Source organism: Nyctereutes procyonoides, unplaced genomic scaffold, assembly GCF_905146905.1.
Source record: "Nyctereutes procyonoides isolate TBG_1078 unplaced genomic scaffold, NYPRO_anot_genome, whole genome shotgun sequence".
Classification (NCBI taxonomy): domain Eukaryota; kingdom Metazoa; phylum Chordata; class Mammalia; order Carnivora; family Canidae; genus Nyctereutes; species Nyctereutes procyonoides.
In genome coordinates this window covers 24,183,303-24,234,476 of record NW_026575135.1, presented here as the reverse complement: position 1 = coordinate 24,234,476, position 51,174 = coordinate 24,183,303, and the positions used below count along the sequence as shown (strand labels likewise).

The window sequence follows — 51,174 nt, the reverse complement described above, 5'->3', positions numbered from 1 at the left end:
TCATCATCGTGACATTCCCAATTGACAACCTTTATGCTTAGGCTGTCTTTTGTTTGTACCAGTTAAGCTCATGTTTGGGTATGTGCTACGTGCTCAGGAAGGCAAAACAAAGTATTCAAAAGCAAAGCAAAAAAAATTCAAAATAATGTCTGTGACAAGACGTTTTAAATTAAAAACCTGTAGTGTAATATATTTAACACTTAAAAAAAAAAGTTTTTGACATCAGTCACAAGAGTATAAATCAAAACCAGTGAGATCCCACTTCACACCTACTAGTCCAGAATGAAAACAGGTGAGAATGTGGAGAGGTTGGAACTCTACCTTATTAGTGAGAATGTAAAATGGGTGTTTCTGTACAGAAAGTTAGGCAGTTCCTCAGAAAGCCAAACAATGACTATAGAACTGGTAGTTCCCTCCTTGGCTAATAAGATACTTGCTGCCCATGTTGTTTGTTGTAGCATTCAGAGCCAAAGAAGGAACAAAGAAAGCCATGTCCAACTAATAGACAAAATGTGATGGTGCATGTACAGGTGACAGACACATAAGGACAAATTATCGTATGTATGTATACATACTTCAATATACTGGACGAATTCCTAGAGACCACTTAACCAGGGGCTAGGGGGAAGAGAGGAATGGAGAGTTAGGGCTTAATTGTGGTGATGAGAAAGTTTTAGGTACAGTGATGGTTGCACAAGGTCCTGAGTGTTACTTAATGCTGCTGGGCTATACAGTTAAAAATGGTGAAGTACGTTTTATTTTGCATGTTACATAAAGATCCAAAAAGTAGAGATCACTAAGAGGAAATGGTTAACAATCTGATAGGCAGAAACAGTAAGTTTGTAGTCTAAAAACTACCTCTGAGAATTTTGACCAAGGTCATCTCTTAGAACTCTGACCAAGTCTGCCATGGAAATACATACGCATCAACACAAGTGTAGTTCCTGGTCCCAACACTAATGCTTTCTCTGATGCTTCCCTCATCCATTCATACTTGGAACAAGAATGTCCCACGAGGATGCTCCTGGAACACGGTGGTAGATTTATTGAGTGTGAAGTTAGCATCAGATCTTCCCTGCATATGGTACTGGTTTTCAGCGTTGCCTACATTTATAGTTACCTGGGAAGTTTTAAAACATTTGAGTCACCTGGTCACCCCACCCCCAGGGATTTTGATGTAATTGAGCTGGGTGTAGCTGGAGCATCAAAATGGTTATGAACAGCCAGGGTTCAACACTACCAACATGGGGACAGTGAGGTTAACTACCTAGTAATAGCACTGCTAAGAGAATTCCTGTGAAGTGTAGAAGGTCTAAAAATACAAGTGAAAGGGCTAACCAGCTAGTGTAATATAAAGGTGTTTTTTTTAATTTTTTTCTAAATTTTTTTTTTAATTTATTTATGATAGTCACAGAGAGAGAGAGAGAGAGAGGCAGAACCAGGCAGAGGGAGAAGCAGGCTCCATGCACCGGAAGCCCGACATGGGATTCGATCCCGCGTCTCCAGGATCGCGCCCTGGGCCAAAGGCAGGCGCCGAACCGCTGCACCACCCAGGGATCCCTAAAGGTGTTCTTTGAAGGGTTTCTGAAGTCCTGGATCTTCATTTTATCTCTAATCTATGAAACAATCAAAACACTTACTTTGTACGTGGAGAAGTTGTCTGCTGGTTCTCAAATTTGAGCAAAGTTGCTGAGCCCCACTGACTGCCACAGTTGCTGATTCCAGTTGTCAGGAACAGAACCTGAGAATTAGTCTTTTGTTTACCAGGTGACACCTAGAACCTAGAACTGCTCTGGCCCAAGGGAAATGTAACAGCAAAAAATGGAATCCCAATTTTTATAATTCATTGCTCTTTTACTCTCACTGCCTGTGGCTACTTTAGGTAAATAAGTTGGAATGTGGACAAATAATCCGTGAATTCTTCGCCTTTTCCCAAATCTAAAGAGAAGCTGACAGCAGCTAGATTCAAAGAATAAATTCCAAAGCTTTGGAATTACACTTGGTTTTCACTGTGTGCTCCATGAGCAAGGTATGGAAACCATAATAGGTGGTAGGTACCTCAGAGTAGTTCTGAAAAGTAAATGAGGCTGCTCACATAGAAAGCAAGGTCTCAGTAAACGCTCTTAGTTCTAGTACTACAAGTTGAAAAACAACTGGTGAAGACCTTGAACTGTACTCAAGCTTTAGAAAGAAAAAAGGTTTCCCTGAAATACCCTCAGGCACTAATTTGATGATTGGGGAATAAGACAAATGTCCTTAGCCTTTCAGAGTTCATTTTACTGCCATGTACTTTAAGTTGTAAGTAGAAAGAAATACCAGTTAGATCTGTAGGTGGCTGCAGTTACCTCCCTAGAAACCTGACAACTTGCTGTCAGAAGAGTACAGCTGTCCATCTCTCCTCTCCTGCTATTTGCAGGGAATACATTCTAAGACACCCCTCCCCCCCAGTGGATACCTGAAACAGGATGGTCCTGAGCCCTATATGCATTTGTACCTATACAGACGCCTACCTAGGATAACCTTTAGTTTGTAAACTTGGCATAGTAAGAGATTAGCAGCAACAATAAAATAGAATATACTGTAGTGAAAGTTGTGAATGTGGTCTCAAACTATCTTGCTGCACTGTACTCCCCGTTGTGAGCTAAAATGACCACATGAGGAGACGCAGTGAGGTGAATGATGAAACGCTTTGTGCACACACTCGTAAGGTTTGTAACAATGAAGTTGTAGACCATTGCACAAGGGGGTTACCTGGGAAAGGCACAAGATTCATGGTTGTTTTTTTAAGATTCATGGTTTTAAACTGTTATGCAAGCAATTCACTATTACAAAAAAATACCTACTCGGCTCCCAATCCAGGCCTCTTCACCTGGTCTCCCAAGACAACTACCATTTGTCCAGCAATGCCTTGTTGCTAGACTACACTGCAGAGACTGGAAAGGTTCCTGCTAACGTGGACCACCAAGCTGTCTTTTTATGGTCAACCCTCCAGGAAGGCTTCCCTAACTCAGAAGGGCTGATTAAGGCCAAATAACTCCCAAGATTTTTTTCATCCTAGTCTTAAATACTGTTTTCTTGTTTTTTAAGATTTATCTGAGAGGGATCCCTGGGTGGCGCAGCGGTTTGGCGCCTGCCTTTGGCCCAGGGCGTGATCCTGGAGACCCGGGATTGAATCCCACGTCGGGCTCCCGATGCATGGAGCCTGCTTCTCCCTCTGCCTGTGTCTCTGCCTCCCTCTCTCTCTCTGTGACTATCATAAATAAATAAATAAAATTTAAAAAAAAATAAAAAAAAAATTATCTGAGAGCGCATAAGCAGCGGAGAGGTAGCAGCAGACTCCCCTCCAAGCAGGGAGCTTGACTTGGGACTGATCTGATCCCAGGGCCCTGAGATCATGACCTGAGCCAAAGGCAGATGCTTAACCTACTGAGCCACCCAGGTGCCCCTTAAGTACTCCATTTAACTTGAATTTCTTTGCTATTCTATGACAGTAACTTTTTTTAAGCCATCCTTAGCACTAGGTACAGAAACAGATGTTTGATAAAAATTCCTAAAAGGAATAAATGAACATTTGCTTATGTTCTTGTTCATTGTGAGCACAAAGGAAATACTGTTAAAATTCAACTGAAAAAATTGACTTTATTCAACGGTTAGTGAATCCAGCAACATCCCATCTAACAGAAAGGAGCTCTGAAGAGCTGCACATAATGAAAGGCTTTTATAGACTTAAAGGGAATGGGAGAAGGAACTCCAACAGAGTGGATTGTTTCAGGCAAGGTTACCTTCCTTTGGGGGACAGTCGGGGCCTACCAGGCAGACTACCTCCTAAATGCTGAGTCAGGTAACATCACTGGTTACAGGTTACAGTCCTGGGACAGGCTGAAACTGCAGCTGGGGTTTGCCGATGTGGGGCTTAACACAAGAGACTCCATTTTGGCCTACTTTATTTTAGCAGTACTGCTCAACTACCTGTTGCAATTTCTTTAACTTTCCTAAGAGATTTTAGAATGAGCCGTTTCCTCTTTCCACCTTTATGTGAAAACTTAGTTTCACTGGGATGGGAGATTCATTCATATGAATTTATGGATTCATGGCTATATTCAGCTCTCAAATGGCAGAAAACGACATTCTTTCAAAAAGCCGCAGGTTTTATTTTAGAGGGTGGGGAGGGGAGAGGGGGGCATGGGTCTGCACGAGCAGGGGGAGGGGCAGAGGGAGAGGGAATCTAAATCCATATCCATGTTCAACACAGAACCTGACATGGGGCTCAAACCCATGACCTTGAGATCATGACCTGCACTGAAATCAAGAGTCAGATGCTCAACTGAGCCACACAGGCTCCCCAAGAAAGTTGCGGGTTTCATGGCAAAAGGAAAAAATGTTTGGGAGTATGATTGGGAAAGAGTGGTTTCTTAGTGCTGCCAAGGCTTAATTCCACCAATACTGAACATTATTGTGCCAGGCGCAAAGGATCAGGCTATTATTTCAAAGTAAATTATAACAAACTTTTTTAAAACTTTCCCCGTTAGTTTGTACCTAATAAATGCTAAAATTAAAAAGAGGCACAGAAGGTCTCACTTTTCTTGAAATGATCCCTGCACAGCACCTTCAACATCAACATCACCAACATGTATCAATAAATATGTCTTTGGTTGAAACAAAAGACACCCATGTGCAAACTATTGAAGAATTTTGTTGGCTTTTACCTTTTTAACTGGTAAGGATGCATAGAGCAAAAAAGACTTCCCTAAATCCCAGGTCCTTTTCAAATTTCCTTCAGAACAGTAGCACATTTTCAATGCCAAACTCTAAGATGCTAAAACTGACTCCTCATAATGGATCCTGCAGCTAGTTCAACCCAGAAGATGGAGAGGGTAGTCTCTGGAGCCAGAACACACAGGAAGGAAGGCACAGCTAAGAAGAGTGAGTGGATGGTGAGGGCAGTGAAATGAGATTCTATGCAACCCCTGACCTTTTTACATTCAATCTAGCGTTCTAGACAGGAATGGATGCCCTACCCTCTTCACCTGATCCTAAGTAAAATACATTAACTAGAAGAGCACTTATTTACATTTAAAAACAAAGCCTCCAAAAGGTGGAAAGTTTATTAACATCTAAAAAACAGAACAGCAGAGAGCTATTGAATGTGGGATAATTACTACTTATTCACCGGTTTTACTGCAGGAGGTACTTTTTAAATCACCATTTCAAATCAAAGGAGTACAGTTTTTTTTTTCTAGAAACAGCAGTGTTTCACCCTTCAGGTAGAAGACTACATTAAGTGCCCCAATTAGAAACAGATAAATGAATACCTTAAAAATATATAAAAAAGGGTGACTGCTACTTGAACATGAATTTCCACAAAATTATTCTTGTGCCTAACTTCAGTTGCTTAGAAAAGGTAGCTTAAAAAAAAAAAAAGCAATACATGAATATGCCTTGACTTAAGTACATGCTCTCAAGCAAGTTTTAAAAGAAAAGTGGAAATTAGGGTTTCCAGAGTTTTAGGAGTCCATCTTCACTGTAGGTAGCAATCAGGTTTTGATGAGGGTGATGTGCAATACCAATCACATCCTTCTCGTGAACCTGGGAAAAGTAAAGCACTGGGTTAGAGGATATAGATCTATATAAATCACACTGAAGAAGCCTCCAGAGCTGTGGGAAGGAGGAATGAAGCTTCCACTTCTCACCAAAGAAATCAAACTTTAAAGGAACCTCGAAGAGGGCTAAATAAAAACAAGTGAGGCTATCACACTGCTGGTTCACATTTTCTGTACTGTTTTTTACAATGTGTGAATAATGCTTTGTCCCAAATCACTTTCACATTACAGCTGATCCTATTTACCATCATTTTTGTAAAGTTCGTAAGTTTTGTAAATTCTAGGCCAAGACAGAGGCTAATAAGACTAAAGAATATCAGCTCAGTGAACTTGTATTTTCTAGATCCCTCAGCTAGGCTCCTCTGAGATCTGTATGGAGTCCTGATAGGGCAGGTGCACCAAAACTCACTCAAGAACCGGCTGAGACCAAGAGATGATTTTCTAACATGGGCATGTATGCAATTTTTTATATGTTTACATTCTCACTTCCTGGGCCACAGAAAACTATGTTTTCCCTTTCCCTCCTTGCATTCAGTCAGACATGTGACTGAATTCTAACTAAAAAAGAATGAGGAACAAAGTAATATAAGCCACTTCCAGATGTGAGTCTCAAAAACATCTAGTATAGCCCTCAGCTAGTTTATCTCCTCCTGAAATCTTAGAGGCCACATATTCCAAATGACACAACTAGAAGATGGAGGAAGACCATCTCCTATCACATTGTGGCACAGCAAGAAATAAGCTGTATTTGTGGCTTTCTGCAGGGTGTATAGCTCATCTAGCTAGCTAGACAGGCATGTTCCCTTTCTTATTCTCTGCCTTACGTATACCCTCCTATACACTTAAGGCTGAGCTGCTCACTGAAGGATCACTTTTCCTGAGAGGAGGTAATTCCATACCATTATTTATGGGTCCTTTATTTTATTTGGTGATATCATTTTATATTTTCTATATGAAGGTTCACACAGCAGTCTGGAGACGGTTTACCTCAGCGTTCAGAAAGACACAAGTATGAATGAAATTTCTTTAGATGGCCTCAAATCTGTAATACTCACTGTCAAGGTTCTCTCCAGTTTGCCAGTGACTGTGCTAAAACAGTAGAGCACAAAGTCCTCCCCTACGCAGTAGATCCATTCACCACGGGGAGATAGGGCACAGCAAACGAAATCACCACCTTCTCTCTTACCAGAGCTGAAGCTTCTGACAATCTAGATCATACCATAATACCCGAGGCAAAAACAAAACATCTGGATTAGCAATAATTCTAAAGCAGCAGTCTTAACATCTTTACATTGTTATTTTGCATTTTGGTTTATTGACATTTAGAATTAGATCACCAATTACACTCACTGCTAAAATCCTCTTGCCTATGAAATATTCAATGGATAAGCTATCTAAACTTAATCATATATCCCAACTTACCAATCCTTTTTTACTCAAGTCATTTTACCCTGAAGCAAATTCATTACCACCCAATTTCTAAATCAATATACTACCAGTTCTCAATGCTTTGTGGGCTAATACTCCACTGTTTCCTCTAACAGAATGATGCTTTCCTCATGCAAGATGCAACTGTCTCCAAAACCTTACTTGTTCTATTTTACACACCACATCATCATAAATCAAGCTGAGAGAAACCAATCTCAAAAAGTTACATACCATATGATTCCATCTTTACACCATTCTCAAAATGACAAAATAATGGAAAGCAGATCAATGGTTGCTAGGGTTGGGGAGAAGGTTTGCTTATAAAGGTATATAGCACGAGGGAGCTCCCTTGGGGATGGTGAAACAGTTCTGTATCCTGATTGTGATAGCAGTTACAAAAATTTATACGTCGGAGAAAATTTCATAGAACTTGTTGCCTCAAAATGAACGCATGTTGTAGAGATTAGTGAAATCCACATGAGGTTAGTATTTGAGTTAATAGTATTGTATCATTGTCAATTTCCTGGTTCTTGATAACTGTACAATGGTTCTGTAAGATGTTATCAGGGAAAGGGTGTGCACACAGGGACTCTTCATCCTGTACCAGCAGAAAACTATGAAGTAGGCAACTACAGCTGTTGTGCAGGGACCCAGTAGACAGAATAGAACAGCCAGCTCAACCGTGGGCTCTTTTTGTCCGTCAGTTTACTTAGTTCAGTCAGTCTGTCTATTTAATCTCTACACCCTGAGATCAAGAATCACATGCTCTTCCAGCCAAGCCAGCTAGGTGCCCCTCGACCATTGGTTCTAAACTACAAATTTATCAGTGATAAGGACTAACAGAATGGAGGTGGTTCCAGACACCAGGCCCTCGCACTTCTCCATGCTCAGCAGGATCCCCAAGGGCTCAAGCCAACATTTTAGTAGCACCGCAACACATTCCCTTGACATTCCTAATGTCCCTGGTGCTACAAAAGTGAGGTTTCTTGGGAACCATGCAGGCACCCTGACTACAAATATACATCACGAAGATACTGTTGCCCTTCTATGAGAGTTCTCATCTTAGATGGTGTGGTAACTAGGAGATGTCCTAAGTTAGTAATCCAATCCACATACCATACATAGCTCCCTTATTCAGGGTTTGTTACTTACAACACAGGTCTGAACTGCACATGTCCACTTACACACAGATTTTTTAATTTAATAATTTTTTTAATAATCTCTACACCCAGCATGGGACTCAAACTCACAACCCCAAAAAAGTCACATGCTCTTCTGACTGATCCAGCACCCCACAGATTTTTAGAAACAGTATGGGGATGCTTGGGTGTCTCAGTTGATTAAGCATCTGCCTTTGGCTCCAGTCTTGATCCCAGGGTCCTGCATCAGGCTCCCTGCTCAGTGGGGAGCCTGCTTCTCTCTCCCCCTCTGCCCTTCCCCCTGCTCATGCTTTCTCTCTGACAAATAAATCTTTGACTTGATCCCAGGATCATGACCTGAGCTAAAGGCACTTAACTGACTGAGCTACCCAGGTGCCCCCCTTAGGTTTTTCTTATTTACCTTTTCTCTAAGCTTACTTTATTGTAAGAATACAATATATAGGGATGCCTGGATGGCTCAGCGGTTAAGCATCTGCCTTTGGCTCAGGGCATGATCTCAGGGTCCTGGGATCAAGTCCTGCATCAGGTTCTCCTTCTGCTTATGTCTCTGCCCCCTCTCTGTGTCTCTCATGAATAAATAAATAAAATCTTAAAAAAAAATACAGTATATAATACACATACAAAATACATGTTAATTGTTTATGTTATCAGTAAGGCTTCTAGTCAACAGTAGGCTGTTAAGTTTTAGGGGGAGTCAAAAGTAATATGCAGATTACTGTGCAGGGCATCAATGCCCTTAACCCCTATATTGTTCAAGGGTCAACTACATAAGGTTTTTGGAGTGATGAATCCATATTTGGTTACAGGAAGGGCCAGAACAAAGACATAATTTAGGAATGGCCTGCAAGATCTGTGCAAAGGCACTTTCTGAGCACTCACCTGCCCCTGCATGTTCATGATGACCACGGTATTTGATCTGTTGCACACCACAAAGTGCTCTGGGTTTTTAGGAAGCAGGATCACACTGTTGACAGTGATATCTGTCCCTGCAGTGCTGCCCAGGGATTTAAAGGTATTTGAACATTCTGTGGTCTTCATATTCCAGATCTATGACACGAAAATTTAAGGCATAATCATTTTTTGGGTATATGAATTTCAAAGTTTTGGGTTTAAAAAATGAACATTTGATAACTAAAAATGAATAAAACTGACTCAGAAAAAAAGCTTCTTGTTAGTCGTATCACATACCTAGCTTTGCATATACAAAGTAAGCACTCAGCATGGTTGCTGATTAATTAGCATCAAGTCACAAATCTATATAATAAAACCTTTTAAAATCTATGACCTCTTTCAAAATTTTCCTAATGAGCTATGTATCTTTAAAATTTGCTATGTATCAACACTGCTACTGTCAACCAGAAAGCCACCCTTATCTGGACATCAAAATAATATATAGGCTTTTTTAGAATTATAGGCTTGGGACTCTATCCTGAGATTCTGGTTTGATAGCTCTGAGAGGGGGCATAGGCATGTCCATTTTTAAAAAGCTCCACAAATGATTCCAATGTACAGCTTGAACCACTGTACAGAAGCCACAGTGTCGATATATATACAGGGATCCATGAAGTCACTCTTGGCCACATGTATTACCTCTCCCAGCCCAAAATCTCCCTAATGCTTTTCACCTTGCCCTTCTGGGCTGTTATGAACTGATAGGGTTAAATCAGACTTCACAATTAACTGAAATCAGAGATGTGCTTAAAAAAGGAATGGACCAAATCTTGCATGGATGGCATTGTCTGGACACCATTCACTTTATATATATATATAAAAATATACTATACACACACACACACACACACACACAGAAAAGCCTCAAAGGCATAGACTGTGTTGTTTCCTTTGTGCTTTCAACCGAGCTTCTTACGAAATGGATGTTGAATATCTATAACAGGAGGAAATAACTGCCTCACTAATGCCCCAGTATTTATTTCCTAATAAATACTGTTCTCATCTGCCCAAATCTCCTCTCTAAAGCCCAATTGCCTAGGAGAAAAATGAACTTTTCAGTGATGAAGAGTTCTAAGGCACCAGCATTTTCCATCCAAAAAGTCTATGAGATGTTATACCTGACTTGCTGAAGAACTAAAGGAAAAACCACAAAACTAAGCAAGACAGACAAGCCACCTCCTATTGGCATTTTACAGGTTGTAAGACACATATACAAAGCACAGAGGGCAAATCCCATGACTAAAGTACTAAGAGCACTGTGGATCTCCCCATCCATCCTGAGAAAGACTCCTACCCTCAGGTTCCTGGTTCAATTCCCAAGTGAGAACAAGCAATATCAGAGGGTAGTCTTTTAGGCATTCGTGTTAAAATGCTTACGGCTTCTGCCACAACTATACACTTACATAAGGCAATTTAAAAGCAGGTCCAGAATATAAATGGAGATCTCAAAGATCTCCAGCCATTTTCTATTTGGATTTCTCATCTCTTCTAGGAAATGAGGCCTGCTATTAAAAAAGAGATCTATTTATCTGGCCACTAAGCCCTTTGTAAACTTGACTATTGTGGGTGAAACATATCTATATCAAGACAGAATTTAACCACTATAAATGAGGGGGAGACAAGTATAGGCCTCTACACCCTTCCTCTTTTCCTACATGTGATAAAGTCTGTTCTGATTATGTAAGTGTGAAATCCAACACCTTTCAATAAGGATTCACCAGAGAGTTATTATTATGTCTCAGATTCCCCTCATTTACAGCTAAAACAGCTAATAAAGAAGTTTACTCCACCACAATCATCACCATTATCACCACTGAAAATTCTTCAAAGGACAAAAAATAGAAACCCCAAAATAAACCAGTATCAAATACTTAACCTTTACAGTGCCATCAGAGGATGCACTAATAATATAATGTCCATCTTGTGTAAAAGTTGCTTCATTAACAAAGGAGGAATGGCCACGAAATTCCTTCAGTGTTTTCCCAGATTTTAAACCGTGAATTCTATCACAAACAAAAGAAAATGAACAGTTAATATTCTATAGACTACAATTGGGACCAAATGTTGAATATACTTTCAATGAATTACAGAAGTTCAAATTATAATATCAGGTGAAGAAAGAGGACTATGCAATTACATATGCAGTATAATTTTCATTAAGTCAAACAAAACCAAACCAAAAGCTTGGCCCATAGGCTTCTGCTCAGAGACAGACTTCTAGGCTTGGCTATATTGTAATGTGTCCTCCATGGTGCTTTTAATGCAGGCCGGTCCAAAAATATCGCACTTTGAGAAACATGAGGCACTGCTATAATCCCTTTCTAATCTCTCTTCTAGGTGGACTCAAATGAACAAAATAATGAGGTCTCCACATACACTCACTCTCCATATAACACCATCTTGGTTAAAGCATAAGGAATCATTAGTATCTCCCTCCAGTGCTTCATCACAGCAAACCCAAGTGAGGGAGTTTGGGGACTCTTACTTACCTAATTGTCTGGTCAAAAGAGGCACTAAGGATCTGACTGCTATCCTTAGAAAAGCTTAGACAGGTGACACCTTTACTGTGGGCCCTTTCAAATCTCCTTAAACATTGTCCACTCTGAATCTTCCATACCTTTATTAAAAAAAATAATAAAAACTTGTAAATAGTGTCCCACTGTAGCCTGCAGGACCAAGCAAGATACAATGCTCAATGATGCACTAAAACAGTATTAAAAATGCATGCTAACAGCTGGCTATGGCTGCTTCACGGAGTGCAATAACGGAACCCTCTGAAACTTAAAACCTCTTTCCTTATAAATTATTAAAACAAAAATTTAGACATGAAGTTCACTTAGCAGAGACCATTTCTATATTTTATCTAGCACAGGGTGTTTTACCAGCAATTAAATACAAACCACAGGTAATCAACTGCAGACCCTTCCATTCCCTAAAAAAACTCAAAGTAAAACACATCATAGAAGGTGAGCCAGGGTAGAAAACAGAAAAGGGCATGATGAGCAGATGTGAGTTGAAGTCCCAATCTATCACTTACAACTGTGGGACCTGAAACTGATTATTGGACCTCCCTAGGCAGTTATTAGAATTAAACAAGAAAATTAGCATAAAGTGGATGTTCAACAAAGAATAGCTGTTATTAAGCTATCACATGTAGAACACTACCCCACTGCAGAAGTCTCAAAATGTCTACATATAAAAGTTTTTGCCACTAATAAATACCTTGATTTTTCCATCTTGAGCCCCAGTTGCTAACATTTCTGTATCTCTGCTAAAACACATGCAGAGAACAGCATCATCCATCATCATAAAGTTATCCTGGGCCTGGTATTTAAGATCCTAAAGGAAACAAAGATGGGCAGTTACCAAATAACACAAAACCCCCAATTACACCAGATCTCTACAAACTCACTACAAGCAGAATAATGGCCTGTGCCTGCTCTAAATATCAAAGGCAAATACTAGTGACATGAACATGTGTTCCTAATAAACTGATAGTGCTGAGAATAACTACAGTATTTATTATTGTATTAATGATTATTAATATTGCAAACAATTCTGATCTAACACCCTAATCTTTTGGTTACTGATCTTTTTTCTATGCAAAATTCCCCTACAACTTCACATTTTAAGTTTTTTATGTATCTGAATTTATTTTAGGGATATGATGTGAAAAACCAATGTCTTTTTCCAAATTGTTACCTCCTTTTTCCTAAAACTATGTATTGACTAATCTACTTAATTGTGATGTTTCTTTTATCATCCCTTATTGTTCAAAACAAAGTACCTTTATTTTTTCCTAATTACAAAGTAAGAGGGTCATGGTTTAAAAAAAAAAAAAAAAAGCAAACTATAAGGAAATTTATGTAGTAGAAAATGAAAACCACTCATGAATTCACTACCCATGGAGTAGAAGTTAGTATTTCTATGACAAAGACTGTATTTTAAATCAGTGGATAGTCAATAAATACCTATTTAGGAAAAAAATTAAGTTGAATCTACACCAACTTCATCCTTCTAAACAAATTCCAATGAATCAAAAAGTAAACATAAAATGAAACATGAAAGCAACAGAAATTGAAGAAAAAGATGGATAAAGGTAATGATACAAAAAAATTTAACTCTATAAAACAAAATGATGAGCAAAGTCAAAAGACAACAATCAAAATTGAAAAATATTTGCAATACATATACAAATACTGGTTTCCTCAAACTGTTCCTAAAAATATGAATCCAAAAGAAAAATAGGTAAAGGATATGAAGACTTCACAAAGCAGGTAATATTAGTGGCTTTTCACATATAAAAAAATATTCAATTTCATTTATAATGAGAGAAACACACAATATCACAATTACATTAGATTAGAAATAGTAAGTAATTGCTTATATATGCCTAGAAATTCCAGAAGGTTACATAAGCAACTGATAACCCTGGTGGGACCAAGGAACAGAATTAACCAATTGAGGGACAAGAGTAGGGGAGGCAAGACTCTTTTACTGAGTAACTTTTCTATTTTACAAAATGTTGTATCAGATGAGGCACTTGGGTGGCTCAGTCAGGTAAGTATCTGACTTCAGCTCAGGTCAAGATCTCAGGTCCTGGGATGGAGCCCTGCCCCTGGCTCTGCGTTCAGTGGGAAGTCTGCTTCTCCCTCTCTGTCTCCCTCTGCCCCTCCCCTTGTTCATGCTCCAGCTCTCCCTCACTCTCTCAAATAAATATTCTCTTTCAAAAAACTGTTCTATCAGATGTATATATTACTCATTTAAAAAATAAATTTATATTGTAAAAATAACATAACTTAAAAACAAAAAATAGATAACTCTCCTACTAGAAAAGTTGATATATTTTAAATACTTTACCTTTCTGATTTTTCCAGTTGTAAAGTTCCAGACTTCAATGAATCCATCAACAGACCCAGTGACCAAATACTGACCATCTGGAGAAAATCGAGCACACTCCACATGTGATTTCTGACCAAACTGTTTCAAATGAAACAATGAAACAGATGCATTTTTATCTACTGACCTTAAATCAATTTCCATTTTAACCTTTTGAGAAATCCTGCCCTAGCAAAGGTCACAGCAAGCCTTTATTACAGAGTATTGAGAAGTATTTCTGTATCTAGAAACAGAGACAATGGATGTATTTTCTCTGACCAGTTTTAGGTCTGGGCTCTCAGTTGAAACTAGTTTTTTTAATGTGAAGTTGGTATTCCCAAAGTAATGTGAAAGAACTACTTTAGCACAGGACTTGGAACAAATAATCCTATAAAATAATAAGTTTTTACCTGAGGCAGCCACTATTAGTATGACTTTCACACTCAATATGTTTTACATCTAGAGGAAAAAAAATCATTTTTTCAAAATAAATGTGTGTTTTCCTATACTATTTTGTAAACAAATTTTCCATTCTGTTTCTTTTCATGACCTTTATTTAATCAAGTGATAATATGTGGCTGACTAACTCTGGAACTAATTCAAGCCGACAGAATATTTGCCTAGGAGAGGTATCCCGAGCATTTACCAGCAGTGATGTTCCCAATAACAGATGAAAACCACAGAACGTTAGACAAATGAGAACAGAGAAAAGCTGTACTATGAATTTCACTTTAAATGCCAGAAAAGGAAGTGTTTATAAAACAAAATCTTGAGGCGCCTGGGTGGCTCAGTCAGTCAAGTGTCTGCTTTCAGCTCAGGTCATGATCTCTGTGGTCCTGGGGTTGAGCCCTGAGTCAGGCTCCCTGCTTGGGGGGGTGGGGGGGTCTGCTGCTCCCTCTCTGTTCCCACTCCCTCCATCTTCTGCTCTCTTGCACTCTCCCTCTCTCAAATAAATAAATAAAAATCTTAAAAGAAAAAAAAGAAAAAAGTCTTAGCCTGGCAGCCTAATTATAATGCATTTCTATTTGTCTCAAGGCTTCAGTTAGGTAAACAATAGTGCCACTCAGAAATATCTTTACATGTGAATCAAAACATATAATCCAGGAAAGATAAATTCAAAGCTCTAAGCCAAAGTCCAAGATTTGAAGAATATGAAATATTTCAAAATCCATACATTCAGTAAGAGCACAAACCCAGAGAGAAACTAATATAAAGGAGATGCTGGGGATCCCTGGGTGGCGCAGCGGTTTGGCGCCTGCCTTTGGCCCAGGGCGCAATCCTGGAGACCCGGGATTGAATCCCACATCGGGCTCCCGGTGCATGGAGCCTGCTGCTCCCTCTGCCTATGTCTCTGCCTCTCTCTCTCTCTCTCTCTCTCTCTCTCTCTCTCTCTCTCTATCATAAATAAATAAAAATTAAAAGAAAAAAAAAAGGAGATGCTGAAGTAGCAAATATGTTTGTAATTCTGGGAACTGAAGCAATTACTTGATTGTGCCTTTTCCTAAAAAAGTCTCAGATTAAAACAATTTAAAAAGAAACAAACAAACAAACAAGAACCAGCCATGAAATGATAAAATTCTTTTTCTCAAACACCACATAAGCCTGGTACTTTGCTGGACATGTAGCAGGCAAAAACACCAACGTTGAACAAGACAAATACACAGAAAGTTCATACTTAGCTCCAGGCTTAACCAAAGAGCTAACCATTCTTCTAAAGGAGGGCCTTCTGGGAGGAAGTACAAGGACACATGACGGGCCAGCTGCCAAATTTATGTCCACTTGGATATGCATCTGAGGTGTGCCACTGCCAGACCCCAGGAGGACCCCAGCAGCAACCCTGAATGTTGTCAGAGCTGGAGAATGAGTTCTCCCATCCTGGCACATGGCCTGGTTGAGCAAGCACATAGAGTCCTTGACAAATGATTACCAAATGGCTGAGCATCTAAGGATCCTACCTTAATATGCCTGCTCAGTTGTGTAGGAAACTTTTCTTCTTCCACATCTTTGACAGCTGCTTTGCCTCGGAACAAATCTATGGTCATGCCAGGAGGAAGCAACCCCTGGTGCTGCTGCCACTTCAGTGCCTATGAGAAAAGAAATGTCCAGTGATCTACTTGGGTGCTTTTAAGATCTGGACCTGACTGCTCAAAGCCAAGCCCAAAAGGATCAGGTTAACATCCAAACATCTTTGGCCATCCAAAAACAACATAATCTGTGCGACTCTCTCAGGAACACAGGCTGATCTCAGGGTGGAAGGGAACTCTGAGAGCCAACAGGTCCATGTTTCCATATCTATTTTTTTTATAGGTTTGACTTTTATTATAAACAAAATGTGGAAAACAAAAATCTCCCATAGTTCCAACAGCCAAATACAGCCACTGTTAGTTACCATTTTATGTATACCTTCTAGCATGTTTATTAATTAACATACCTATAACTATCCTCTATATAAAATTTTATATTCTATTTTCACCTATCATCAAATCATGCAATAACATAACTATCATTTCACTGACTGTAAAATATACCCTACCTGGTAAATATTTAACAGTTTAATTAATATATTAATGGACAGTCACACTGTGACCAATTGTTCACATGGCTAAATTATGCCACAACAAATACTTCTGAACATAAGGCTTTTTCTATTTAGAGGGTAATACTCACTTAGAATAGATCCCTAGAAGGATTATTGAATCCAAAAAAGAATAAGAATGGTTAAGGTTCTTGATATATACTGCCAAACGGTTTTCTCAAAAGGTTTCAAATTCAACACTCTTTATGACTACATTTGGGGAGTAGAAAAATCATGGATTTTGGAGACCGATGGTCCTAGGCTACATCATTTGCCAAATCTTAGTCCGATTCCCAATTTATTTCCTCTTCTGTTTACTCTTTATGTTCTCTGTGCACTTATCTATCTATTGTATTTTTCTTATTTTTCCTATCAATCTGTGAGCTTTTAATGTGATCAGGTATTTGTTATTTATGATTGCCAAAAAGAATGTTTTTCCAATCTGCCTATTTTTGATTATAGCTTAATAGGTTTCTTTAAACTTTTAAGTGATTAAATTTGTTGAGCTTTCCTTTGGTGATTACTCCCTAATTACAGGAAGTCCTTCCTTATCAAAAGGTTTGATACATTATTTCTGGTTTGTCTACTTTCTGATGTAACTTTCAATCCATCTGAAATTATGCTGTATAAAATGAGGTGAATCTGATCTGACCTTTTCCCCTCATTCTAAAGTAAGTGCCCCAGATTTATTGCAAAGAGGCTATTTATATCTGTATTAATCATTTGTACCCTGTGCTATTTATAAAAACCTATTACTCTAGTTTTCAGTAACAATGCTAGTAATACTACTAGTACTATTTAAAACACACACACACACACACACACACACACACACACACACACACACACACACACACCATCAGCAGCTATCATTTACTTAGGATTTACAAGGTGCCAGGCCAAAAAAAAAAAATTTTTTTTAACTGAAAAAAAAAAAAGTGCCAGGCAATTCAGGATATGCTTTAAATGTGTTTTCTCATTCAATCCCAACTACATCACTATGAGTAAATGGGATCAGAAAAGTTAGGGAAGCACATGGCTGACTGAGTCAGTGGAGCATGTGACTTTTGATTTCAAGGTCAGGAGTCTGAGCCCCACATTGGGTGTAGAAATAACTTAAAAAAAAAAAAGTTCAGGGCACTTGGGTGGCTGAGTGGTTGAGCGTCTACCTTTGGCTCAGGTCATGATCCCAGGGTCCTGAGATCAAGTCCCACATCAGGCTCCCCATGGGAAGCCGGCTTCTCCCTCTGCCTATGTCTCTGCCTCTCTGTGTCTCTCATGAATAAATAAATAAAATCTTTAAAAAAATAAAAAATTAAAAAGTCCAGCAAAGTTAGGTAATGTGCCAAAGACTACATCAGTTGGTAAGTGAGAGATCTTGGCTTCTAACAACAGTAAACATTTCTTCCAATTTGCCTTTGACAGTGTCCTGGCACAATGATCAACAATACTCTCAAGCCATCCCAAATGGAATAATATATTCTATGGTCATCCTAATTCTAACTAATTCTAGAGCTTATGTTATTAACCACTAATCTATACTGCTTCTCCCAGGAAAGATGAGGGCGGCATGCCACAGGTGTTGGTACAAGCAGCTCTACAGGTATTCCCAACTCTAAAGATGTCTGATTTATTTAGCCTGTACATAGTTTATATACAGGAAACAATACCAGGAGTGCAGGGTAATTTCAGTTCCACAGACTTTAATTACCTGCCCCAGCAATGCCATGAGACGAGATGGAGGCACCACACTGACTTCCCCAGCTAAGGCCTGGGCAATAGCTGCTCTTCTCTTCTCTTTGCTACTTCCATCTGGGTATGCCTGAAAAAGAAGGAGTAGCATCATTTCTAAGAAACGGCTACAGGGTATGAGTGTGCCTATTTAAATACAACAATAATCATCAAGCAGAAACATTTTTTAAAAACGTAAAAAGAAATACCTGGCTAAAAAAGGGATTAGTCATATTAATCCGTTAAAACAACTTCCCAACTCTCCCCACTTGCATTTCAAAGAGCTGGGAAAGAACTGAGGTCAGCCAATCCATACTGTTATTTCTGAAAGGGTCCAAGTAAACCACATCAAAGCCAGAGTTGTTTCTCTAGTTTTTTGAAAAATCTGCAGAAATAATGATTCTTTTAGTAATTCATTGGTATTTTATTTGGCCCAATGACTCCCAGCCCAGAAGTTCTTCACCACCTCTAACTTGAATCCTGTCATGGTAATCTAAATTTCTTTCCTTTAGCCTCATGGTTTCTGTGAGTTTACCTTAACTTTCCATCATTACCTAGGACCTATTAAATTCTTTTTCCTCCTATTTAGACTAATAAAAGGCTGGGTGAGAAATAATGAAACTATACATATAATAAGATTTGGAAAGAAGAAAAGAGTATTAAGTCACCACACTCTACCAGTAAGCTGAGACAAAAGCACGAGCTTTATAAGAACTAAGAAAGTTGGGAGAAAACTGCACTTGTAGGGCCAAGGGACACAAATGCACACTAAATATATGAGTAGTCAGGAAGCACTTCAGGGTCAAATAAGTACTTGGGCTAAGATGGAAATTACATCAGAGCAAATTTTTTTGTTTCTTTAGTAATCAACATACAACCCTCTAAAATGTGGTGTGCAAGGAAAGGAAGACCTTCAAAAACTCAAGAAAACTGAACGATTATTCTCTTTAGCATATGTAAATTTCTTTTTTTAAGTTTTTTTTTTTTTTTTTTTTTTTTTAATTCATGAGAGACACAGAGAGATAGAGAGCCAGAGACATAGGCAGGGGGAGAAGCAGGCTCCATGCAGGGAACCCAACGTGTGACTCCATCCTGGGACTCCAGGATCCAGGACCAAGCCTTGAGCTGAAGGCAATTGCTCAACTCTTGAGCCACCCAGGCGTCCCTGCATATGTAAATTTCAATCAACATACATAAACAGTAAAGTAACATTCTCAAAAATTAAAGCAAAATCACAAACAGTATCCAATAAAATGGTAAAAAGCAGATTACATTATTGCATGTTTTTAAAGTTAACAAGTTTCTTGTCATACCTCACGAGGATCAAAATAAGACCTGGCCAAGAGGTTCTCCAAATGAATATACCGCTCTGGCTGTGTTTGTTTTAACATGATCATGGGGTCAGTCTGTCTCAGGAGTGACCTGGCGGCCCCCAATTCACGCAACTCTATCAATTCTAGAACAACCTGGATAATTGAAAGAAAATGTTTGTTTCAATGCATTCTCTTAGTACTCTTTCAGTACAATTTCTGATTCAGAAATGGCCTCCAAACATGATTTCCAATATTAGGAAATGCTCCTTCCTCTTTTCCCTAGCATTTTCAGGTGGAAAAATAAAGCAATTATAAATGGTAACTTCAATCTTTTTTTTTAAGATCTTATTTGAAAGAGAAAGAGAGCATGAGGCGGGGAAAGGGAGAGGAAGAGGGAGAAACAGACTCCCTGCTGAGCAGCAGAACCTGATGCAGGATTTAATCTCATGACACTGAGATTATGACCTGAGCTGAAGTCAGACACTTAACTGACTGAGCCACCCCAGTGCCCTGGTAAATTCAATCCTTCAACTTCTGTTCTTCATTTTTATCTACCCATCTCCTCTCACCTCACGCTTCCTGTTTAGAATACAAAACCCAAGAAAATTAAAGATGAGAATATTTCCACGGGCTCCAGAGAAACCTTTCTCCGGTTAACAAAATTTTCTTTGGGGAATTACTGAACTCATGTGGATTATAAATAAACAGACCAACTATCCTACTTTTATTTCAAACAACACTATATTCCTATTTCCAGCAAGCCCATTCTGTTATCATACAAGTGTATAATAACTAATTTGTATGATTTCTGTCCTGTTTTCCTGGCAAGGAGCTTCTAAAAACCTTGGAATTTCCCTAATGATAGGAATATATTCATTATTAATGAGCCTTGCATCACATCTGAGTTTGTGCTATGAAGACAGCTCATGGAAAAGGCTGGTTGCCAGAAAGACCAATCCTATTAGAAGGTTGAGGTTTTGAGTCACCCTAACCTCCAAGGAGTGGTAGAGCGGGAGACTGAAAGAAACCCCAATAAAAACCCCAATGGTGGGATCCCTGGGTGGCGCAGTGGTTTGGCGCCTGCCTTTGGCCCAGGGTGCGATCCTGGAAACCCGGGATGGAGTCGGGCTCCCGGTGCATGGAGCCTGCTTCTCCCTCTGCCTGTGTCTCTGCCTCTCTCTCTCTCTCTCTGTGACTATCATAAAAAAAAAAAAGAAAGAAAGAAAAACCCCAATGGAGCTTCCTGGTTGGTAAACACATTAATAAGTCAGGTGAGAGAGATGCTCTGATTCCATAGGGAAAGAGCATTAGAAGCTCTGGACTCAGGACCCTCCTAAACTTCACCTTTATATGTCCCTTCATTTGACTAGTCCTGATTTGTATTCTTGATAATAACACTGTAATCACAAATATAGCACTTTGCTGAATTCTGTGATTCATTCCAGTGAATTATACATTCTGAAAGGGTCATGGGGAACCTCAGATATGCAGCGACTTGGTCAGAAGTATGTGTGGCCTGAGACCTGCAAAAAGGGCAGCCTGCATCTGAAGTAAGGGCTACCTTATGGAGGACTGAGCCTTTAGCTTGCAAGGTCCACACTAACTCTGGGTGGTTAGTGCTGGAACTGAATTGTAATACACTAACTGGTTTCAGAACAGTTTGTTTTGTTTTTGTTTAGAGATTTTATTTATTTATTCATGAGAGAGACAGAGAGGCAAAGACATAGGCAGAGGGAGAAGCAGGCTGCCTACTGGGAGCCTGATGTGGAACTCGATCCCAGGACCACAGGATCAGACCCTGAGCCAAAGGCAGACGCTCGACCACTGAGCCACCTAGGCGTCCCAGAACAGTTTGTTTAATGATCACTTAAAAAATAATTTTAACTTGGGAAAATCTTGGCTTCTCAAAAAAAAGGGGAAAAAAAATAAAAGTAGCACTCAAGCCTTGACAGTGTAAGTTTTAAGGGCTATTACAGTCCCCCAGAGCATTCAAGGAATGTTCACTGATGCTTCCCAGTGAGGTGGCCCACAATAAACCAATAAACCAGCATCACCTCCACTCTTACCTGTTCATAGAGATCGATGAGGGTTTTATCTGGCAATTTCAGAGACTGTATAGCCTGTAAAACAGTATCCCAATGGCCACTATTAATGTCAGCTACAAAACTCTCAATGCTGTCCACGGTATTCAGAGACACAGTAGTCTCTTCCTGTAAGGTGGCTAATGCCCGATGTAAACTGTTCTCCTTCAGATACTGCATGATGAGACGGATCACACTGAAAAAAGAAAGCAAGTCATCTAGCTCAGGAATCCTCACTCACCAAAAAGTCCACAAAATAAAGCTGCCCACCACAGCTTATTCTTATTCACATTTTATTCGGCCATCTTCCTTTCACTATTTGCTTTCCATTTCTTTATCACGTTAAGTAAACTTTCCAGAAATCACAGAATCTCAAGTTACAAGAGACTTTTGAGGATCATCCAGTCCTACTTCCATCTCAAAATTCAAGAACTGGAGTTCAAAAAGGGGATATAATTTGCCCAGTGTCTTACAGTCAGCTAGAAAGGGAGCTGGTATCAAGGTGACTCTCCTACTTCCAAGTCCCAAGATCTTTTTATTATGCCAAGTTTCTTTTTCAATTTGTATGATTATATTGCTGAACACTTTAAAAGACTGGTTTATTTTAGATGGAGAGTGAGCATGAATGTGTGGGAAGGGGCAGAGGGAGAGGGAAGGGAGAATTGACGCAGGGCTCGACCCTGAGATCATGACTTGAGCTTAACCGACTTGCGCCTTTCAGGTACTCCCATTGTTGTTCACTTGTGTGAAATATTTAAACCTAGTCCAGTTATTGACACAATATACTTGAAATGCTTATAGGATGACTTGGTCTATTTTTTTTAAATGACAATCAAAAAAATATGAATTGAGATTTTCTTAATAGGGATTTGTTGAGGGATGCCTGAGTGGCTCAGCGGTTGAGCATCTGCCTTTGGCTCAGGGCGTGATCCTGGGATCCAGGATCGAATCCCACATCAGGCTCCCTGCATGGAGCCTGCTTCTCTCTCTGCCTATGTCTTGTCTCTTCCTCTCTTTGTGTCTCTTGTGAACAAATAAATAAAAAATCTTTAAAAAAAAAATAGGGATTTGTTGAATAAGTAGAACTATACCATGTATAAAACCAAAACAAAGCAACACCGACCCACTGCCTTTATTACCAGATTTTCAGGACAAGTGAAATAAAAACATTGTGGATTCACTTTCCCAAGGAAGAGAGAAGCCAGATGATTTCCAAATATGGAGAAAAGAAGCAACTACTTTCAACATGTAACAGAAAACTTTTAAGTCATTTATAGTTAAATATAGTTATTTATAGTTAAAACTTCTTGATCATGGGCTTAATAAGGAATCTAGTGAAGAATCTGTTCATATAGACTATAAAACTTCACTGTACAATGCTATAATACACTGTTTTCCTTCTTTAAAAGTACGTATGTGGCTCACACTGTATTTCTTTTTTTTCTTTTTGGGGGGAGGGGCAGAGGAGAGGGAAATAGAGAAAATCTTAAGTAGGCTCACACTCAGTGCAGAGCCTAACATGGGGCTTGATCTCACAACCCTGAGATCATGACCCGAGCCGAAATCAACAGTTAAACGCTTAACCCATTGAGCCACCCAGGTGCCCCTCATACTGTATTGTTACAGACAGCAGGAGTATAGAGGGTCAGGCTGCCCTGGTTGGAAGGGCAGATTGGAATTTAGTCAATTCCCTCTATCAGGGCGAAATAATAAACATAAAACAATGAACAAAGTTTATTATTTATTATACATTTACTATATTGGGTACTGTTTTAAGTATTTAGGCATATTGATTCATTTATTCCTGAAAACAATGCGATGAGCTAGGTATTACTATAATGTCCATCTTACAGATGAAGATTTGACCAAGTAACAGAGATAAATGGAGAAATGAAGGCTCGAACTGACAACATGGCTCTTGAGCACATCCCAGACAGGAAAGCAAACACTCTCTTCTTGAAAACTCCTGCAGAAGGAAACTTTACTGCTACTTGCAGTCTTTTCTCTCATGGCCCCTTTAAAAGATACTCAGCCTTAGATCCCTGCTATTCTAGTAATTTTTTTTTATTCTAGTAATTACTATCCTTCTTAGCATACTTCTATTTGCACTCCCCAAAGAGACACTGTCCCTGTAAAGGTCTCACATTTGACACACCTCAAATCAAATTTACTTTCTTCAAACACAATATACAGTTGACTCTTGAACAACATAGGTTAGGGGCACTGACCTCCCCCTACAGTCAAAAATCTGCGTTTAACTTTTGATTCCCCTAAAGCTTAAATGTTAAAAGCCTGCTGTTGACTAGAAGCCTTACTGATAACATAAACAGTCAATTAACATATATTCTGTATGTTACGTGTACTATATATTGTATCCTAACAATAAAGTAAGCTAGAAGAAAGAAAATCATAAGGAAGAGAACATACACTTACAGTACACTATAAAAAAAAAATCCTCAAAAAAAAAAAAAATCCTCAGATAAGGAGACCAAACCCATGTTCCTTAGGGGTCAACTGTAATACATAAAGACCTAAAAGCTTTGGAGATTGGCTGGGATTTGAATCAGAGTTGCACTTACTGTGACCTTGGGCAAGTCCATTAACACCTCTGTGCCTGTTTCCACATCTGTTAAGAAAAATACCTACTCTGTAGGGTTGAAGAAAAGGATGACTATACTGTTTATGGCATGACTAGCAGAGAAAATACTCCGTAAATAGTAGATACTATTGATAATAAAAACATTGCAGGGGCGCCTGGCTGGTTCAGTCAGTATAGTGTGTAGCTCTTGATCTCAGGGTTGTGGGTTCAAGCACCACACTGCGTGTAGCAATTGCTTAAAAATAAAATATTTTGGGGATCCCTGGGTGGCTCAGTAATTTAGCACCTGCCTTCAGCCCAGGGCGTGATCCTGGAGTCCTGGGATCGAGTCCCACATCGGGCTCCAGTCCCACATCAGGCTCCTTGCATGGAGCCTGCTTCTCCCTCTGCCTGTGTCTCCGCCTCTCTCTGTGTCTCTCATGAATAAATAAATAAAATCTTTTAAAAAATTAAAAATAAAAAAATAAAATCTTTTTCTTTAAAGATTTTATTTATTCATGACACACACACACAGAGAGAGGTGGAGACACAGGCAGAGGGAGAAGGGGGAGCCTGATGCGGGACTCAATCCCAGGACACTGGGATGACAACCTGAGCTGAAGGCAGACACTCAACCACTGAGTCACCCAGGTGCCCCTTAAAAATAAAGTCTTAAACCAACAACCCATGCAACAGCCCAAGGATGGGAGAATGGTTGGTGTCTGCTATTAGACCCCAAAGCATGGAATCCTTTTTTTTTTTATTATTATTTATTTATGATAGTCACACACACAGAGAGAGAGAGAGGCAGAGACATAGGCAGAGGGAGAAGCAGGCTCCATGCACCGGGAGCCCAACATGGGACTCGATTCCGGGTCTCCAGGATCGTACCCTGGGCCAAAGGCAGGCGCCAAACCGCTGCGCCACCCAGGGATCCCAAAGCATGGAATCCTTTCCAACTCCTGCCCTGACTCTGTCTTAGTTGACAGCACTATCACTCCTTTGCCTTATTTTTCTCAACACTTATTACCAACTGTTAAGTCTCATCTTCTACCTACTGTTTTTGTCTGTTGTCAGCCCTCTCCAATCCACACTGGCCTATAAAAGCAAGGATTTCTGTTTTGTTCATTACATCCTCCGGGTCATAGTAGACTTCAATATTTGTTGGATGAATAAACCTCTCTTTCCCTTGTGGCGGGGTCTCCAGGACAAGTCCTCTCCCTTTTTTACATTCAGGACATAAATGTTATGTCTCCTGGTTCAATTATTAAATGTTGGCAAGGGCAAGGTAGAGGGTGGAATACTGAAAGGGTTCACTAAAGACCTTCTTCAGTCACTCATTAGTCGGCCTCCCCTCCAAGTCGATCACTCTTCTGGCCCAATCTTTAAATTGTTTCTCCTTTGTAGCTACAGAGAACTCACCGCCCAATCAGAATTCAGCGCCAGATAGAGCGTGATAAAACAGCTAATTGTTCATTCATTCCAAAGGCAGTAACTGAGCCTGTCTACGGAGTGCTAAGCACTGGGACTATAAACAAAAGGAGCTCCTGGGCGCCTACACCGGCCAGTAGGGTGGGCAGAGAGGCAGTGACAATACTGGGTAAGCGCTGGGCAAAGGAAAGCAAAGGGGCTAAGCACCGAGGAAACGAGCCACGCTGTTTAAGTGAGAGCTGGGAGAGAAGGAAGCTTAGAACCCAAGCTCTCCTGCGCAGGTAATTAATTAGGCTGGAGTCCAGAATGGATGGGCAACTTGACCCGACACAGAACACGCCAGGAGTCGGCGATGGCTAGAACTCAACTCTTCAAGCCCTATCCTTCCCTCTAGCCCCGTGCGGTCTCCCATGGGGTTTTGGGCTTCTCGCCCGCTACTTTCTAGAGGACCCGCCTCCGAGGTAGCCAGATCCAAGATGTTTCTTTGAGGGCAAGGGAATGCCCCTCCACTCCCGAGGCTCTCGGACGCCTCCCCCGAGCCTCTTTCACCCCACACCCTTCACCTCCCCGCCCCCCGCGCTGTGCGAACTTCCGCCCGGCAGCACTCACTCCGAGGACTCGATTTCGATCGACATAGCGATATCTTCTCACGGGGGTACCGACCAGTCCACGGCGAGGCCCAGTAGCGCAACGCACCGACTACACCTCCGGCGGCCGCCTTACATCACTTCCGCTCGACGTCCGACGTGCGCTCCGGAGACGGCGTGTACGACCGAGGGGCGTGGAGTACGTGAGGGGCGGAGCCTCGAGCGGCCGATCGCGATCTGAGTCTGCGCGCCTGCCCCCCTCCCCCCCCAGCTCCGGGGAAACCCTTCTTCCCTGTCCTCCCCGTGGGTAAACGGCTTAGGAGCGCGGGTTTGGAAATGTTGCTTTCATTTAATTCAATTAATTGCTAGGTTTAAAGATAGGGTTGGATTTACCATATCCAACCTGCGAGATTAATACATTCGAAACCACTGGAACCCTAGCCGACATTTGCAGGAAGAGTCAACTGAGAAGAAATAGAAAGATTTAAGAGAATAATAAGACTCTGCAGCCGAGACAGTTTTATCAGTCTAATTATGAAAAGTTTGAGACGTAGATGGGATTTGCAGACCCACTTCTCGGAAAAGAGCTAAAGTAACTTCTAGAATTTCCAGCTAAGTATTTAGTTGAGAAGAGTTCACTGCAAAGGTAAGGTTATTAGAAAAACAATGAAGCCAAATGCAAATGTTCAAAGGGAGGTCTGAGAATGCTTTTTATAGACTTCATACATTACAAAGTTAATAGGGACAAATGAAAGGTAGGGATGTCCATGAATTTCGTAAAGGCAAGTTTTTAAAGTATTGCCATTATGTATGAATTCTTAAAATATTTGCAGCAAAAATGGTAAGAAATCTGTGTTGCGAAAATTACATATTGAAATGCTTTTATTTGGAGATTTCCTGGCTTTTGCAATCTTATCTGATACTGTCTCCAAAAGGTCTGCGCACAGTTTCTCTCTCGCCTCTTTTTTTTTTTTTTAATTTATTCATCTATTCATGATAGAAAGAGAGAGGCAGAGACACAAGCAGAGGGAGAAGCAGAGGGAGAAGCAGGCCCCACGCCGGGGGCCCGACACAGGACTCGATCCAGGCATTCCAGGATCGCGCCCTGGGCCAAAGGCAGGAGCCAAACCGCTGAGCCAACCAGGGATCCCCACCTCTCTTGCCTCTTAAATATCACTTCTCTTTTTCAAATCTTTCTCTTTGCCATCAACTCTTCAAGAACATGGCCTCCAAGATCACAAAAGTCTTAGAATGCTAATGTTTGCTCCAGCCCGGGGTGAGATAGCTAGATAGGTGTGTGATTTCTGAGATTCTTTCGATATCCCATCCCAAGACACAATTTAGGAGATTATTACAATGTCTTCCTTGAAGAGTCTGCCCATTTTCAACAATAGCATACTCATTTTCTTCACCTACTACTTATCATGTTATTTTTGCTTCAATTAAGGCTACTTCCCTATCTCACTTGTACAAATAAGTCTTCTCTATAATTATTTTAACCACACATTTTATTCTAGTGTCCACTACACCTCTGCTCTCATTTTAAATGGAATGGCTTCTCTCCTTGTGACTCCTATTGAATCTTTAGGCCCAAGGATTTAAATATTGAAATACATAATTAACATATTTTATAACAATGTTTTTGTAATATTAGGCATTATATTTATTTTTTTCATTACTTCTATGAATAGATTATATTGTATAAGCACTTCAGGATAACAAAGGGAATTACCAAATATTTGAAGGGCCTTGAGCCTAATAGTACTTGAGAACACGGAAAATCTCCATCACAAAAAATTCCAACATAGGGGCACCTGGGTGGCTCAATTGGTTAAGTGTCTGCCTTCCGCTGGTTTCATGATCCTAGGGTCCTGGGAGTAAGCCCCATGTAGGGCTCCCTGCTCAGTGGGGAGCCTCCTTCTCCCTTTCCTTCTGCCATTCCCCATGCTTGTGCTCTGCCTCTCTCTGTCAAATAAATAAATAAATAAATAAATAAATAAATAAATGAATGAATGAATGAATGAATGAATGAATGAATAAATAAATAAATAAAATCTTTTTAAAAAATTCCAACATACTAATTCCAATCTCTTATTTTTCTTACTCTCTTTAACATAAGAAAGATATTTTAGAAAACACTAAAAAGAAAAAGAAAATAATACTTATTGTGAAAAAGACATTTATGTAAAGTGAGGCAATTTCTTTGGTTTCATTTTAGTTTCTTTTTATTCAGTCAGTTACAGGTACACTAAATTGGTTGGGCTTTTTCTCTAAAAAAAAAAATGTATTATCCTATTTTATGAAAGCACAGGTCTACAATTCCTTACCTAAAATTCTGAAATCTAAAAAGCTGTGAAAATTAAAGGTATTTTGTAAGTTGGCAGCACAGTCTGTCCTGAATTTAAGTAAGGCTATTTGCAGTTTTTAAAACATCTCTTAGTGTGAATATTCATTTGCAGAAATGTTAACATTTAATTATGGAGTACTGCCTAGATCCTGCTGGGAGATATTATAAGCATATAAACTATACTATATTTCTAAAACATAAAAAATTCTAAAATCTAAAACATATCTAGGCTATTTTCAGAAAAAGTGTTGTGAGCCTGTTCAACCTATGTATCTATCTAATCTCTAATTGTATATATGTCAAGGCTCTTTGAAGTGATATTCACCTAGCATCATCTAGGTGACAGGATTTGGACTAATTTTTTATTCTCTTCTTTTTTTTTTGTATCATTAAAATGATTTTTCATAAGCATGTACAAAATTTTTTTGAATTTCAAGAAATTATAGTACTTAAAGGCACAAATATCAGTTATCTCCAAAATTATATGGAAAAATTCAATCTATGATACTTCTAATTTCAGAGAAATAAAAATTGCTTCTAAACTAAAAGAGACAATGAGATGTGGGAAGGCACACATAAACTATTCTATCTTCTATCTGCACCACTTACTGCTTTAAAAAAAAAAAAATTCCATGTTGTCAGATGGTCTTTTTTAAGTCAGAACTTATTTGTGGCCAGGTCTGTGGTTTATATTACCCATGACAAACAGACACCATTCCTGAGAAATGAAATTTTATCACAGTTAGTAGCCTCATCCTTTACTTCTTATATGTGTTGGATTTTTAATCTCTGATTAACAGCCAGTATCGCTGGCATCACACATTCTCCTCATTCATGTTTCCTCTGTAATAACAGATTTAAATATAACATTTTTGTTACCATGTCCTAAACTGCAATCCTTATCTAGTTAGGAAGGTTTTTTTCCCCCTAAACGAGCTGCTTATGTAAGTCTTCTGTATCCCAACTATATAACCAATCAATTTCCATATCCTTTTCGTTCCCAAAGCATAAGCTTTTGTCATCTTGCTGATCCCTTATTAGCAAGACGATAAACTTTAGTGGTTACTAAAAGACCAATTTCTATCAAATTTTTTTCTTCACACTAGACAAATGAGGTGTCTTACATCTCTTTATCTGCATATGGACAAAGAAACTCAACAATACAACTTCTAACCTCTAAACCAGGCAGTTGTATTCATCAGGAAGCTTCCCACCCTCCACTCAGGGACTAGGTTACAGCCTCCTAAACCTGATTTCTTGTGAACAAATGGCCTACAGTGACCCCAAGGGAAATCTAATCTACTGATCATGTCCCCTTTCCAGAAAGCAGGCCTTTCCCAGAAGTCCATGCTTCTACAGTCTATCTCCTTAATCCAGCAGAGGGCAGGCTGACCACAGAAAAGCTTCTGGATCTCCAGATTATCAAATTCATTATTAAGGAGGCGAGGTATAGGAGAGATCTTCAGACCATTGAGCAAGCGAAGTAGAAGGCAGAGTCAATATTTGCCAAAATGGGGCAAAAATTGGCCCTTCCTAATAAACTAGATCAGTTTCATCTAACATGATATTAAGGCAAAGTCTAGAGAAAAAGTATCACACAATTCTACCTGTTTGAAGCAGGTCATGACTTACTAGATCTTCTAACTCAACCTTCTCTTTAATTCCCACCTCCTTCTCCAGAGCAGGAATCTCTATCATCCCTGATGAAGAACTTTCTTTTTTTTTTTTTATACCCATTTGACTGAAATCCACCTGTTCCAACTTGGAACAAAATGTGTTTTTCTGTAACTCCCAAAGAGCAAGGATGTTCCTTTCACAGATTGCACTGTGACCCTGGCCCTAGAGTCAAAAGAGCAGTTTCTCCACATGGATTAATTTTTATGAGGGACAAAAATATTTTCCAGAGGTCCCTCCGCCTTCAGCTGATACAGTGGCCAAGGTGGTAGTATGTATGTGTCCATTGTCAAGTTGAAGCCATTACTGGCAAGGGGAATGGAATTACCATGTTTGGCCTGAACATGCACATGTGCCCCCTGGGGCTACAAAGAGACTGCTTTCCTGAGCATCCAAATGCAATCACAGATCTTCCAGCAAGGAGGAAGAGATGGGGCTAGTGGGGTAAACAGCAAACCCTCTCTGCGTGGTCTGGTCTGTGAGGCTGGTAAGAGGCACTGAAGAGTTTCATCACACAGACAACAAAGTGGAGAGGAGAAACCAAAGGGCTCCACCCAGGTCTCACCGTGAGTGAGTCCCAAGCTTGTAAGAACTCACTTATGCTGACGTCTGTCCTTTCACTTCCTTCTTTGACCAGTGTCCAATTCAGTGGCTGCAGGTGCTGTCCCCAGTGGACCAGCCAAGTCCAGGCTTATAGGACTAGACAGAAGCAGAGGGGGGAAGTTGCCTTCCCAGGAGGGCAAGGAAATGGGACTGACTGCCTTGGGACACAGAGAATAGTTCTAGCCTGATGACATGATGCTTCCATAGGACTTGAGCTACACATGCCTATCATGGAGGCACCTTCTAAGGAAACAGCCTCACCCACAACACCATCTAAAAGGGCAACCATAGACAACCAGAGGTAGTAGATACCATACCCAAAAGCAGACAAACCATAGGCTGACTGGCATCCTATGATTTGAACTGACTCAAAGAGATTAGTTGAGCCAGTTTTTCTCTCTGTCTCAGAATTATGACCTTCAGGGGTGCCTGGGTGGCTCACTTGTTTAACTGGCTGCTGTCAGCTCGTTCATGATCTCAGGGTCCTGGGATCTAGCCCCGAGTCAGGTTCCCTGCTCCATGGGGAACCTGCTTCTCCCTCTCCCTCTGCCTGCCCCTCTCCCTGCGCACGCTCTCTCTCTCTCTCTCTCAAATAAGTAAAATCTTTAAAAATAAATATATACATAAAATCTTTTTTTAAAAAAAAAGAATTATGACCTTGAAAATGTAGAGAGATCAGCTGGAAAGTTCTAAGGAAGGGGGAGCCATGAGATGAGTAAGACAGAAGTATAAGGCAGCTTTAGCTGAGGAAGCAAAAAGGTATCTCGCTGAGGGAAGGAAAGCCAGGGAGTACATACAGTGAGCCTGGAGCAGACAGGTGATGTATGTTGCGTGGGTAGTAATAAAGGGCCTCTAGAGTGGCGAACCTTGAACTCTACCTTGCTGATGAGTATGCTGGAGTAACTTCTGAGCCCTAGAGAAGCTCCATTTCCAGACTCCTAAAGGCCTGCACAATTGTGCCTACATTTAGATTTCCAAGCTCTTCCATCTCTTTCTCCTGTTTTTAAAGATTTTACTTATTTGAGAGAGAGAGAAAACACAAGCAGGGGGAAGGAGGAGCAGGCTCCCCACTGAGCAGGGGGCCCGACACAGGGCTCCATCCCTGGCCCAGGATTGTGACCTGAGCCAAAAGCAGACACTTGACTGAGCCACCCAGGCGCCCCTATTCTGTTTTCCTTTTAGCCTTTCTTATATCCTTGAATAACTCCTCCTTTCCTTGAAGTAGCTTGTGGGAAGCTCCTTGCTTCCAAAGAACCTAAGCAATGCACACCATTAGAGTGAGACCCTCAGTGATGAAAGTGGTTAACAGCCAAGGTCACCCAGGTTGGAATCCCAGCTCTGCCACTTACCAGCTGTGTGACTGTAGGCCAGTTATTTCTCTCTGCCTTGTCTCTTGATCTGTAAAATAAGGATAATGATAGTACCTACCTCAAAGGTTATGAAAATTAAATGAGATAATATATAAAAAATACTTAGAACATTGCTTGGCACATAGTAAACACTGAATAAGAGTTTACTCTAATTTTTATGATATATTATGAAGTAAAAGCCCTTCTTTTATTTATGTTTCTTAACACCATAAGAAAATTAATACTGAGGGCACCTGGGTGGCTCAGTCAGTTAAGCATCCACTCTTGATTTTGGCTCAGGTCATGATCTCAGTGTCATGAGATCAAGTCCTGCATCGGGCTCTGTGCTCAGCAAGGAATGTGCTCGAGAGTCTCTCCTTCTCCCTCTGTCCCTCGCTCTCTTTCTCGAAAAGAAAAGAAAAGAAAAGAAAAAGAAAGAAAGAAAGAAAGAAAGAAAGAAAGAAAGAAAGAAAGAAAGAAAGAAGAAAATACTGAAAGTCAAAATGAAGTCTAAAACTGATTAGTTTTGGAGGGAGGGACTCCTCTCCTCTTTGATGCGATGCTGCTCTCACTTATGGGTTTGTACCTGTTCCTGTGCCTGTTCATTGTATCTGGTCACGTGAATGTGTGGTTTCCCATAATCCTCCACTTTCTCTTGACCTTTGGAATCCCTGTCTGTGTCACTGCTGGCCAAGTGAGCTTCTGTGACCCAATGCCATAATGGGGGGTGTGGCCAGCACCTCCTTTATTTATACAGAAAAGATTCTTCCCACAAGCCTGGGGGCTTGGATGGGAGGCCAGGGTTGGAGAGCCCATTTCCCCGCACTTTGACTTGTTAGCACTTGTGGTTTCCAGAGGCTTCTTTTAGCACTCTTTGATCTAGTATCTGTGAAAATAGAATCAACAGGGCCAGACCAGGACAAGCCCCAGCAGCTTCATGTACTTCCCCACAGGGACTTCCCACTGTTGTCCTTTTTTGTAAACATCACCTCTGATCTCCTTACTCAGACTACTTTCCTTCAACCTCCAGGGACTCCAGGGAATAGAATAAGGACTAAACTTATACACCCAGAATGCTTGGCTTTTCTTTACATCGAGGGGAAGGTTCTAGCTTCATTCCCCATATTATTTCTACTCATAAAGCAGACCAAGATTCCCCATTCTCCAAATGCAGTGGACACCTTTTGGGATATCTTGCCAACCCATAATCCTTTTTTTCTGAGGTGCTCCAACAACCCTCAGAGGTGGGCCTGCTGTAGTCACATTTTACCAGGTATCTCTCTCCTCACTACACCTGAGTGGCCCAGTGGTGCACCCTAACACAAAGTAAGCTGATAGGATTTTCCCTCCCGGGTATTAAGATTTGGGATCTAAATACTCTAGTTCCAACCAGCCTGATCCACTGAGGAGCTGCAGGTGCTCACTTTCTCCTGCAAGACGGGGGATAAAGAAAGGCTGCAGAGAAAAAAAAAAAAATGAAACCTCTGCATAGAGAAAGAGATGATAGCCACCAATAGTGCTCTCTGGGTTTCTGATGGCTTTTTTTTTCCTCACGGAATTCTATGCAGTAAGGACTGTTAATATCCTATTTTACAGATGAGGAAAGAAACTGAGGCACAGAGTCATGACATTATCCAGATGGTATGACCTGAGCTCCTGGATATCGCCATTTCTAAAATGAATACCACTTGAGGCATCCCAGTTGTGTGAGCTGATAAAAGATCCCTTTTTGTCTCCTTAAGCTGGTTGGATTGGGAATCTGTCACTTTTGATTAAAAGATACTAACAGGAGCACTTGGGTGGCTGGGTTAGTTAAGCATCCAATTCTTCATCTCGGCTCAGGTCTTGATCTCAGCTCAGGTGTCAGTCTCAGGGTTGTGAGTTCAAGCCCCATATCGGGCTTCATGCTGAGCGTGAAGCCTACTTAAGAAGTAAGTAAATAAAAGAGTACTGACAAAAGAGAACTGAGATGGGTTCTTTTGGATGGATCTAGCCTTGGATGTAAGGAAGGACACCAAGATACAGAGAGAGGAGATGAGAGTGGGTGCAGCTGAAGACAAGTTTGGTGGGGGGGGGCAGGCAGGAAATGGGGGAAGTTTATGCCCATTAACCTCAGGGTTTGGGGGTTTTTTGCTTTTTGGGGGTTTTTTTTGTTGTTGTTGTTGTTTTTAATCCTATAGGGTGGTAGGAGGCAAAGCCTTTGGGCTCCGATCAACTGAAGCACTTGCAGTGGGGCAAAGGCTGCAACTGGAGAAAGGAATAGCTGTAAATGGGAGAAGAAAGACCATTTGTATCAGGTAGAGAAATCCCCAGCTGTGGTTACAGGTGATAAATTTTATTTAGGTAAACTCACCCACTCAACTGTATATGATTTTTTTCCAGTAAGGCTCAACTGCATTCCCAGGGATTAGCTAGGTGAGATAAAAGTGGGAGGTTAGGATACTGAGGGTCTGAGGAGAGAGCAGTGGAAGCGATGCACCTGGAAGCCAAGGCTGAAGGAGAAGGGGAGCCATGAAAGGCTGGAGTGTAATGATGTAAAAGACATATGGGGTGAAGGTCAAAGCATAAGAGAACTGGAGAAGAAGGTAGGTCAGAATCTGAAACATTGGATCTTGAGACTTCTGAGGTAGAGCCCTTCTCACTGATCACAAGATTCAAGAAATGGCCACAAGAAGGAGTAGCTGAAGTGAAGGAGTCAAGGAGAAATGTTCAAGGGGAAGAAGTCATGGAATTTGGGGGCTAAATACATACAAACATATAGGCTTAGAATACATACCAACATATATCAGATATACCCAGAAATATGATACAGGCATACATGTAGATATAGGTATAAAGTACAGGCAGGCTACACTAATTCACAGATACAGGGCATGATATAGACCTTCCCCTCTCCTCCCTCTCAGCATACAACACAGACAGGCACATAGCCCAGAACGCAGGGACACACACATGCAGATATGAAATATATATACAGAGACACATATAATCATGTAACAGACATGTAAACTTTGACAGATACATACAGCATACCACTGTGACTTAAGGGAGTGGGTTCCCCCCCCCCCCCGGGAATTGTTTTTCCTGTTGATTTTGGCCAATGTGGTACCCACGCATCACATCCCCCATTCTTAGAAAAAAGACAGAAACCTGAAGCCTCTCCTAAGTTAGGAACAAAGGCCCTGGCACAGCTCAGCCCTGGCTTGCCAGTCCAGGATGTCTGCTCCTACCTTTGTCTCCCTGGAACTGGAGTTCTGGTTCAAATACTGCCCCCAGAGACTCTGAACCAAGGGAAACAAAGCCTCCCCAGGCACAGGGTAGCTCTGGGACAGTTAGCGCAGGCTAGGCAGAAAAGCTGTGACACCCAGAACCCCTGTCTTCCTCAACCCAAGCATCTTTTTCTGAGCCAGGCCAGCTTTACCCCACACAGTGGCCTGTGGAAGGAAGGAAACAAGGGTGAAGAGAGGCAAGGCTGGAGAGACAGGTAGGATTTAAGGCTTCAGCCAGGGGAAACTGGGTAGTGAAGAGGTATTACTAAGTGGGAGACTGATATGTTTACATTTGCACCTTAGGACTCCTAACACCTAGAATAGTACTTGGCACATAATGTATATGAATGACTCTGGTGACTTCCTATAGGAAGGATGGGAACGGGTGACCTTGATGTAGGAACCTCAGTCAGGAGAATCAGATCATGTAAAAGGGAATGAGGGCTTAATCCAGAGCCAAGCATGGTATTGGGAATGAGTAAAAGAAGAAACGAAAATGACTAAAGATGTGATAAGTAAAGCTAACTAGAACTGGAATTTGGCTCATGCTTATTAAAATACCACTATGCAGCAGACATAGAAAGCAAACTTGAAATCTAACTATCATATGGGTATGAAATATACCTATCATGAGGATGGTATATATATATATATATACATATATCATCGTAAGTATTCCCAGCAGCATACAAACACATTCTAGTACTCTTAGTCTTAAAATTCTTCTTTGAGCAACATCATTCCTCATCATCTCCTACGTCATATTTCTTCTTTCCTTTATGGCCAAATTTCCACATTTGCCTTCAAATGTGGTTTCTCCCTCCTCACCCCATTCACTCCTGTTATTCCAATCTGATTTTCATGTCTACCATTCCACAAAGCATGCTCATGTCAATGTCACTGGTGACTTCCATGGTGCCAAATCTAACAAGCACATCTAGGTCTTCATCTTGAGAAAATTAAAGTTCAGAAGGTTAAGGAGAGTTTTACTTCTTGTAATTTGGCCCATCCCTCTACTGAAGACAACTGGAAATATAAGACAAATCTTCCAGAAGGCATAGAAAAGATAATAAATTAGTGTTTGGGGTTTGTTTGTTTTTTTTCCTGAGGGGTATTTGTCAATTCCAGAATGGATGATCAAGAGACAGGTGACTGGTTTGAACAGAGCATGGGGATTGGAGTTTAGGAGTAACCAACGTGAGGAGCTGCAATGAACTTCCCTTGGATTAATATACTGAAAGGCTAAACCTTACAAATAAGGCTGAATTCGAAGTAGGTAGGCTCTCCTCACAGGGATCAGTTTCAGATAATATCAATCCTTGAAAGTGGAATAAAGTAATTTTAGAACTTTCAAGAGCCTGACAGAAGAAAGTAAAGGTAATCCTTTCTGGAGGAAGACAACTTAAGCCTCAAATTATTGCCATAAACATTTTTTTTTTGGATTGTGTTTTGCAAATACAATGGCCCATGTATAGACAATAGGGCATAAATGAAAATCAGCGAAAACAATAGACAATATCAACAAGTCCACAAGGTCTCCAAATATTGAAATTATAAGACACAGACTTTATATTTACCATGTGGTATTGCCATGTTCAAAGGCAGGATTCAGATTTTCAGCAGAAAACTTGAAACAATAAAAAATAACTAAATGGAAATTTCAGAGCTAAAGATATAATAATAATAAGAAACAGCGATGCCTGGATGGCTCAGCTGTTGAATCTGCCTTTGGCTCAGGACCTGATCACAGGTCTGAGGATCGAGTTCCAATTCGGGCTCCTTGCAAGGAGCCTGCTTCTCCCTCTGCCTGCGTCTCTGCCTCTCACTCTGTCTTTCATGAATAAATAAATAATATCTTAAAAAAATAAGATGAAGAAATCATGGATAGGTTTACCAATTCATTTGAAAAGCTAAAGAGAGGGATCCCTGGGTGGCGCAGCGGTTTGGCGCCTGCCTTTGGCCCAGGGCGCGATCCTGGAGACCCGGGATCGAATCCCACGTCGGGCTCCCGGTGCATGGAGCCTGCTTCTCCCTCTGCCTGTGTCTCTGCCTCTCTTTCTCTCTCTCTCTCTCTCTCTCTCTCTCTCTCTCTCATAAATAAATAAAAATAAAAAAAAATAAAAAAAAAAAGAAAAGAAAAGCTAAAGAGAGAATTCATGAGTTGAAAAATAAGTCCTAAAAAATAATCAGAAATAAGTGCAGGAAAACAAAGGTTTTGAAAACACAAAAGAGAGGAATAATTCACAAAAATTACGATGAAAGCCCTAACAATGAGTAATTCAAATTCCAGAAAAACAGAAGAGACAGACAGTAAAACTTGAAGGGCTAATGGCTGAAAACTTTCCAAAAAGGAAGAAGGTATCAAGCCAGAGATTCAAGAAGTCTTGGAAACCCAAATAGGTTAAATAAAAAGAAACCCATGCCTAACCACATCATAGAAAAGCTGATAAAACCAGTGACAAAAAGAAAATCTTAAAAGCATCCAGAGGGGGGAAAAAAACCTTAAAAAAGAAAAAAGGCAAAAATTAAACTAATATATATTTTCCCATAAGGATCAATGAAACAAGTAGACAATAGAATTCTACCTTAAAGGCACTGAAAGAAAATAACTTACAAATTCAATTCTGTATCCAGTGAAAATATCCTTCAAGAAGAAAAATGGGAAAAATAAATAAATAAATAAAAATAAAAAATAAATGGGATTCTGATTCAAAAAATTATAAATAAAAACATATAAAAATCAGAAGAATTTGAACACTGGTATTTGTTAATAAGGAATTGTTATTTTTTAATTATTTGGGATTTTATTTTTTATTTATTTTTTAATTTTTTTAAAGATTTTATTTATTTATTCATGGCAGAGAGAGAGAGAGAGAAGTAGGCTCCATGCAGGGAACCCAACGTGGGACTCCATCCCAGGTCTCCAGGATCACACCCCAGGCTGAAGGTGGCACTAAACCGCTGAGCCACAGGAGCTGCCCTATTTGGGATTTTAAAGAGTATATTTTTAATGATAGTAAATATTTACAGATGAAATATTTAGGGATGAAACATGATATCAGATATTTGCTTTTAAATAATCTGAAACTGGGTGGGGATGGGTATATTGAAACAAATTGAGTAGGTACTAATAATTGTTGAAGTTAATTATGGGTACAGAGGTTCATTATACCAGCCTCTTTGTTTCTGCACGTTTGAAATTTTGCATTCTAAAAATGTGATCCAGAAATAATGAAGGTGAAATAGACACTTTCAGATGAAAAAAAAAAAAAAAAAGAAAGAGAGAGAGAGAGAGAGAGGAGAAAGAGAAAATTTGTTACCAATTGAGCCACACTGAAAATGTTGTTCAGGCAAAAGGAAGATTATCCCGGATGTTGAATCTTTGAAAATGCAGAAAATAATGAAAAGCAATGAAAATGGTAAATATGTGGATAAATTCAAATTGATACTGACTATAAAACAACAATAATTATCTCTTGTGAGGTTTCAAATAAAGTGAAATTAAAATGCATGACAACAATAACATAGAAGTCAAGAGGGCATAAAAGGAGCAAAAGTGTTCCAAGATTCTTGGATTGTTCTGGAAGAAGGCAAATTCCTAGTAGACTTTACTATCAATCAATGATTGATCTGGTAACCCCTGTAAATAACTACTAAAAAAATAGTAAAAGAATGCATAATTTCTAAGCCAATAGAGTGGAAACATAGAAAAGTTAAAAAATACATAATTCAAAAATAGGTCAAGGAAGGAGAGGAAAGGAATATAGTACATATGAGACACAGAAAACACTTAATGAAGTGATAGATTTAGACTGAAATATATCAATAATTTCTTTGACTATAAATGGAAAAAATTCTCCAGTTAAAATACAAAAATTGTTAGACTGAATTTAAAAAACAACTGTATGCTGTTTATAAGAGATACAGGTTAAAAAAAAACATAAGGATATAGAAAAATATAGAATATGAAGACTAACCAAAAGAAAGCGGATGTAATTATATTACTATCAGAGGAGGTAGGTTTTCTCATACCTTTTAAAGTGTACAAGTTAATGATTACTTCCAGTATATTCACAAGATTATGCAACCGTATCCACTAATGCCTAGATAAAGTTGACTTCAAGGCAAAAGCTGCAAACCTAGAAGACATAATAATTCTAAATATGAAAGTCTCTAACAATATAGCCTCAAACAGGAAAGGCAGGAATCAATAGAACTAACTACAAGAATAACCAGAAAAATGCACATAGTGGAAGATTTTTAACGAGTAAAAGATATAGAAGATCTAATTTAAAATTTCATTAAGGCTATGAAAGATTTGAACTATACAGTTAGCAAACTTGACCTGATGGGCATACACAGAATGTTGTCCTTCAAAATTCTGACTACATTGTCTTTTTATGTGCCCAAGAACATTTACAAAAGTTGACCATATGCTGGACCACAAAGCAAGTCTCGACAAATTTCAAAGGATCAATATAATACTGAAGATGCTTTCTGCTTACAATGAAATTGAGCTAGAAAGTCATAAGAAGCAAACAAACTTCTCAACAATTTGAAAACTTGAATATTGATTTAAAAATCTGGGAGCTTCCTGGGTGTAATCTGAAACTGGCTTCTATACACAGAGGGCAGGGAGAGACCGAAGAGGCGTTCCACTCTAGAATGATAAGCAGCAGGTTTAATAAGCAAGAAGACTTATTTATGAGACTTGTCTTAGGCTACTGCACCCACCCAATAAATCCCAAAAGTTTATATAGAGGCCTTAACTGGGTTCAGTCATGTATACTATCCACATTGTCTGAACACCTTATCTCTCAAGGCCATGTTCTTGGGGCAACAGTTCCCACTATGGAAACGGTAAGCTTAGTGTACATTCTAAGGACAGGGGAGGTGGTGAGCAGTCTCTGATTGCTCAGGTCCAGCTCGTGGGTCAACTGGCAGTCACATTCTTTCCATGAATTTATCTCTACACATGACAGGACATTTTAGAAAGTACATTTCTATGTTACCAGTAGATGAAAGAAAAATAAGTTTATTGGAATGAGAAAAAATTCCAAAGTAGAAACTAGTTAGTAAGAAATAGGACACATAAAATTGTAGAATATAGTTAAATGTGTGCTTAGAGGGAAGTTTCTAGCTTTCAATAAATATACTTACATATATATCAAGAGCTAAGCCTTACTCTCAAAGCATGAGAAGAAAAGCAAATTATACCCAAATAGAATAGAAGGAAATCTTAAAAATTAGATCAGAAATTAATAAAATGGAAATAATGCAATAGAGGGAATCAACCAATTTTTTTTTAAGATTTTATTTATTTATTCATGAGAGGCACACAGAGAGAGGCAAAGACATAGGCAGAAGGAGAAGCTGGCTTCCTGCGGGGAGCCCAGTGCAGGACTTGATCCCAGGACTGGATCATGCCCTGAGCCAAAGGCAGACGCTCAACCACTGAGCCACCCAGGTGCCCCTAAAACGTTTCTCTCTGAACGTTTCTCTCTGTAAGATTGAAATGAAAAGGAAAAATAATTCCTTCAGAAATATAAAAACCTGATGGGGATATTATGAGAAGGAAAATTATCTGCCAATCTCATTTATGAACATAAATACAAAAATTGTGAACAGATTAATCAAGCAAACTTTGCAGTATGTAAAACAGTTAATAGATAGTGACTAATTTGGTTCTGTTCTAGGAATGCGAAGTTGGTTTGATATTTAAAAACCAATCTGGGGCACCTGGGTGGCTGAGTTGGCTAAGCATCCAACTCTTGATTTGGGCTCAGGTCATGATCTCAGGATCCTAGGATTGAGCCTTAAGACGAACTCTGCACTTGAGTAGAGTCTGTTTGTCCCTCCCCCTCTGCTTCTCCCCACCTCCCTCCTTATGCTCTCTCTCTCTCTCTCAAATAAATAAAATTTCAAAAAAGAAAAAGAAAAGAAACCCAATCCAAGCAATTCACCTCCATTGAAAGAATAAAGAGGAAAAGTCATATAATTTAATAGATGCCAAAAAGTTTAATAAAATTCAAAATTTACAAGTAGGGAAAAAACATCTTAGTGAGCAAGAGACAGTAAGGTATTTTCTTTTTCTCTTTTTTTGTTTATTCATGAGAGACACACAGAGAGAAGCAGAGACATAGGCAGAGGGAGAAGCAGACTCCATGCAGGGAGCCCAATGTGGGATCCAATCCCCAGACTCTGGGATTACACCCTGAGCCAAAGGCAGACGCTCAGCCACTAAGCCACCCATGCGTCCCCAGAAAGGTATTTTCTTAATGTGGCAAGAAATAACTACATAAACCTACATTAACATCAATTATTTTTTTTAAGTAAGCTCTTTGCCCAATGTTGAGCTTGAACTCATCACCTCAAGATCAAGAGTTGCATGCTCTACTGACTGAGCCAGCTAGGCATCCCCAGCAAATATCATTCTCAATGGTGAAATAGTAAAGATTTTCCTTTACATATGTGAATTTCAAATAAGCAAAGAATAAAGCAAAAATAAGGGAGACAAAAACCCTACCTCTACTACTTACATTCAACATTGTAATGGAGGGAAGAAATAAAAGTTATAAGGATTGGAAAGGAAGAAACATCATTTGCAGATGATAGAATAGTATACATAGAAAATACAAAAGAATATAGAAAAATTATTAGAATTAATTAGGAAGTTTACAGAAAACAAGGTCAATACACAAAAATCCATTGCATTTCCTTCTCTCAGCAACAGCAGAAAAAGAAATTTTAGTTTATTTTTTTAAAAGATTTTATTTATTTATTTGAGGGAGAGAATGAGAGAGAGAGATCACAAACAGGGGACGAGGAGAGGGAGAAGCAGACTCCCTGTTGAGCAGGGAGCAGATGATGTGGAGCTCAATCACAGGACTGTGGGGTCATGACAAGAGCCCAAGGCAGCCGCTTAACCAACTGAGCCACCCAGGCGTCCTAGAAAAATAAGTTTTAAAGGCTATTATTTATAACAGTGTAAATAAATCAAATACCTAGGAAAAAATAATAAGACTATGTGAGACCCTAAATATAAAGAAGACCTAAGCCAAAAGAGGATTCTACTGTGTTTATAGATTGAAGGCTCAGTGTTTCAAAGGTATCAAGTCTCCTTATAGTGATCCATTTCAGTCAGAATCTCAACAAGTAGGGTGATGGTGGTGATGTTTGGTGGAACTTGACAAGCTGATTATAAAATTCATATGGAAATGCAACAACCAAGAATAGCCAAGACACTTATGAAGAAAAGGAATAAGACTAATTGAAAGGTAAACTAATTAAGACAGTATGGAGGTGCCTGGGTGGCTGGGTCAGTTAGGTTAAGCATCTAACTCTTGATTCTGGCTCGGGTCTTGATCTCATAGGTCCTGGGATCAAGCCCCGAGTCAGGTTCCATGCTCAACGGGAAGTCTGCTTAAAGATTCTCTCCTTTTGCTTCTCCCCCCACTCTTCTTTGTGCTCTCTCGCTCTCTCTCTCTCTAATAAATAAATCTTAAAAAAAAAAGTATGGTCTGCACAGGATAGATAAATAAAGCAACACACCAGAATAGAGTCCAGAAATAGACCCTCACAGGTATGGACATCAGCTTCATGACAAAGGTGGCACTGCAGAGCAATGGGGAAAGAACAGCCTTTCCAGTAAATGATGCTGGGATAATTGAATATCTGTACAGAAATAACATAATTTGCCCAATGTCCTACAACGGCTATGTGGTGAAGTCAGGTCTTTTTTTCTTTTCTTTCTTAAGTTTATTTATTTATTTAAGTAATCTCTATACCCAGAGTGAGACTCAAACTCATGACCTGAGATCAAGAGTCACATAGTCTTCCAACTCAGCCAGCCAGGCACCCAGAGGCAGGTTTTTGAACCCAAATACATCTGGCCCTATTTTAAGTCCATATCCTTTACATTCTGCCAATGGCCCAGTCACCTCTCAAAGCTGTCGTGAACAACGGGACTGGAAGTTATGGAAGGGCTTTATGAACTGTGAGTTCTGTGAACACCTGTAGGAGAGGCTACGTCCATTGAGATGATTGCTGCCTTCCAGGAAGGTAGCGTGGCTTTGTCTGATGGCCCTAAAGCCCCTGGTTGGCCTCTCTCCTTTCCTGTGAATCGTAGCTGGGCCTGAGTACCAAGTCCCCTTTCAAAGAGCAGCCCTCGGGTTAGCTACCAGCTGAGGCACTGGAGCAGGAGGCTGACATTTGGGCACAGATGCTCAGGGCTGGAGCGCTCCCAGGGCACGGTGAGAGTCTGACGCTCTGATATTCCCTTGGGGTCTGTCTCCAGCAGCGTTTGGGAGAAAACAAGAGCTAGGCCACGAGAGACCGTTGGGACAAGTTTGTGTTTCACTTTGCAAGCTGAACTTGGTGTTTTTGCAGCTTTGGTCCAGGTGATAAGGCAGTCTAAAGAAGGAAGAGCAACAGGGCCCTCCCGGAAGGCTTGCAGCAAAAGCCTAGCTCCCTTCCTGTGAGCCATGCCCCTGGGAGTGCCTCAGGATTGCCCGGAGTTGCCCCTCCCTTCCTGGTTTCCTGGATCCACAAAGAAGACCTTTGTTTCTGGCCTTGAGTCCTGTCTTAAGCACCCCAGCAGGAACCTCAAACAGCAGAAGGAGCTGGAGAAATGAAACAACTTAGAGAGTTCTAGAACCGTGGCTGGCAGCCCTAAAGGGTCCTCACAGCCTCCCCAGTTTCTGGCCTTGGTCACCCATGGAGTCAACACTGGGCTCCTAGTCCAAGGTTTCCTTAGCTCCCTCTACTGCCTGCATCCGCCCCAAGCAAAGCCCCTCCAGCAGTGTCCTCACCCCAGAGCTGATGGCGGGCCAGGGAAAGTCTTGGCAGGCTTTATTTCCCATGAAGAAAAGCCCTGGAACAGTCTTCTGGAGGGTATGGGCAGTGAGCCTGCAAGATAGGGCAGGCCCAAGATGGGGAGAGCGCCCACAGGCCCTGGGCAGCTGGCAGGGCAGACTCATCAGTCAAACCCACCAGTCACCAGGCCCAGGCCTGTGAGAGGCAAAGGTGCACCCCAGCCCCAGAGGCAGAGGCAGAGCAGCCGGCTGCCTCTGGGCTGAGACCAGTCATGGGGGAGGTTTCTTCGGATCTCAGCAGCAAGTCTTGCCCCCTTATTCCATGGTCTCATTGCGGCTGGATCAGCTTCCATCCAGCGCAAACCACATGAAACATGAATCTGGAGTCTGATAAAGTCAAACCCAAAGACTTGTTTCTTAACACTCTTGGTTCAGTCTGTCTAAAAATCATGGGTCATCAGACCAATCAAAACACTGCCCTGGCTTCACTTAGGAAGGTACCATTAGGGGCACCTGGGTGGCTCAGGGGTTGAACGACCGCCTTTGTCTCAGGTCGTGATCCCAGGGCCCTGGGATTGAGTCCTGGATCAGGCTCCCCGCAGGGAGCCTGCTTCTCTCTCTGGCTCTGTCTGTCTCTGCCTCTCTGTGTCTCTCATGAATAAATAAATAGAATCTAAAAAAAAAAGAAAAAGAAAGAAAGAAAGAAAGAAAGAAAGAAAGAAAGAAAGAAAGAAAGAAAGAAAGAAAGAAAGAAAAAAGAAAGAAAGAAAGAAAGAAAGAAAGAAAGAAAGAAAGAAAGAAAGAAAGAAAGAAAGAAAGAAAGAAAGAAAGAAAGAAAGAAAGAAAGAAAGAAAGAAAAGGTACCATCGGCTAAGAACTTGAGATTGGTGGGGCAGCTGCCTCCTTTGGGCAGAGGCTGCATGGTGAGGGAGGATAGGTGCCTCGGGACAATACCTTAGTGAATCCTCCTGACACCAGGTGTCAGCCCTGGGCAGGGACACTGCTGAGCAGGGCATGAAGGAGCTGTGCTGGCAGTGAGCCAGGTTGTTGCTTACCCAAGTGATGCTTCCAGAAGCAGAAAGCAGCCTCACTTCTTTGGGGCCACTCGGGTCTTCAGCCCTCAGGGGTCTTCTTTCCTCCTCATACCCCATGACTCAGGCCTCCTGCATCCCCATGGATGATTTCTTTTTTTTTTTAATTTAAATTCAATTAACCAACACATAGTACATCATCGGTTTCAGATGTAGTGTTCAATAATTCATCAGTTGCGTATAACACCCAGTGCTCATCACATCACGTGCTCTCCTTTGCCTATCACCCAGTTACCCATGGATGACTTCAATGTTAACCACCTCATGTGTCTCCCAGACTGTGGTCACAGTGATGTCCCTGCTCTGGGAGCCGCTGCCATGAGCTATGCTTGATTCCCAAGTCCTCTAAACTGTAAAAGGAAAACAAAACAAAATAAAAAATGCACGAAATATAAACCATGCTCTTGAGCTCAGTCCTCGATCTACACCACACTTCCTTTGCCAGTGCTGCTGATGCCAGGCTTGAAGTAAGGACCACAGCCTTCCTGCTGCGGTGGGGCACCACTCAGCCTGCAGCCTCTAGCTTCCTTCTACTTATTCTGTGGAGGGAGTGCTGCTGAGTCTGGATGAACAGCTGGATCATGGTCCGGTGGCCAGTGGGACTCAGGAGAGCTGGGGTGGACACTAACCCGGTGTGACCTTGTACAAGTCACATGACCTCCCTAAGGTTCAGTTCCTTGTCATGGGGATTACTGTGTGAGCACCGCAGAGCAGGTAGGAAAGTGCTAGGTGCGCAGGCAAGGGCAGGGCCTTGTACCTGCAGCCTCCCTTGCCTGCTCTCACTGCTCACATGGCTCTGGTGAGGTTGTAAACTACAGAGCTGGGACCTTGAAGTCAGCCTGTCTCCTGTGTTATTGTTATCAGAGGAGGCCAGAGTCACTGAGATAACAGGACGCTTTCCCACAAATGGAGTGACTTAGAAGGCCCAAGTCCCTGGCTGGATAACATCCCCTAGCCCACCATGTCCAAATTTCACAATGCAGACAGCCCCATCTGGCTGAGCCCCATGGAGCTGGGCAGGGTGGGGCAAGGCTGAGCCCACAACTCTAGGCACCCTACCAGATGAGGATTCAAAGTCAGAGGCATACCAAGGCCTGGTATCCACCCTCCTCTGGCTCATGTCTTCCAGGCAGGGACCAGGTCCAAGAGTACAGGCCAATTGTCCAGCACTCCCATCTGGACCGGACATGAGTCTCCATAGCTCCGTGCTCAAATCTGTGTCAAAATCCAGATGTCAGATGGCTCCCTCAACAACAGAGCTCCTGGACTCTGGGGCCAAAGATCCCTGGGCAATGGAGACCCCCTCACTTCCTCATTAGGCTCACACTCCTCACAGGGTCATGATCAGGTGCCTGAGGCCAATCTTGCTCCTTTAAAGCTGGGGCACAATGCCCTCTCCCATTCTTTTTGTTCTTTAACATTTTTATAGGGCCGCCCCCCATGGCTCAGCAGTTTAGCATCGCCTACAGCTCAGGGCGTGATCCTGGAGACCTGAGATCAAGTCCCACGTCAGGCTCCCTGCATGGAGCCTGCTTCTCCCTCTGCCTGTGTCTCTGCCTCTCTCTCTCTCTCCCTCTCTCTCTCCTGTGTATTCTCATAAATAAATAAATAAAATCTTAAAAAAAAATTTTATAACCCCAAGTATAAAAGGCATGAACGTTCAATTGTACTCAGGAAAGAGTGCCAAGGAATGCCCCACCTTTTTCAAAATCTGAGAGAATAGCCAGAAGCTCATCAGCTCAAGCTGAGCTCCTGTCTGGCCTCCCTGAACATCCTCACAGCGCCATGTCCTACCACATGGGAACAGGGCACAGGCCTCCACCATTCCTCTGTGGGAGGAAGCCTCCATCCTCCTTCCAAGTCTGGGCACTTGCAAGGAAGGCATGCAACCGCCCAGGGGACAATCCAGCTCATTCTTTCAATGGGGCCAGCACTGTTAATGCCCTCAGCCCTCAGGCAACCCCCAAAACACTAAAGATTATTACCCCCAAATGGGAGACTGGCTGTGGTCTGTGCCGAGAAGGGAAGATCATCTCTTCATTTTATTGCTCATGCATCTGCTCCCACAATCACAGAGTAATTTCTGCACTAAATTATTTATATATTTCCCTACCATATATGGAAATACCATTCTGTAGTTTGCTTTTTTTTTAATACCTCTTCCTAATCAATAAATATAGATCCACTTCATCATTCTCAATGGTCACTCTGTATTTAATTGCTTGGATGCACCTCATTTTACTTAGCAGAGTCCTTCATTGACGGTAGCTTCTAAGTGTTCCTATTACAAGCAGTGGCCTAGCAAACGCTGCCGCACATACATCTTGGTGCACAGCTCTGTTTTCTTTAGATAAATTCCTAGAAGCTGAACTGCAAGGTCAAGGGATAGGTTCACTTTTAAGATTTATTTCTCTACTAGAGTGCCTGGGTTGTTCAGTCGGTTGAGTGTCTGACTCTTGATTTTGGCTCAGGTTGTGATCGTAGGGTTGTGGCATCGAACCCCACACTGGACTCCCTGCTCAGTGAGGGAATCTGCTGAAGACTCTTTCTCTCCCTCCCCTGGCTGGCTCAAACATGTATGCATGCATGATGGCTCTAAATAAATAAATCTTAGAAGATTTTTATAAAGATTTTTTCAAGATTTTTATTCTAAATAAATAAATCTTGGGGAAAAAAAGGATTTACTTTTCTACTGTTTGCTCCCAGAAAGGTTGTGCCAATATAGCAGCGTGAGGGTGGAGGTTCTCCTGCCCTTACCCACACCAAGTCATAGGACCATCTCTTTGAAGTGTCTCTCCTGTCCTCCAGAACCCCGTTGTGCTCTCCCTCCTGACCCTTGGGGGGGTCTTTCCCCTTCATCTAGACGGAACCTGTCTAGGTGACTGTTTGCATGCCAAGGTGTAATCTTGCCCAGCTTGTCATTTCTTCCTTTAAAAAGTCTCCACCTCAAACCCTAGTTTCTGCCAACAGTAAACGGGAACCAAGGGGGTGCTCTGGGAACAGGCGCCTCCTTGCCCCTTAGTCTTGATATCCTACCAGAAGAGTCCAGACTTCACCTTCTCCACCCAAACCCCCCTGGCTAAGGGATAGTCGTACCTATGTCATAGCTCTGCTGCATCTAGCTTCCTTAGAGAAAAGTGTTTGTTTTGGGCAAAGGTAGCAACTGCAAAGCCAGTCATCTGGGGCAGAGCGCCAAGCTGGATTCAGCAAGCACGCTGAATGCCCACGGTTTGCAGATCCTCAGGGGGCCAGCCCTTTTCACGCTCAAAATCTCCAGGCGTATGCTGGACTCACACCACCATACTCAGCCACCTCTCAAAGCAGGATGAACTCAAGTTTGGCTATGGGGAGCTGCTTCATTTTTTTAAAATTGTGGTAAAATATACTAGCTTGGTCTTTTCAGGCTGCTATAACAAAAATCATATAGACTAGATGGCTTATCAACAACAGAAATTTACTTCTCGTAGTTCTGGAGGCTGGGAAGTCTAAGATCAAGGTGCTGGCAGATTTAATGTCTGGTGAGGGGCTGCTTCCCGGTGCACAGACTGCACACCTCACCTTCTTGCTATAAAACCTCACGTGACAGAAGGGATGAGGGAACTCTCTGGGTCTCTCTCTTTTTACAAGGTTTGGTGGACTTCTTGTATTTTTGGGTTTTGTTTGTTTTTTAAGATTTTTATTTGAGAGATAGCGAGAGAGAACAAGCAGAGGAGAAGGGCAGAGGAAAAAGCAGGTTCTCCCCCCACCATGTCCCAATGGGGGGGGGGGTTCCATCCCAGGAACCTGAGATCATGACCTGACACTTAACTGAGCCACCCCGGTACCCCTCCCTGGGTCTCTTTTATAAGGGCATTTTTTAAAATATTTTATTTATTTATTCATAGAGACAGAGAGAGAGAGGCAGAGACACAGGCAGAGGGAGAAGCAGGCTCCATGCACAGAGCCCGACACGGGACTCGATCCAGGGTTCCAGGATCACGCCCCGGGCTGCAGGCAGCACCAAACCGCTGTGCCACCGGGGCTACCCTTATAAGGGCATTAATCCCATGCGTGAGGGCTCTGTCTTCTTGACCTAACCACCTCCCAAAGGCCCCAGCTCCAAATACTATCATATTGGGAATAAAGTTCTGTGGGTTTTTTTTTTTAAGATTTTATTTATTTATTTGACAGAGAAAGAGGGGGAGAGAGCACAATCGGGGGAGTGGCAGCAACAGGGAGAGGGAGAAGCAGGCTCCCCGCTGAGCAGAGTCCAATGCAAGGCTGGATCCCAGGACACTTAACCAACTCAGCCACCCAGGTGCCCAGGTTAAAGTTTCAATATGAATTTTGGGGGGACGCATTCAGTCTATAGTAAACATACATAACATGGAATTTAACTACTTTTAAGTACACAGTTCGGTGGCATTTGATACATTCATATTGTGAAACTATCACCACCATCTATCTTCAGAACTTTTTTATCTTCTACAGCTGAAACTCTGGACTCATTGAACACTTACTCCCCATTCTTCCCTCTACTCACTCTCCCTTCTGGCCCTGGACAACCGTCACTCAACTTTCTGTCTCTATGAATTTGATTACTTAGGTATCTCACATAGTGGAGTCATGTAGGATTTGTCCTTTTGTAACTGGTTGATTTCATTTAGCATGATGTCTTCAAGGTTTCTCCATGTTGTAGCATATGTCAGAATTTTTTAAAAAAGATTTTATGTATTTATTCATGAGGGATACAGAGAGAGAGAGAGTCAGAGACACAGGCAGAGGGAGAAGCAGGCTCCATGCAGGGAGCCCAATATGAGACTCGATCCCAGGATTCCAGGATCACTACCTGAGCCAAAGGCAGGCGCTAAACCACTGAGCCATCCAGACGTCCCTCTTTTTTTTTTTTATTAAATATTTTACTTATCTATTTCAGAGAGAGAGAGAGAGAGAGAAAAGGAGAGGAGAGGAGAGGAGAAGAGGGGAGGGGAGGGGAGGGGAGGGGAGAGGAGAGGAGAGGAGGGGAGGGGAGGGGAGGGGAGGGGAGGGGAGGGGAGGGGAGGGGAGGGGAGGGGAGGGGAGGGGAGGGGAGGGGAGAGGCAGAGAGAGAGAAAGACTCCCAAGTATACTCCACACCCAGCAGAGAGCCCAACACGGAGCCCAGTCCCACAACCCTGAGATCACAACCAGAGCTGAAACCAAGAGTCAGACGTCCAACTGATTGGGCCACACAGGTGCCCCAAAATTTCCTTACTTTTTTAAGGCTGAATGGTATTTCACTGGATGTATATACCACATTTTGTTTTTCCATTCATTTGTTGATAGACACTTGGGTCATCTCCACCTTTTTGATAGCTGTGAATAAGGCTGCTGTGAACATGGATACATCGATGTTTAAGTCCTTGCTTTCATTTCTTTTGGGTATATACGCAAGTGAAATTACTGGATCATATGACAATTGTTTAATTTTTTGAGGAATCATCATGTGATTTTCCAAAGGTGCTGCACTATATTACATTCCCACCAGCAGTGCACAGTGGTTCCAATTTTTCTACATCCTCACCAACACTTACCTTTTTTTTTTTTTTTTTTTTTTTTATTACAGCCATCCTAATTGGTGTGAGGTCATATCTTAGTGTGGTTTTGAGCTGTACAGGGCAGGTGGGGGTAGTACTATTTTTATAAATAAAAACTCAGAGATAAAGTGACTTCTTTCAAGGTGGTATGAAGGGTTAA

General features: G+C 41.1%; 1 protein-coding gene across 1 annotated transcript; it reads right to left on the bottom strand.

Moving 5' to 3' along the window:
• Window positions 1-3,619: 3,619 nt before the first annotated feature.
• SMU1 (SMU1 DNA replication regulator and spliceosomal factor) lies at window positions 3,620-26,450 on the bottom strand. The gene is made up of 12 exons (XM_055302432.1): window positions 26,336-26,450; window positions 21,703-21,913; window positions 19,637-19,789; window positions 18,304-18,414; window positions 15,973-16,101; window positions 14,000-14,119; window positions 12,362-12,478; window positions 11,629-11,756; window positions 11,016-11,142; window positions 9,068-9,235; window positions 6,656-6,808; window positions 3,620-5,586 (listed from the first exon to the last, which is right to left on the bottom strand). The coding sequence occupies exons 1-12, from the start codon at window positions 26,359-26,361 to the stop codon at window positions 5,488-5,490; spliced, it is 1,542 nt and encodes a 513-aa protein (XP_055158407.1). The 5' UTR covers window positions 26,362-26,450; the 3' UTR covers window positions 3,620-5,487.
• Between the last annotated feature and the right edge of the window lie 24,724 nt (window positions 26,451-51,174).

Bases quoted from the DNA above. Each gene is read 5' to 3' on its own strand.
- SMU1 (XM_055302432.1), bottom strand. From the start codon at position 26,361: ATGTCGATCGAAATCGAGTCCTCGGA. The intron at 11,757-12,361 runs GTATTTATTAGT...TTTTTAATAAAG, and splicing joins CTCAAGATGGAAAAATCAAG to GTATGGAAGATTCAGAGTGG. The intron at 6,809-9,067 runs GTGAGTGCTCAG...GGTATGATCTAG, and splicing joins TCATGAACATGCAGGGGCAG to ATTGTCAGAAGCTTCAGCTC.